At 38.9% G+C, this 71,234-nt stretch overlaps 1 protein-coding gene across 1 annotated transcript; it reads right to left on the reverse strand.

Moving 5' to 3' along the window:
* Positions 1 to 15,387: 15,387 nt before the first annotated feature.
* Positions 15,388 to 36,452, reverse strand: ZBBX (zinc finger B-box domain containing; the record flags this gene model as incomplete). Its single annotated transcript, XM_080350088.1, has 18 exons — positions 15,388 to 15,463; positions 16,388 to 16,520; positions 18,082 to 18,315; positions 19,253 to 19,408; positions 19,938 to 20,097; positions 21,592 to 21,839; positions 23,135 to 23,166; positions 24,044 to 24,150; positions 24,457 to 24,560; positions 24,706 to 24,830; positions 25,361 to 25,481; positions 26,147 to 26,321; positions 26,488 to 26,655; positions 31,020 to 31,129; positions 31,273 to 31,321; positions 33,468 to 33,561; positions 35,683 to 35,796; positions 36,385 to 36,452. 18 exons carry the CDS (start codon positions 36,450 to 36,452, stop codon positions 15,388 to 15,390), a joined length of 2,274 nt encoding a protein of 757 aa, XP_080206214.1.
* Positions 36,453 to 71,234: the final 34,782 nt, after the last annotated feature.

The following is a 71,234-nucleotide window of genomic DNA, read 5'->3' on the forward strand; positions in this document are numbered from 1 at the left end:
AAATCTTGAATCAATTAAAAAAAAAGCCTTCATAACATTTCCCAATATAAAATTACAATTAGCATATTTTAAGAAATAGTATCATTTTCATGGAGAGGAAATTCAGTACTGCAGGTAGTACCAAGCTTTCAGCAATAAAAATGTAACATCCAGAATAATCTTGCTTTTTAAGAACTGAAACACACAGTTCCCTAAGTGGGTGAGATTATAGAAAGAGATGCAATGTGTTAAACAATACCATTTCGGCATATCCATCAGACAAACTGATTCTACTACACAGAAACAGAAGCGATAGTAGTGATATCCAGCTTCAGCATGACAGAAATCCTGCATGGGCTCAGAGATTACCATGACAAGGGATCAAATTGAATTACCATGGTCTGGAGCTATGGGACAGGGCAAGAAATCTACTGGTCCATTGATTTTTCCAGCATCCCTAGTTAACAGAGGCATCCTGGATATAAGGAGGACATTAATACTTTGGTTTTTAGTCTTCAAGGAAAGACTGACTAAGGTTTCTTCTCCCTCATGTTCAACATCTGGATGTATTCATGTCTTTGCTTCAGATTATAACACAGTTGCCTTTATTCACTCCTATTCATTTAACCTATTCCTTAAGGAAAAAATGGGGGTATTTTGAGTTTTATCCATTAACTTGACATCCAGTTGTGCCTGTCCTAGACATATGTATTTGCTAAATTGTACAGATGACATTTGTTTGCCCAGAGCAGCCACCCTCATTAATCTGAGCAGACCAGAAGGACGCTAAGCAGTGCTTGATACTGGTCTTAGGACTGCGATCGTTCCAGGCTGGCAGCAGCAGGTCTCTGTAGAGTTCCATGTGAGTCTCTGAATAAATATAAACAGTTTGAATAAATATAAACAGTCACAAAAGAGTTACCATCCATAAAACATTGTTTTATTACTTCCTGCACTTAAATGTTTGTATAAACTCACAGATGGTTCTTTCTAAAGCAAATGATAAATGGAAAGAAACAATAAGGAAGAAATTATGTGGCTACTCCTCACTCCTTACCCAAACTGAAATGGAAAAGCTGGAATAAATCAGCAAGATGCACAGAGACTTTTTTGACAGGGACAGACACCACCTGGGAAGGACAGGCAAGAATTTTTTGCTGTGTACAGCAAGAACTAAAACCAACTCCGTTATCTCCTCCCTTAGAAGGCTCCTTACATTCCACCCACGTTAAACTGCTCCCTGACTTAAGTAATCATCTCTTTTCAACCCTTAAGCAATAACAACTGACTGGAGCGAGGGTGAGGGAAAACCAAAGAACATCAGTATCAGTGGAGGTAGCACGGCAGAAGCAGAGGTATTCCTGATATCAGTTTAGAAACGGGAGTCCTTTTATGTATTACAGACACACTGCCACTAAAACATTAAAAACTTAAGCGTTGCCTTAGGCATCCCAAAGTTTGTTGTACAATATAATGTATTTTAAACATTCTCTCGACCACAGAAAGCAAAAATAAACCACCAGCCAAACTTGTGGTTTTTGGAATCCAAACTCTCAGTTCACCTGAAGTTCTCATCTAGACCCCTTGTTCCGATTATCTCTGCGGCTTTTGGAGTCAGTGATGTGACATGGCGAGTGCCTGTCCCAGCACAAGGAATGAAACGGCTCCTCCTTCTACAGCTCCCTTCCAGGGCTGCCTGGGATTTCTCCCACATTTGAAAGCCAAATGTCATCCATCTGGCCATACATCTCAGCGCAGTTGTATTACCTCACAGAATCCATGAAGAACCGCATCACTTTAGTTAAGTGTCTGAGTAGATGCTTGTATAAAGGCGTGGGTGTGGATGCATTCAAGATTTCAAATCACTGACGGCACTCTGTGTCCATCACACACTGAACAGTATTGTCTCTGCCAGTGGATTTTTTCATTTACTTCAGTATTTCAAGAGCTGCAACTGATTTGGGATCAAATAGCAGGGCTGCCTGGAGGCCCCTACTTTGTGGCTCAACTCTCAGAAGTGAAAAGTGCTTTAAGCTTCCATTATCTTTTCTGACTGCTTTAATTTTGTTCCACGTATCTCATGCTGGTGGAGACTGTGAAGTTATTAGGTTTCCTCCTCTCCTCATCCTTCTCCGCAGCCAGTAGAAAGAGGTCGTTTAGTATTTTAAAGCAGTATCCTGCAGCAATGATAAAAGGGGGAAAGTACGTTCTCCGATGTCTCGCTCAGCTTTTTTGTAGCACCTTTTGAACTGGTCACATCTGGGTCTGTTTATGGCAATTTAGCATGGTATGCAATGGGAAATGAGACCTTACACAGCATCATTCTCAGGACTCCATCTTCGCTGTAAAATGAGTTTTACACTTATTTTGACTGGCTTCATTTTCCTCTTCGTTTTGTAGGCTTTGGGCAGCAGATGGGCTGATCACACTTGTGGCAACCACAATATTAGCACCTCTGGACATCAGCATCCTTTCCTCTTCCCTCAAAGCAAACCATCTTGCTGGATTTGTTCGGTGACAGGGATTTCAGGTCACTTTCTGACTGCGGTGAGTTTTTGTGTCAGAGCAGCATTTCAAGACAGTTCCTGTTCTTTTTATCATTCAAGACAGGAATGGGCTTACCTAATTCAGCTCACGTTCCTTTATTTCATTTGCTTTTCACAAATTGGAGTCTCAAGTCCCATCTCAATATTCAAAGTACACTATAAAAAATACACCAGTGATCTAAACAACATGCACGTACAAATCTCTCCCTTCTATATTTAACTGAGCACTCCAAACCAGTTATTTCATTCCAAGAAAGTCCAAGTGGAGCTTTTAACTTCTGCTTTATATGTTACCTGTACATACACACACCAACCACATCACAGACTGGACAACAGTGCATGGGCTAAGAGCATAGAATTTAGATTTCTGCTATAATATTATCTTCAAAGTTTAATTTTATCAACAGTCTGTTTGCTTAAACATCCCCCTATCACTTCAGTTGTCATATCTGAATATGTGGATTGAGACACTCTCAAGAAGTCTTAGACCAAGCCAACTACCATCAGAGACATCTGTTCCAAACACCTCACTCAAAATGCCCTCTGAAATCCATAATTTACATTATACATGGAAGTGGATTCATACTCACACCACGAAAAGCGAATTTATGATGTGCGATCATGCTAGACACATGGAACATACTGCACAGAATTTAATATTATACACTGGACATTTGGTCCTTAAAGAAGTCCAAAAATTTACACACAAATGAGGAGTATTTTTGACCACAGGTAAGTTCAGAAGAGTTCTGAGTAGAATAAGGACCTGCTAAAGCAAGCTATTCAAATGAAAAATGAGTCATCCTACCAAGAGAAGAAGGAGAAATGTTTGTAGTACCTCAGGAAACCTCCCTCTATCCACTGCTCTTGTGAAGTTCAAGCCAACCTTAGCCAAATGTTGCTCAAGCAAAACCAGTTGAATAGTTTGATGAAAAAGCAAGACGGAGCAGTGCTTCGCAGGCATTCTGGTGGCACTCCAGGGACTAAAGGAAAAAAAGAAGGTAAATATTTGGGCTTAAGATCAGGGGACCTGTACCACATTACAGGAGAAAAAAGACGGAAAAAACCATGACCCTCCCACCCCTACCAAAACTAAACAGAAGCAATAAAAAGATTTTGTCTAAATTACTAAAGAGAAAACAATATTAGTGTCAGTATCAAAAGATAAGGATTGCTTCATTTTAGTGTCTAGAAGACTAGTCAGCCAGTCAGGTTTCTTTACCTTTCATTTTGCATGCAATGAGACGTAACTTCACAGGAGATGCTTCTAGCCAACACCACAGCAGGAAAGGCAATTTTCCTTCTAAAATGGAGTGCAGTGGTCATTCCACAAGCCTCCTGAAACTCTTACCAAAAAATCAAGATTCAGTAACCCCAAATGTCTGAATCAAGCGCCCAGCTGCTGTAGCAGGCCTGAGATCCTGCGCCAGTCCAAGGGAACCATCCTTCACAGACAAATGAGTGCTCTCAAGATTAAAAACCAAATTATTTGCAGGTGGCCAGCAGTAAACTAGATATAAATCAGACTAGAGAATTGTCAAATGCAAGATTAACTGTTCTCTGTTTAATGGGAGAAGGTTCTCTCCATTGTTATGTTTGCTTAGGAAATTACAGAAATCACAGCCCTGAAGAACACACAAATCCTGATTATTTATGAACAGCAACATAATACAGCCCTCAAAATGCAACATAAGCTAAACCACTCCTTTAGCTTGGACACTGAGTTTTTCCAGTTACTGAACTACTGGTAAAATAAATTATATATCCTTGCATAAAGCTGAGCACTGGAGAGTTAGAAAATTATTCAGCTGCTAATTAACAACTTCCAAACTTCGTCAAGTGACCATTGTCATAAGACCATTTTTCTGTAGCTGATTTTCTTAATTTTAGTTAAATTTGGACTATAGTATCTGCCTTAGAACACCATTATTTAAAGCACCTTATTTGAATGTTATATGGAAGCATCAAGCTTTAACCAAGGAAAAAGAAAGTATGCAGCAAATTTCCCTAAAAATTTACCAGCTTCTGTTGATGAAAGCTTCATTCTTTCTCAAACCCTGTCATTATATATTCTTATCACTTGATACTTTGCAGCATAATTTTCTGTGAGCACCTTTGATCAAAAGCATCCAAAAGTTTCTCTTCTAGCTCTGCCAAATACCAGATTTCGCACCCATGCATAAGGAATAATAAGGAATTTTATTAGATTGATACAGTCAGTCTTCATGGAATCTCAAAAGCCATTTGCTTCATCATGTAGATTGCTGCATTAAACCTCTGCTAAACCATCAAACTACATTGCTAAAGAAGGTAACTGGGATATCTTTTATACCAAACCTAGCTGCATTCCTAAAAAGGTGAATTTGTCAGATGTTACTATGAGAACCAAGGGGGATCTCCTGAAAGAAAGTGTTGTCTTCAATCGGTTTAGCAAAGTACTGACTTTGGGGTTTAATTGCTGCCTCTCATTAGATATAATGAATTGCAAGAAAAGCACTGGCGGAGAGAGAAGATCCATTTAAACTAAAAATGCTACTTAAAAATAAATATATTTCTGAAGGTCAAAAATAAATTAATTAATAAAATCCAAGTTAATCTGGAAGTTAGATAAAGGTTCCAACTTGACTCTTAAAGCAGTGAGGTTCTGGAAGCACCTCGCAAACATGGTATCAACAGCAAAAAACAACCAACAAAAATGTATTTACGTGCTGCTTGCAAAATGAGGATTAGACTTGCTGATATAGGGCCTCTAATAGAGAAATTTGTTCCTAGTATAGGCAGAGAATTTGAATCCTCCCTCTAACATTTCATCAACAGTGCCACTGTATAGCGAACAATGTAGCATAACTAGCATCTACATAAAGAATCACATACGTGGCAGCTTGATTGCCATTCAGCTACATTTTCAAGGAACTATAGACAATGATTATTTCCCAACCAGCAAATTTAAAACTCATCCCTGACTTTGACTAATGTTCCTTCCCACCCACAGACAGTAATTCATTTATCAATATTCAATTTCCTCTGTCATCCAATCATTTCTGCAAGCTTCCACAGTCAGTTTTAATTAGAATATTCCGAGTCATTTCATATCAGCAGCAAATTGTCACCTATTTACTTGCCTTTCCAGACCACACTTGTTACATAGTTCAGGCCTTGTTATTGTCCTCCACATGAAAACATACAATCCTGTCCTTCAGTTTCAAATGTTACAAATGCACAAAAGGCCTGATCTTTAATCCAACGTTTGTTCAATTTCCTAAAAGCTTTTTATAATTTTTAAGAGTTTTTTTGGAAAAATCTACACACAATATGTAAATTCTTTTACACTCATGAACATATTCATTAACTTCTCCACGGAACTACAATCTTCAAGGCCCTGTTTATCTTCATATAAGTTGCAGTGATAACTTTCCAATATAAGTTTATCCATTCCTCTGACTACCTTTCTTGTTCCTTATGCTGTATTAATAAGTCAGACTTGTCTTTGAATTCAGCTATACACTGAAACACTAAAAAGGCCGGTGGAATAGTTACTCCCTGCTATTCCTTTTGCACCGAGGCAGATTTAAGTGGTACACCACAGCAGCAGCCTGGTAATTTCACATTTTAATTCCCTTAGAAGTCCTGGGTGAAGACCATCTGCTCTTTGTGAAGTGTTACTGCTCAATTCATTGATTTGTTTCAAAACCTGCGGATTGCTAAAGAGAATAAAGCTGTGCTACAAAGGTCAGTTCAGTTCAACAAGCCCTCCAGAAAACTCACATTTAGCAGTATCATTTACCTACAATAACTCAACCACAGATGTGGCACCTGTCTTTCTGCAAGACATGGCTTGTTTGCCATCTTCCCAGCTGGGGTGAGTGAGGTAGGTTTCATAAGGGAATGTGGTCAAAGTCATAACATTAAAGCTGCTATATATTCCACAACATTGCTACAAATTATTCGCCTTTGTTAGGCCATTTATGATGGTTTTATACACACACACTCTGAAAATATTTGAACATAAGTTTAAGCATCTAGAAATACATTGCTGCTCTCACAATAAGTAATCTTTCCATTTCAAATCTAGTTCCCAAATGAAAAAATAGGAATCTGTTCATTAGTTTCACAGTCATCTACACACAGTGTATGCATCCATGCAAATACACCTAGTATTTTTCTCTCTACTGTTTCTTTTCCTACTCCTCTCATCTTCTAAAAAATAACCTGAAAGCCAAGCTGATTTTAATAGGGCTTTGTCTACTGGATGCTACATTTCCAATAACCCAAAATAAGCAAATCACTCTCATTTGATGGAAATGTATGGATCTTCCCAAGTGAGAACTGACAGGGAAGAATAGTGTGCATCTTGTGGGAGCTTTTAGCTCCTGACTGGCACACACACAAAAGAATAGCAATCGATTCCTTCTGTTTCCTGGCCTGAGATCTATACGAAGCGTTTAGAAGGTACCAGCAACGTCCCTGCTGAGGGCTGCCCACCAAAGAGAAACACTGATGAACAAAACAAAGGCTGGAGCCAGAGAGCCTGCAGAGAAACGGAGGTCAAGGCACTGCCTAACAATAGGGAATCAAGAAAATTTAATCAGGCAAACCTCCCCCTCAGTGCAGCAAAGGATGAGGTGGAGGGATTGGTCGGATGGGGGAAGAGACTTGGAAACATCAGTCCTGGAGACCAGAAATTTCTGTAGCAAGTGCCTGAAAAGGGAAACTTACCATTAAAGACCAACTCTGCTCTGCAACCAGCCACATCTTGTTTCTTCTCTCTCTTCTGTTTCTTTATTACCAGCTACAAAGGGAAGGAAAAGAAGAGATTAGTGACAAGAAGCAAAGTTTGAGGAACAAGGAGTAGATGTTTTCTATAACAGAAGATAAAAGAAAAAGAGTTTACTGTTTACACAATAACAGTTTCTTTGCTCTACCTCGCAGTGGATTGCATCTTGATTAGCAATACTAAAATGGAAAGGGTCAAAGGCAGTTGCAGAACGTGAAGGGAAAGCACAGAAGAATATGTGAGGAAACTGGGATAAATCTCTAACAGCGTTCAACACCCACAATACTTTGCACAGAAGATTTTGGAAACAGGCAGTTTATTCAGAAACATAGATAAAAGTTTGGCTGTTTACTGTAAAAGGAGATTACTGAAAAAGTCACTTCTAATAAAATATACTTTCACTAAACAAAACAAATAAAGAGCTACAACATTCCTCAGTTATCTTTTATATAACATGAAGCTAAGAATGGAAGAGCTGCCACATTCGGGTGACAACTTTCTTGACGTTTTGACACATCATTCAAATTCAGAGCATTTTTCTTCTCTCTGAACCAAAAGGTTTTGCTTTAAATAGCCCATTTCGTGCAGTGATACTTGCAGGCACAAACCCTTGGATGCCATTCATTAAAAAAATGTTTAACTGATTTGTAAATTACGAGTGACTTCTCAAAGTACAGAGAGATTTTCACATTATAAGACAACAAAATTTGAATCAAAATGAGGAGTCAAATATAGAACAGATACGACCAAAAGAAGGTGAGATTATGGCCCTTTTTTAAAGAAAGAAGAAATGGCAATAGGACATTTAGCAGTTCCCAGCACACTTGTCTTCAAGCACCTGTTGAACTCCTGGACACAGTCACCAACACGTAATGAAGTGGCACCAACCGCACAACTCCTGGTGCTCTGCAACACGAGCAACGATGCTGTGGTGAAATCCTGCAGAAAACCCAAAACCACAAAAGCTCTGTCAGTAAAGGATTCGCTCATGTCATCATGGCCCAGTCATACAGATGACAAATGCTGCCAGTAACGTGCACACTGCTTGTTTGCTATTTCTTTCAGAAGAATTTCTAGAAGTGTTTCGGTTTGTTCCATTGGATTTCCTAAGTTTGTGCCTATATCCATATTAACCTCTCATTTTGACTCAAATCCCATTCTCCAATAACATGAAAATCTTAGTCTGCTTTTGAAAGTCACTCCAAATTGACAAACATTTTCACATGAAACAAAGCTCATGCCCAGCCTCGCAAGGCTCAGCTCCTTTCCTTTTCTTATTTACATTCACACAGAGATATTTTAAGGGATTAGAAAACATTTTCAAAGGCATAGTTAACTTAAGGCCTGGTAACATTTGTGGAAACTGAGACTTTCAGGACAGTCACACACCAAACTAGGACGGGCAACGATGGTGGTAATAGAACTGGGAGATGCCAAGAGAAGAGCAACAAACCACTCATCATTCTGGCTTGTTGAAGATCACTAGGAATTATCTTTCAGAGGAAAGCAGAGGAGCATCATCAGGGCTTCAAAGATTTCCAGTCGAGCTCTTCCCTTCCCAATAGATTTCTCCTGGACAGGACATCTGTCATATTCCTTCCCTAGTCACCCTCCTTCACTAGATGTACTGCTATTAAATGTTATTGTGCTTATTTAGTTGTTCAATTGTTGTCCAAAATGCACAGCAGAAAGCAGTAAAAGAGCCTTAACATGGAGCCGGACAAACAGTGCTTTAGTCTGACAGTGATTTTCCTGCGCCTTGGCAAACTGCTTCACAGTTAATATCTTGGAGTAGCCCATAACTTTTGCTACATGTTTTAAATTGATGAGCTTGCTGGGCTACTCCAGCTTCTGAGACAAGTTTTAGCACAAGGCCCTAGTACTGCACCACAATTCTCATTTCTGCAGCTTGACATTGTCGGAACGATGTCAATACAAGAGACATTAATGTAGAAGTTGCACATCCCAACTTCTAACATTTCAGTATAAAACGCTGCAGGGAAGCGGAAAGAAAATGCTTTACTTTAAGATTATTGGTATTTCAAGTGTTATACACATAAGTTATATAAGCCAACTCATAAACTTTCCCGGAATTACATTGCCAAATATATTCAGGTAGAAAAATTAACATGCAAAATATTCTCTAGAAAGCTATTTTGACTTTCAGAACAGTCATCTCTACTCAGCACAAGAAATGGTACTTGGTGATGCTTATCTAAGACAGTTAAGAAAGTTTTAATTTGCGCTGCAGAATGGAATTACATATAACTATAAAACACTGTCTTTTGAATTGTTGTAAGTTATAAGTGTTTGTTAAATTAGGAAAAGATGCTTCACGCTCCCAGTGCAATATAGCAAAAAAAAATAAAGGGTAATATGAAATTTCTGTATTGGTTTTTGATGAAGTGAGCAGCATTTTAAACTGTAAATTCCTTGGAACGGTAATCTCCTTATTCTTTAAGCAGTTTGTAAAAGACCAGGATGATTTCCAGTGCCCTTTCAATACAAATTATATTGTTAAATATCAACATTTTCTGTGACAATAGGTTCTTGTCTACAAGGCTTAAAAAATTCTCAGTAAAATTAAAGCTGACTCAGCAAAAATCTTGACTTTGACCTGTCTAATAATGTAACAGTCAAACAAGTTCTTAAACCTTCAGTCCACTTAATTTCATGATCTAACCGGTTCTTAGCAGAAAACGCCTGTGGTTGTTTCGATACCTCTGTTAAAAATGGAAACCAGCAAAAATATTCCATACAAACAGAGCAAATTCAAGTCTATTTAATTTAGCAAGTCTTTCCATATTGGCTATGAAGCTTTCCAGCTTCAAAACTGAAAAATCTAATTAGCTTGTTTAATATCTACATTGAAATTGAAGTTTAATGTTGTACTCAACCAAAATGGTATATTTTTTTTTCACTGCCTGAGCAGTGAGTCTGTGACATCTCCAGGTCACAGTGACACAGACACCAGCTCAGGGACTATTTCCTTCCAGACCCTGTGCTCTTGGGCTTCTTCACAATGGAAGGAGCCGCTCATGTTCCTGAGACCCATCTGCTCAGATGAGCTCCCTTGTAACTTCACGTTGCTGGGGGAAGAGCGAGCGCAGAGCTACAGGGAGCACAGATATAAAGCAAAGGAAATAGATTTTCTGCAGACAAACCCATCAGGACACACAACTGAGGTTTGGACTCAAAAAACCCGCATTTAAAGACTACATATACTTCTCCCCCAACAGCTACTTGAACTGGTTTTGTTCAAAACCTCTAGCAAAGCTTGTCCTACACTTTCTCCACCTCCTATTTCTCATTCATATGGGTTTCCAAGCTAGACAGGCACCTTCCTTTAAAATATAGTCATGGTTGGTCTTCTAGTCAGATGAGAAACTGAACATGTCTATCTTGGTTTCAGCTGGGACACAGTTAATTCTCTTCCTGGTATCTGTTCTACTGTTGTGTTTTGGATTTAGAACGAGAATGAAGTCGATAATACGCTGACATGTTAGTTGTTGCTAAGTAGCAGCCAAGGACTTTCCAGCTTCTCACACAGTGCACAAGAAGCTAGGAGGGGACACGGCCAAGACAGCTGACCCCACCGGCCAAAGGGACATTCCATGCCATACGATGTCACGTTCTCTATAAGAATTGGGGGAAGAAGAAGCAAGGGGGGACATTCAGAGTTACAACATTTGTCTTCCCAAGTAACATAATGCATGACGAAGCGCAGCTTTCCTGGGGAGGGCTGAACACCTTGCCTGCCCATGGGAAGTAGGGAATGAACTCCTTAGTTTGCTCAATATATTGAAAATTAGTTTTGGTTTTTTTTGAGGCTTCCATTTCTTGTGCTTGTTAACTGACCTGTAATATTAATATTAAGTAGATTATCATGTTTCCCTCTCGTACAAAAAGCATAAGCATATTCAACAACCTAATTAATCCTAATTAAATAGAAAGTCATGGAACACTTCTCTCGACCACAATAATTTACAAATGCCCTTGTGTTGATGCCTTGCAATTTGCAGAATTCATTTTTCAAATGAAAAAGACAGATGCTTTTTTCCCTGATCTAAAGGGCCCAGAAAAATTAAAACTAATTGGTTTTATGCATTTCTGATAATTTAATGAGATGCATGTAAGTCATATTATGATGGAGGAAAGAACAACCCTTAATTTTTATAAATGAGATGCAGCAAATGACAGCATCTTAAAGTCCATTAAAGGTTAGAATCAAACCACAGAACAGAGCTCTGCTCTGTTAGAGGCAGAGTCCAAGAATACATACCAGAGACCTTCACAGTGCAGCACAAGTAGAGTCAAGAACAGTGTTGTCAAGGTAATTCATTCATTGCAATAACTGGCTGAAATGAAACACAAATAGGAAAAATCTCAATTCTCACTTTGCAATGTTAACACATTCTCGCGTGTACAGCCAACTACATGAGCAGAAGTAGATAGCACTTCACGTGGTTTCTGTAGCTTGACTATTTGGATGAGTGCCCCTTCTATAAAAACATATATATATATAACAACATTAGACATTATCAGGCAGCCAGCCAAACAGCAGCCAATTAAAATATCTCATGGACTCCCAGGTAAGTACTTTAGAAATGAGCATTCAGCTGAAGTTAACAGCTGTTAACTTTGTCTGTATTTTGAGAACACATTCATTTTACACTGTAGGTCTGTTCATTAATGGTCATGGAAACACGGCTGTTTCATATTAAGAATTACATATACGCCCATCAGAAACTGGCACAACAGCCCAGCACCCTGGCTGGATAGTGCCACCTTGACACTACTTAAGCAGCGAATCTGCGACCTTCCCTAAAATGCTCTAAGATACCTGGAGGAAGACAAGGGAAATAAAATCTTGGAATGATAGTGCTTGGGAATAAAACAAATTTCACATGATTTTTTTATGATTATGCTGGATATTTGTCTTCTGGCAAGCTGTAGGAAGAACTAGTATTTAAAACACCAAGGTACAGGAACTGACCTACGAATATTTGGCAATTTGCTACCTGCTAGATTTACCAGTAAGAGTCATCCACTGGTGCCAGGCAATCTGGTAAATCCACCGGAAGAGGTAATTTCAGAAGAACAGGATGACGAAGGAGTCTTGATGGGCTCTGATAGCAGCTCCACTTGACGTGCCATTACGCTGAGGTATAAGAAACAAAGAAATACTGGCTGTGAGGAAAGAATTCTGTCATGAACTGGAGCTAGCAGAGCTCAAAGTCTTAATACTTGGGTAGAGTTTCCCCATCAGAGATAGGGTTATTATCTCTCCTCCTTCACAAATTTTTCCATTATCTAGTACTAACTACATTTGCAAGTTTCTAAGTAAAAGAGTGGTGGAGTCAGATTTTTCCTGGGTCTCACACCAAGTTCTTAAGAAAAATAAACATAGGGGGAAAAAGCTGAGTGTTGGAATACTAATATTTAAACAGCGCAAACAAAAATCATGAATCGTGTATTTTCTTTAGTTGAAACGACAGAACGGAAACATTTGCTCCCAAGATAATACAAGAGTCCTCAAAATCCCTCCAATAATCCAATCTAATTCTTGCCAGGTTCACTCGTTCTTGTACTGTGTAAGCACCAAAACCAGTAAACCCACCTGCCCACCAAGGAGTCTTTTACATCAACGTCTGTTATACTGAGAGTCCCTGGAAAGCACATTTAAAAGGCAAAAAAGAGACAGAAATGTAGAGTCTGCAAGACTACTAAAAAATAGGTGTGTCTCTATTAATCTTTTAATATATAATGGATGTTATAACCACACACACACAACCATTTGCATATTGTATTCGTATTATAGAGAAGTAGAATAAACCACATCCATAACCATAAGCAGCAAGTTTTCAACACTACATTTATTCTATTTGCAACAGAAAAACGAGCAATAAATGTCACAGAACTGCAATGACTTGGATGCTCTTTTTGTTCTTCTAGTTAGGATATCAGTTCCACCACCATGTCTTGGAGAGGAAAAAAGAATCCTACAGAAGAAAGAGAACTTGAAGTGTGTCAAACCTAAACATTTAAAACTGCGTTTAAATCATCACCAAAGAGCTCACTAGTGCAATGAAGTAAGCTTGTTTCCCAAAGTTTCTTAGAGGTGTTATTGTAAGTATTTTGTTTTTCTTTCAAAAAAAAAAAAAAGGGCTGGAAAAGGAAAACTGTTCAAATCAGATGTTGAAAACGGTCAGTGATTTTCTAGCTCTTTCTGACAAGCACAAACACAAAGGATTAACCTGCCTGTTGAGGGCTCTGGGCACAGAGCACAGCAGCACCTGCTTCATCATTTCTTTAATTAAAAAGGGCTGGGAACAGTGTGGAAGCATCAGCCTGTCTGTGCGAGGGAAATGAGAGTAATAGGAAGATTTGGAAAAGTAACTCAAAAAGAAAGAAAATGCTACACTAATGAGAGAAAAGCACCGGCCTGAATTTACAAAGCAGAACACTCGCTTTGTGATTTCATTCTTAGACTTTCAGGCAAAGGACTGCTGTAATAAAACATCAATATCTAGTAAACTCCATAAAGAAAACTGAAGTGGAAAATATGCCCTCACCTTAAAGACCAGAAATGAGGCGGGAAATAAACTCAATGGTCTGTTCAGCCCGATGGCTCTAGATCTTATGAATTAGGATTTTCTTCCTGTAAAAGAAATTGTTGAAAAGATTACTGTCACTGTTGTCGAAAATTAGTGCATAATTGATGGGCGGACAGACAACAAGTGGACACTACATTAGAGTTCTGCAGCGTGGGGAAAATATAAGTGTTCAATAGTCAGAATCTAAAAAATACAGTGGAATGTTTCCACTACAACATTGATGAAGGTCACTTGCCACCTCTGAACATAGAATCACAAGTTTCTCAAGAAGAACACTCAAAGACATCTTTAAACATTGTAGTCTCTACAGAAAATTATTTCTTAAAGCTCTCTACATTTGCTAATTAACCATATTAGGGATGGAAACCATGACCTTTGTTAAAAGGTATCTGACATGAAGTTTCGTAACTCACTGATCACTGTTGCAGTGGTGAAAAATGACTGAAGTAGACACATAACCCTTTCATTAAATTTCAAATGGATAACATGGTTCAAAAGTACATACAGTGTTGCTCTCAGAATTTCATTGTCTATATAAACATTTAAAGCAATTATGAGAGGACTGTGGAACAGAGATGGAAGAGGTAAAGCAGGATATAAAGTTTCTACTTCACATTTTCTGTGAACAATTACAAGTCTCATTAGGTGATTAACTCTTAAATAGCTAACAATTGTCAGACCAAAGCTTTCAAACTTCCCAACACAATGAGACAGAAATCTTTGTGATTGCCATTTAATACTTGTACTTTTTTTAAATCAAAATTATGGGGAAAAAACTGGGAGGAAAAAAAAAAGCTCTTAAGATATCTTTATGGGGAAAGTGTCCACCATATTCAAACAGAATGGACAGAAAAATAAGTGACTTCCCATCGATGCTGAGCCGAGGGAGCCAAGTTTACTGCTGATATATGCTACCTGCTGAAATTAAGAAGAAAAGAGTGTAGCAGAAGTAAAACACACTGTGTAAAACAGTTCATTTCTATTCTGCAAGGTGAAAAGTCACTTAGTGGTAAAATACATGATAAGGAGTAAAGTATACTATACCTATTAGTCTTTCTACTACGCAGCTCACTATCTCAATTGGGCCATATTGAGACCCCCAATTTAAGAACACCCCTTTAATACCCTCTTGCACATCACCTCTCAGCTGGGCAACATAAAACTCCATTTGGAGACACAAAACTCAGTGTGAGGGGAAGGAACCTTATGTATATAGATATAGATATATGTACATAGAATAAAAATTAAGGAATAAAAAATCCTAAAAAAAAACAGCACGAGTTTTCTTTTATTCTATTACTTCTTCATGCTAATAAAAAAGCCAAAATCAAGGGACTTTTAAGAATTTTTATTGACAGTTTTACAAAATAATCCTTAATAAATAACATCTTGAGCAGCACTCAAGACACCTCTTCGACTGCTTCTTGGTTTTGTACGATACACAAAGATTAAAATTGTGTTCTTTGCGTGCTCATTGCAATGCAAGAACCTGTTGTTTATCTTCCAGAACTTCTTCCTCGTCCTCCATTTGGCTTTCATCCCAGCCCCTTAAAAGAAACACACCACAGTGATTTTCAGCAGCTCGAATTCCTCAAGCTACTCCACTTTAAGCCTTAGTGACATACGTTCACATATGCAAAGCTAGAAGGCATGAAAATAGCTTTTGCTGTATATTTCGCAAGTATATATACATTACAAGCTACTATATTTATTTTTTCCCCTCATTTTTTGTCAAATACATTTTCACCTCTTAAATGAGTAAGAAGTAAATCACGTTGTCACTATTGTGCCTTAATAGAGAAATCCCATATCCTAGAACAGATAAGGCAGGAAAGTGGGTTTCATTTCTACTATCTGCACTATTTGCAAATATTGTTTGCTTTTCTACTCACCTGAAATTTCAATATTAAATTCAAAATGAAAAATAACCAAGCACACATCTCTGAATCAGCTCTATTCACAGAGCATGTAATTAACCTCACAGTGCCTCGCTGACCCTAACTAGTTACAAGATGATAGTAAAAAACCAATGACACACAGAACTTTGGGGAATCTCCTTGTTTCCACGGCAATCTAACAGGTGTATCACAGACTATGGTGAGTTAAATATTATTGGCTCACCTGCTCACAAATCTCTTTTAAAATGTGCCAAACCCAAAGAACTTAGATAATGTCTACTAGACATACTTTCCTTCATAAATCTTGTTGCTGTATATTAACAAAAGCTAATGCATTAAAAAGCATAAGCGCAAAATTTATAGCTTGGAATCTCAGCAACAAAATATATCACTGCCCGAGGTCACTGGTTTAGAATGCCAAGATACAAAACAAGTCATTGTGCTGACATTTGTCATCAGCATGTTGAGTACAATTATAAAGTCAGGACTGGTTTTACCTCAGTTCTGGAAAGATGTTTGGCATATTGAGCACCTTACAATATCATAAAAAGATACTCAGCAAGTTCAGCTTACCCGAGAGCACCAAGTCTGCTGTGGTCTTTTTGTGGTTTTTTATGGAAATCTGTAGTATTTCTACCTATCTTCTCTGGGTGTCTGCTGGCAGAGGTCACATCTTCAGAAGTTAAGCTGTAATGCTTTTCATGAGCTGAAATATTTTAGGTCATTTCAGAAACAAATATAAACAAGGAAACACTTTATCTACACTAAATCTTAAAGAATGTCACAGTATCAACAAAAATGTGCTATTAAAAGTCTCAGAACAACTCTAGCTGATGAAGGATGACACTAAAAGCCCTCAAATAAATTATGATTTTTTTATAATACGGTTCCTGTATCATTAGAAACAAACTCTCTCAATTACTTCTCAGATGTTCATGCCTGTACAGTATGAAACCTTATATATAGGGCCCACTAATACCTATGCAACCTCAAAACACAGTAGCAAATGTAGACCTCGAGTAGCTGAGTACTGGTAGTATGTATTTAAAGTGGAGTAATAGGATATATCCCACATCCACCAATACAAAAAGATGATCAAATGGGCTCACAGTCTTTGCTTCTTACACAATACATGTAAAAGTACATCACTAGTTTCCCAGCTAGCCGTAAGTCTCTGCTATGAACTTATTTATAAGTGAAAAGCATTCCAAGAAAGCTGAAAGAAAGGGAGAGAAAAATGGGACGGTTAGACAGTAATTGCCCTCCCTATTCTCCTCTGGTCACATTCAGCATGGATGTTCATTCTTCAAGCAGTAACAAGAGGAAACTCTTCCAAAAACCACGTGTTCTGATGAGTACATATCAAAAAAGGAAAGACAGTTGTCCTGAAATATGGTATTTGGAAGCCTCAGAAGAGCTATGTGAAAAAGCACAGCAAAACCTAAGGTAAAACGTCTTAAAAGACAGAATACTCTCAAATCCAGACTACTTTTATTTACTAACGATGCATCATAGCCAGGACCTGCCAATATTAAAGCACCACAGCAACTCAGAATGGAGGCACCATGTTACAGCCTAAGAGATGCAGCTCGCCAGGGCTGATCGTGCACAGTGTGTCTTATGCACCTGACCTGTCTTCTCACTAAGATGGAACCGAAGCATCTCAATATCTTTTTCTTCTTGAATTCAAAGAATGAAACTAGAACTCACTCATTCTGTTCAACCATAAACAATTGACCTTGCCCACCTGCCCCCTCTCTAACCTTTGAAAAACAAGGAGGGGGTTAAAAGAAAAATAAAGAGGAAGAGGCATTGAGTCAAACCCAAAATGAGGGGTAATATCAAGTCCTAATAGTGACAGTTCTTGTCAGGATAGATTTATAGAATTTCTTGTCCATCTCTTCCCCTTCTTGCTACTCTTGCGTCAAATCAAGTCTAACTTCTAACACCACCTGGTGTGTTCGTTATTGAATAACCAAGGAAAGGATACCTATTTAAAAGACAGTTATAATAATACCTAATACCTAACACATCTTGAAGATTTTTGCAAAAAATGCAGGGAATAAACAACTTTAAAAAGTTGCATGGAACTGTTTGCTTCTACTAAAATAAATCACTGTTCAACCACAATACACATCATCAAATGGTTTAGTACATTTTTGCATCAAAATCAGATCTGAGAAGGTGAATGAAATAGGTACTTGCTTTGTTGTGTTAGTTGTAAGCATGAGGAAAACTTTAAAAACCACACCAATATTGCCACTTGCCTGTATAAGTTTGTAATTCTTTTTCCAGAGCAAGTAGGGCTTCTTGTTCAGCAGCACATTCCCAAAGATACTCAACGTGTTTGGTTACATCAAGGCACTTGTGTTTTGGTATCTCCGTATCAGCTCTGAATGCATGCAGAGGTGAACTCTTGGGTCTTGGCTGTGTGTCTGTTGGGCAATTTGCAGTCAGTTTACGGTGTAGCGTATTTGTTGACCACGGTCTAGAATAATTCCCTGAAATAACAGAAAAGGTCACAACTGCTAATAATTCAAAATTTCACAAATAAAGAGAATTTTATCTCAGCTCGTTAATTATATTAATTGTAGTTAAAATTATTAATTGGTCTTAATAGATTATTAATTTTGCTTAAGACTGTGAATTAATAAATGTTAAAGAGTTCACAGTTATATTGGGAAGTAGCACCTCACATTCCAGAAGTATCTCTCAGAAAAAATAAATATTTGATTTAAATATTATGTACAACGGCACATATTTTGCGAGAGAGAAGCAACTGAGAACGCTTATAGAAAGCTCAAAACTTTGGTTCTATCTTTTTTTAATTTAAGGCAACACGAATAAAATATAGAGACTTTCAAATATTTTTATGGGATTCAAAACTGACAGTTTCAATTTCCACCCATAGTGGTTTTAAAATTAAAATGCCAAGCTGGTTGCTTAAGATGAGAGAAATCATGTAAGCCACGTTCCCTGAGATGGAGACAGCTGAAATTGAGAAAAGTAACGAAGAAGTGCAGATGCAGGTAAACATTACTTGTTTCTTAGAGTTCATGTGATAAGACAGTAGCATGGAGAAGTGTTTTATTACATCAAACCCATATTGTACTAGATGCTGCAAAACACACAGTAATACATAACCTTGTTCGCCAAAGTTCATTATCTAAATATTCAAGCTAAAGGGGAGTAATGGGGTAGGAGGCAGGGGTAGAAACTAAGAACAATTAAAAGAATTATTAGTGAGCGCTGGAAAGAGAACATTTTTAACTCAAAAACACATACTTATGAAAACAATGCTATGTATATAAGCCATTATTCCCAAAATACAAGTAAATAGATGCAGATACAAAAATGACTTAAATTCAGGGCAATCATCACAAACAGAGCTTCTACTTTTTACAGTTTCTCAAAACTCAAAGCTGTTTGTGTCTTTACCTGGGTATGAGCTCCACGCTTCCATCAGGGGAGAAATGCTATTTTGAGTCTCCAAACCACATGAAGGTTGGTTCAATTGACTTTCTAAGACATCTTGAACTACAGAGCCATCAGCATATTCACTTAAGCTCCTTTCAGGGACCCACTTTCTATCTCCTGAAACTAAAAAGTATTAGAGAAAATTACTTGCAGGTTTTGTGTTAACATGCATTTACTGTTACTATATTTGCTGTGTGTGATTTAAAGAAGTCATGCAACAAATTTTCTACAGACAATGTAGGGAAAACATCATATAATACACTAACAAGCTTGAATTCAAGTGGTACATTCAAATTAGTATTCACATTCCCCAATCATTTCATGTGTTGTTTCATATACACCATTAAAAGCATTTTTTCATGATGTATATTATGCACAAAGAAAAGCAGAAATTCCTGCTGGAACCAAATTCTCAGGGGATATAAAGCAGCATGTAAATCTATAGCATTATACCTACTACTACCTCAAAGTAGTAAGCTTATTTTTTTTATCCTTCCACAGCACCAGTTGTGTGTGTTGGCATGATTGTTAACCCAAAGTGACTTCTAAAAGTAAACTAGATCCAATTTACAGGAAGAGAAGGATGTCTTACAGCAACAGTGATAAATATGTATATTGTTTGAGGATTCTATTCACACACCATTACCTGAAAATGGGATAGTCCTGTCCACAGGGCCAGAGTCAGCAGAGCGTGAAGAACGCGCTTCAGGTATTACTTGTTTAGGATTTGCACCTACAATAAAGAAACCTTCAAGTCCCAAATACTGTGTAGAAACAGATTTCTGTCTTTTGGCTACATCCTGTAACTTGAATAAGACAAAGGTATTAGAAACAGGAAACTTCATAAGTTGCCCTTGCAAGTTTATATTGATCAAATGCTTATTTCATCAACTTGGAATGACTCTGAGAGCCTGCTGTAGTAGCTATTCATAAGGATGATCATTTTGCACCATATATGCTTTGAAATCCTACAAATTTCCATTGCTAACATTGTGAGAGTCTGAGTTTATTCTTACACTGATTGCATGTGGACATGAAAGGAAGTTTTCCTTTGTTCTCACTTATCTTTGTGCACATAAACTAAAGTAATACTGTTTAACAATAACTGCAAATCTAATGTTACAACCTCCCCCATGATTTTTTTCTTTCAACTTTATATTCAACGAAAGAACATTTGAATAATTGAGGTTAGAGAAGAGTATCTGTAGTTTTTGGCTTTCAACTGAGAGGTGAAGTGACCTTGATACTAACATGGGAAAAGCTGCCTTCTCCCCCAGCACATTTTTTTTTTTTGTCTGAGACTAGTCTGCTCTTTCTTTTGCTTTTTTGAAACATTAAGAGAAAACTGACAATACAAATTGGAAAATACAGAGGCCTTCATCCACTACAGATGAAATATGGTAGGCGGTGACAATGCTCTGATTAAAACTATACTCTTGATCGCTTTGGGTGGCATGGAGAGGGCCTGGAGAATCACAGAATGTCAAGGATTGGAAGGGACCTCTAAAGCCCATCCAAGTCCAATCCCCCCGCTGGAGCAGGAACACCCAGATGAGGTTACACAGGAAGGTGCCCAGGCAAGTTTTGAAAGTCTGCAGAGCAGGAGACTCCACAATCCCCCTGGGCTACCTGGTCCAGTGTTCTGTTACCCTAACTGAGAAGAAGTTTCTTCTCAAATTTAAGTGGAACCTCTTGTGTTCCAGTTTGAACCCATTACCCCTTGTCCTATCATTGGTTATCACCGAGAAGAGCCTGGCTCCATCCTCCTGACACTCACCCTTTACATATCTGTAAACATTAATGAGGTCACCCCTCAGTCTCCTCCAAGCTCCAGAGCCCCAGCTCCCTCAGCCTTTCCTCACACAGGAGATGCTCCACTCCCTTCAGCATCTTGGTGGCTGCACTGGACCCTCTCCAGCAGTTCCCTGTCCTGCTGGAACTGAGGGGCCGCAACTGGACACAATATTCCAGGTGTGGTCTCACCAGGGCAGAGTAGAGGGGAAGAAGAACCTCTCTGACCTACTGACCACCCCCTTCTAATCCACCCCAGGATGCCATTGGCCTTCCTGGCCACAAGGGCCCAGTGCTGGCTCATGGTCATCCTGCTGTCCACCAGGACCCCCAGGTCCCTTTCCTCTACAGAAGAATGGGGAAAAGTGGTAGAATATTTCATAGTAACCATACAACCATCACGATCTCTCAGCTGATTCAGGAACAAAGCAGGTTGCCTCATGCTAAACTGGGAAAGCAGATTAAGCAACACAGTTTATCTGTTTCACAATCAAAGATATAATATTTACCACTGAAGACTTTGTAATTCCAGGCAAAACCAAACTCTGGCTGTTGGAGACGCTGTCCAGTTTTTGTGAGTCTTTATGGTTTTTCTGCAGTTTTGTCTCAATAAGAGATTTATTGGTCATTAGTTCAGAAGGGTTAGAGATCTTCTCAGGGAGTTTGCAGGAGCTAAGCGATCTTCTCTCAGTCTTTATTTGAATACCTTCCTTTTGCACTGTATTTCTTTCAAGATGACTGCAGACAACCATTTTTTCTACAATAGTACAAAAAAAACCATGAAAATACTTTTTTTTTTTAATGGAAATCAATACCAATTATAAGCTGCAAGTCTACCACGTTTTCTTCACAAACTTAAAATACAAAATCTCCACTGAAGTTACCCATAAGCCATACAATTACACATAAGCAATTAGCTTTCATCAGCTTCCTGCCCAATATCCAGAGAGTTGGACTAGACTTACCAGGTAGTAGTGCCAATTCCATACCTCATGTATATGTTTCTGTACTTTATTGTCTATGAAAATGTTCAGATTTTGATAATAATCTTAACATGCTTCCAACTACTCCTTCATGATAATGCCATTTTTTACACGTAGAATGCTATAATCTAACCAGAGTCAGCATAAGAACTGCAATAGTAGCAATTTCATAGAATTTCTTTAAAAGCAGCACAATGGTTTGAAATACATACTACCGTGCTGTGAATGATTCTGCGAGCTGTTTTTCTTTGCTTATACAAGACACAGCCATTTTATTTTTCCTCCTGCGCCCAAAGCAGCACATAAATCACACCTCATTAGTCAGGCCTTGTTTGCTTTTTCACATTTCATGACTTGAATAAGCAGCTTCTTGAACTAAACACAAAAAGAACAAGTGCCAGGCCCTGAAGTGTTGCAGCAATTTTTTGGTACTTGCAAGAATAAGAAATGAAGTACCCTTCCATTCTAACTTATTTCTTAATATTTAAAAGTGAGAATATATTTTACATAGTTTTAGGGGACAGAGCACGATCTTTGAGACCGCTTAAGAGGGCCACAAAATAAAGCTGATGAACTTTCACAGTGATTTCACTGCCATGCAACAGGTACTGCAATACTTAAATGATGATTTTTCACGCAGAAAGGGTAATCATTTATTCAGTTTTTCAACCTATTTACATAAAAGCATTTTTATACAAAAAAAAAGGACATGGGCTGTACATTAGATCTACTACAGTAAAGACAAATTAAGAGATTTGTAAGACCACCTCATCTGCTTTGTAATGGGTTTGTTTTCAGTATACAACTCATATTGGGGTAGACACTCCCTCAAATATGAGCTCACATCTGTGAGATTGCTGTCACAGCGGATGCCTATCATTTCAAAATAGCTTGTGCAGACCATTAAATTGTGATCAAGGGACCTGCATAGCTCAAGGAATGGTACATAATTCAACAATATTTAATTATATTTTTCGGATAATCACTGAAGTTGACTACGACATCCTATATGAGAATGACAAAACTGTACATACTTACATATACTGTAGAAATAACTTTCAAAATTTACCTTGAGAAACTTCTTTAGAAGAAACAGGATTTCTGCCAAGAGGAAGAGATAAATATTGAGTGTCAGTTGTGGACAGTAAATGACAAGATGACTCTCATTATGCCTACAGTTTCTTTTTGCAAACAGCCTTGCAGTGTGTCATTCTGATCTGCAACTGCTGATCCACTTTGAAACAGAGGGAGCAAAGAGCAGAAGAACAAAATATAACAAAAAAGATCACATATAATCGATTAAATTTTAGGAGATCACAAGTATTGCAACTGTATCATTAATTATTAGGACTCTTAGTTTTGCCTGGAATTACAAGATAGAGTATCTGAAAAGAACAAAACACTGACCAACTACAGAATTCCCTGCATGTTAGTCCCTGCTCCTACTGAGATGAGAAAATACAAAAGAAAAATTCTACCATGAATTCAGGACAGAAACACCTAAATAAATGGTTTAACATTGGAGTGATCAAGTAAACAAAATAAAGAAATCTCAATGTGATGTCTCTCTAGTTACAGGCAATTAATACACTTTGGTGGCTCACTGACAGTCAAAGACACAAACTTACTATTCACTAACTTTAATGGCAAACGTGTCATATACCCATTAACTGCTGACCTGTTCTTCGAATGATCTGCAAAAGTTTCAAGCACAAAACCAGCAATCTCAGACAAATGCAAAGGAAGTGAAAGCAGTAACTGTGATGACACTGACATAGTCTATATCTTGCACCAAGGATGCGAAGATATATATCTTAACCATGTCGTAAAGCAATTTGCAATTTACAATCAAGGTTTCTCCCCAGTCATGAAGTACAACTATCTGCAAGTAAAACCACCTGTTATTTAGGAATGTAACTAAGTCAGAAGATAAGATTATTCTCTTTTCTCTTCCAAATAACCTCTGCATTTCTGATACCTTTCACACTGCTTCGGTGCTTCAGCTTTTCCTTGCTTATTCATTCCCACACCCCAGCCTTCCATCACCAACAAGTCAGATGATTCTTCCAAGTGCTTCTCATAGGACTAAGTAAAGAACAAAATAAAGAAAAACCAGATTCAGCAACAGATTAAAATTCCAAAGAACATCAACTTGAGTAACTAAAAGTGTATAATTTCTGTATAGTAAGGGTTCCTGGTCACAACAGGAAAAAAATTACAGGAAAATTTTGGGAAGCTAAATGGAAAGAAAATGGAAGAGAAAAGAATCCACCATTTTTAAAATTAGAAATTACATAGTTGTTGCTACTTTAAATATTTAATGGATTAACTTTTAAACAAATAACTTAGGATCCCTGTGAAGATCCATGAAGTCCTTTATTGCATACTTACATCATGAAGGAATTCAATTTTCAAAGAGGACTCTGCATTTTCAGAAATAGTGTCAGCTACTTCCTCTCTAAAAACAGATGTCCAGTACCTCTTCACCTCTTCAACTACAAAACAGAGTTAATTTGATGCATTTCATTTTTTCCTGTTCAAGACTCACTTATACAAACACAAAATTTGTATTTATTGTGAAGTAACAACAATCCCAAGCAAAAGTATTTAATAGATTCAATAAACAGAAATCTATTATACCTGTTAAGTCATCGACATCATCATCATCTTCTGCCCCTTCTCCAGTCACAGCCTCAAGTACACTCAGTGTTTGCAGAGGCCTTGAATTTTTAACACAACTACCAGAAATTTGATCAACAGGTGTTCTAAAAAAGGAAGAGAAACCGATCTTAGAAATAGAATCTTTTATATATATATATTTGTTACAGTCATTAAAAAAACAAACAAAACCAAACAACAACAAAAAACCACCACGCAGTATTAACTGCTCTGAAAAGCAGCAATTCTTAATTTCATTGACAGGACTGTGCACCTCAGCAACTAAAAATCCAACTCTAATGTTTATAACAGTATCCTGAAGGTTGTACTTCCTTTTCTCTATAAAACTTCTGCAGCAAACATCCCAAAATCAAGCAGCCAAGTATCATTACCAGTCTTCAAATACTCCAACAGTGAGAGCAAAGAGAATCCCTCCAAATACACCCTCTGCAGTGATTATTAAATATTAAGTCATCAAGTCTGGTTATAATGGTTATTGTATTAAAATAAAGCACTCTATACAGCCACCTTAACTCTTGATAATACATCTAATATTTTTAAATTTTTGATGGAATTTTTGTTAATGCTATCAAGTAGTTCTGATTTTTTTCATTACTACCAGCAACTTCAACAATACCTTCTGTATTTCTTTAGTAAGAGTTTCTCCATGTAGCTCAGGCCGCCTTTCTTGAATTCAATTTGGAATGGTTCCTTCTTAACAGGAAGATTGGTCTGTACCTCACAAACTCCCACAGATTCTACTAGAATTATTTAAAATAAATTTATACAGCTATTCAGATTTATAAACTAGCTATTTAACTACATTAAACTACATATTAACTACATTTAACTACATTCATTATTTTAATGAATGTCACATTAGTCGTCTATGGCTAGATAAGTCTTTGCATAATTCCTAAATCTAAATGGCCAGCAGCATCATATTTACACGACAGAGTCAACAGTGGGGTTAAGCAGTAAAACCTCATTTATTACAGCTTCTCATATCAAGGGACATTACCACAGTGACAGGAGTGGAGATGAGGGGTAAAGAGCCTATGGAAAGCAAGCAGAAAATGTACTTTGCTAGAACATATGAAATCCTAAGCCATGCACACTCCTCACTGTGACTTCATGCTTTGGCATTACGATTCATAGGCAAGTCTGATGTGAGAAACAATGCCACAGAAAAGTACAGGGACATAAGCTAAACCATCTGTCCAAGCTCAAGGATTGGGATAAAACAATAATCTGTAGGTTATTAAAACAAATTTCAGAGGTTGTTGTTTGTTTATAAAGAAAGAGAAAAATTGCATTTACTATTCTAATAAAACACCTACTTTCACTCATCAAAATTCTGCTAACTCAATAAAATGACTCCCAATGTTTTTAAAATGCAATTAAGATAGAAAAAAAATCATACCTGATAGGACCTGATTGGTACACAGTTCTTCTCTGTGATCGCAATTACCTTTTCTCCATTGAATCAAAGCTTCCTGAAAAGACTTTGCAGATTCCTCCTCATTGAATGTACCTCTTAATAATAGTCCTTTGTCCTCATTTTCAAGGCCTGCACAGGTTGTTTCTGAGGGCTGTTCCTAAATCGGTTCCACAACATAATTAATACGGCACTTCTGATAACGATCCTCACCCCAGTTACAGGCAATAGGAACAACATTTTTTGTGTCAGCTAAACACAAGATCCTGTTTTCTGGGCTTAGTTTAGTTACCCCAGTAACTAGCTGCCCCCAAACTGTAAATTACCTCAGCACCACCTACTGACATTGGCAGAGATGAAAACTTGTCTGATGTGACCTGATGCTTGCTATTTACTTTCTTCTGCTCATGATTAACTTTCGGTTCATTCGGATTTACTTCCTTGATGAAGTCATCAGCGGCTTCCAATTTTCCAACACATGTATCAGCTTCTGCCTGCTAATGAAACATTGTGAAACCATTCATTTGTTATAAATATACTCAAACATTCCACCAAACAGCATATTAAAAGCAGGAAGGTAACCACATATCCGAGAGTGATGGTGACATAAGCATCTAATAATTTCAATAATCAACAGTGCAAATGTGCGAGCAAAAAATCAATAACCTGAATATTCCATTAGGTACTACACAGGACAGATTAAATGAGGTGTTTTACTCAGCACATCTCATTCAGACAAATTTATGAGCTATGTACATTATTAATGACGTTCTGCTTACTGAAGCTGTTCAGTACCAGAAGCACAACTGTAGAGGTCAACAAGAGGAAAAGGTTTGTTTGAGGAACTAACTGGAATACCCATTCGCACACAAAAAATAGTCCGGGACAGTCCATACTGTAAAGAACTAGATGAGTTTGGCTGAAAACAGCTACAGAAGGAGAATAACAGCTTTACTCACACTGGGACTGATTTGCAACCTTCATTAAAACAAAGACAATTACTGTGAAAATGCAATATGAAGGTTTTGATTGTCAACTCTTGAATGATTATTAAGAAAAACAAAACATATTTTATGTTCACTCTTTCCCTTTATTCCCTCCCGACCCACAGAGAAAGACCAGAATTCAAGATACTTTGTCTGCAGTCTGCGATTCTTTTCCCCAACATATTATTAACACACATGGACACCACAGAAGCACATATAATACTTAAAGAGGGGAATTTCCCTCTGCGATTTCTTGGGGTGGATCAAGACAGCTTAACGTGGAATTCTCCTGATGCAGACGGAGTGATGATAGACCTCTGTGATTCACAGTTTGAATCTTCATACTGTTCCAGTGAACTGCTGTCTGGCCTCTAGTCCATACAATAAACTTTCAACATCTCAATCCAGTTTTCAGTTCCAGGTTTAAAAGGTCTGTTACAGTACATTAAAAAAGAAAAAAATCCTACAGCCCGCATTTAGATGGGTTTGGTGAAATATTTTTCTATCCACACAAAACAGCTCATGGAAAATAACGTTTACATCCACTGAATAACTCAGGATAGCACATGATCCCCAAAAGACAATTTATTGCTACTTTTCATTACTCACAGGATGGTGCATCCTTCTGTAAATACCTTAAACTCTCACCTGAAGTTTTTCCATCAAATGATGTAATCTTTCTACTAACATACTATAAGCAAGGATCATTTTGGCAAGGATGTATTTATCAGGGCAATAGCTTTGACAATTTACTGCAGTTCTAAAAGGATTATACTTCTGGGGAGAAAGAATGAGGCAGTCAAACAAATTTTAGCAGGATAACAGAATGACATATCCAGTGATATTCATGCATGAGAAGCTTAAGTTTGTTCCAATTAAGCACTACACAATAATTCTAGGAGGAATCTTTACTACCCTAATTATAAAATTATAAAATTTTTATTGTTTCATAACAGATACGCAACATCAAGTCATATGTTAGAAATTGGATATTACTGTGCTGATTAATAAAACTACACACAACTTAAGTCTCCACTGTGCAGTATAATATTTTACTTTCATCACAGCTTATTCCTTTGTGAGTAGAATCCAAGTATGAAAGAATCAGGAACGCCCAAGTGGCACCTGACAGAACGGACGTAATTACAAGTAGGAATTCAGAGTTCCAAGATTCCATATATTATAATTACAATTAACATGGACTGTTAAATTTACTCACAAAGGTATATAATTGTGCTTCATGAATGAACAAACACCTCTGGCCATTCTTAGTATTTACAATTTTCTTTTTTAAAATGCTCAACATTTAAAGATTTGGAAAAGTCTCAAACAAAATACCAATTAACAATATTTCAAAGAACCTGTGTAAACATCTCCTGACCCACCAATTTGTTACATATTTCCAACCAAATAACACTACAATTGTTTCAATTCAATCCAATTTTCCATGAGGAGTGCATAACTATAAAATCCACCAAGGCACAAGGCAGCATGATTATTTTTTCCAATAAGTATTGCAGTAAAACAGCTACGCTATTTGCTTCTATGAGAACTCCTTTTTTAGCTGAAAAACTTTCTACTGAATAAGAAAGTCACATATGCAGTGTGAAAGTAATCCCTTTGTAATGAAAGCAGTGTTAAAATGATGCTTCGCCATCCACCAGTGTTATCCTGATCTTACAAGTGCTGTTCATGACCTGGGAGGACCACGTGAGTAACAGCTGAGAGAACTGGGCTGGTTCAGCATTGAGAAAAAAGGCTTATGGGAGATCTCAGCACCATGTTCCAGTATTTAAAGGGTGGCCACAAAGCAGATGGTGACTCCCTTTATACAAGGGGTCCTATGGAAAAGATGAGGGGTAATGGGTACAAGTTGCTCCTGGGGAGATTCTAATTGGACAAAAGAGGGAAATTTTTCACTACAAGAACAATCAGCCATTGGAATAATCCCCCAGGGAAATGTTGGATTTCCCAACATTGGACACTTCAGATTCAGCAGAACAAGGTGCCGGGCCAGCTTGTCTAGACTGGGCTTTTGCCAAGAAACATTGGACCAAATGATCCTTGTTGTCCTGTCCCACCTGGTATTCTATGATTCTATTGAAAAAAAAAAATTAACTACTCCCTTTATACAAGGGGTCCTATGGAAAAGATATGGGGTAATGGGTACAAGTTGCTCCTGGGGAGATTCTGATTGGACACAAGAAGGAAATTTATCACGACGAGAACAATCAGCCACTGCAATAAACTCCCCAGGAACTGGCGGATTCCGCAACATCAGACACTTTTAAGATTTAACAGGACAGGGTGCTGGGCCAGCTTGGCTAGACTGGGCTTTTGCCAAGAAACGTCGGAGCAGCTGATCCTTGTGGTCCCTTCCACGCTGGGATGCTGCGAGTCCATCCCGCGGGCTCACAGCGCCTCCTGGCGGCGCGCCCCGCCCCGCAGCCCCCGCCAGATCCCGTCGGTCACCTTCCGCACACACACCCCCCAAACCCCGAGGGGGGACCCCGAACGCTGCCGGGGGTGCCCTGTGGCTGCTGCTCGGCCGCTTACACCGAGTTCTTAACGTTTTCGCCACGGCAGCTGCGGCAAAACTCGGTACCGGCTCATACACAGAGATTTGCAGCGGACAGCACAAAAACAGCCTGCGGGAAGGAAAAACCCCTGTGTGCTGCTGGGGATGTTCAGCTGGACGGCGCTGACAAGACATCAACGCTCAGGTGAGCACTAATGGAGCACTAGTTATACCTGCTAAAAGGCAAAATCTCTTTATTAAATGCAAATCGCCTCATAGTTGATAATACTAATTCCCACCCTACCCCAGGCAGCCAGCATCAGCTCAGAAAGCAGCCAGAATTCAGAATGTGCCCTGATGCTAATCAGAGTATTTAAAATTACCAGATGTTCACACACCACTCAATTTTGTCCTATTTGCCTGCAACCATACTTTTTATTTTAATCATACGGTAGTGTTCTTAAGGAAAAGATCAGTCTTCTTCAGTCACATGCTGGGCAAATTAATAATAATACAGCTTAACAAAACTCCCTGTTAAAGAGCTGATAAAAGTTCTGATAACACAACAATTGAATCTGTTTCCTTGCAATTCAGCACATAAAATCTCCCTTTACCTTATGTGCATTAAGTAGTTATCACAGAGAGAAAGCTTAGAATTAAAGTGGCTATCACTAATATATTTTAGGAAACAGACAAGAAAAACTATTATCATTTTGATTCTACAAAGATAAGTTACTTAAGTAAAGAGGATAAAATTAGTATCAAATATATAAGTATTTTTCCTCCTTTTAAGTTGTTGCACATATAATAATTGATATGGCACCTTAAGCTGACCATCTTAGAGAAGTCTTATTTTTCCCAGTAGAAAAACTGCAAAAATAAAGTACTAAAAAACTTCAATTCACTAGAAAACTAAAGCTGGAAGTTCAAAGGAGCTCCTTGACTTTATTATCTCAAAGTAGCAATATCACCATCAGAATTATTCCTTTTTACGGAAGGAGCAGAGACAGCTTATACAACAATGTCCATATGCTACCACATACATCTCCATCATACAGAAAAGCTAATGTACAGAAAGCTAACGTTACATTTAGACCTGCACCTGTGTTTTAGGCACGCACATAGGTATTTAGATGTATAGGTCTCTTCATGAAGGCACATGGAGGTGAATTCTGGGTCAGAGGGTTTGTCTGTGCAGAGCACACATCACTTACAGCCTGAATAAACCCAAGGTAATTCATTTTACAATGTATTATACTATATAATACATGTACATCTCGATACTGCTACGAAGTTACTTTATACACACATTATAGTATGTTGCTACAGAGTAATTTTCAAACTATTTACTTACCAGCAATGTACTCTTAATTCCAATGAGTCCACATGCTGTCTCTTCCACTTTGGGTTTTCCATGAGCTCCAGCATTTGCCATTTCACGCCTAAACAATTCTTTCATTGGCTCTGGAAAAGAAGAAAAAAAAGAAGACACCCACCCAGTACTCTGGTCTCCGATTTCATTAATGCTTAACTGCAGCAGTCGCCAAGAACCAGATACTCTGCCAGAAATTCACGAGTTTTTATTTAGTTAACAAATATGTATTTACCTTGAAGCTGTTCTTTGAGTATCTGCAACTTCACTTTTCCTGAAGAAATCTATATGGAAGAATATTTACATATGCATATATAAACACTATGGTACTGGAGTATGAATATTAAAAAAAAGCAAACCACTAAGGTGCTATCATGAATAAAAGCTTAACTTTTATAGAACTAAAACGTTACCATTACTAGGAAAATAGCTAAGCATGTATTTAAAGAGAAAACTCCACATATGGCTCAGGACAACAGTTATGTCTGTGACCAGTTTCCGTTCCCATTCATGAAACGACATTGTCCCTGTTTGCCCAGCCAGGTATTATTGCTACGTAGCGAGTGTTTCCCACAACCACAGACCTGCAGAACTTACTACAGCAACTTCAGTTCAGCTTCAGACCTGTGGAGTCTCCTGCACATACAAGCTGGCATTTCGATTTTGCCTTTTCAAAGATTCTGCCCCATGCATCTTCTGCTTCGCCATCACAGCTGAAATCTGAAGTCTTTGAAGTAGTAACATCTCTGAGTTACTTGTCTCAGAGAAGGGGAAAGAGAAAGAGCTGGGTTAAAAAACCCTTTTCATTCTGATCCTCTCTTCTACTTACAGGCAAATAGGCAATTTTATTGAAATTGGGTGTGTTGGCTAAGACCTTCACACCAAAATGCTGCTGCTGCTGCTTCAAAAGACTTTAAATAGCAACTGTGACAGCTTAGTCTGAAGTTGGCATTGTCTGTTTTTCCCTTCAGACTTCTATAAGATTTATTTCAGCCCGTTTCAAGCGGTCTCTCTTAACTAACAGCTCTCATTTCAATATAGTATACGTGGCATGGCTTCCAGAAAAAGAACACATAAAGCTCTCTTTTTATGTCCTACTCAGTCTAATTTACATGCTTCTACAGACATATCAGTGTCTATCAAAGGAAAGAACAAGTATCTCTAAGTTGAATTAGTTCGGATTTGGGATCCCCTACAGATTTTTCACACTAATTCAAGGAAGAAGACCACAAGCTCCGTTATCACCCTTGGTATTTTAACAGCACTTGTGAACCTTATTTGATGACGAATACATCTAATGTGTGCTTCCCTGATGTATAAAGCCTCAAGGACAAGAGCCTAAGCTAGTAAAAAGATGAATTTATTTCACCAGCGAATGAAATATTAAGACCAGTTATTACAGTTGTAAGTGATAACGCTTCCTACAAGGTCCAGTCTTCACCTACTTAAAAATTTGACCAATTTTTAGCATTCCCATACATCTGCCTTATCCTTAATACTTTTTGAGGTTGAGAACAATCACCCTAGTCATTCCCAAAAAGGAAATTAGGAGAAAATACCCCATTGTACACATACCAAAAGGAAGACAAATTTTTCAGCGATCCATCAGGAAAGTTCTACACTCCTCCTTTTAGGTCTGAGCAAAGACGTCATAGAACAAAAGTCAACTGATAAACCTAATCCACATTTTAAAACTCAGAAACATTTGGTCTCAGTCCAAGCGAATGGGCTGAGCCCCATCCTTGTCCAAGAGGATGCTTCAAAAATGTGTTTAACCCACACCTGACCAACTAGCATCAGTCCTTAGGGGACAAATGTAGGACTTTTCCAGCTACTGTGGGCCCAGTAGAAAGCTGGGATTTCAATCCTAAAACATCATAAGGCAGATTATAGGACATCCAGAAGTGGAGGACAGAAAAAAAAGAGAGTTCTACTGTGAATGCAGATGCCATTATGCAGTGACTGAGCTAAAAGAAAGAAACTCCACAACATTAACTGTAGTATTTTTAAAGTAGCATGCCTTTCTCATAACTGTTATCTATGAAGATAAAGAACTTTATTCAAAACCTCATGTGAAGCCTTGTATTTCAGTTTCATGATGGACATTAGACAAGGCCTAATTAATTCTAAAGACAGGCTCCCAATGACTTCCAGCACTATTGAATTAGACTCTTACAATATTAAATAAATAGTAATTTGCTATCTATGGCAATTAAAAAACAAGCAAACAAAAACAGATCACCACAGAGAACTTGATGTTCCTCCAGCTCAAAGTGAAGCTTAACTTTAGCATGGGAAAATAAATCAGAAATTTTACTCAGAAGGTGCTTAACGTTTTTAGGGTATATAAAATTCCCATGTTCTGTAGCATAAATGTTCTAAATCTTGTTTTAAATAGATTTGTCTACAAATATACTGATAGATTACTACCTTATTATGGTTTTCTTTGCTTTGTGAAAAAACCCGGGCTTGGATGGTCATCGGTCCTGCCTGTCCCGATTTCCAACGATAAGCACTTGATTTCCTACAAACCGAGAGCAAGAAAGAACATACAAATTATGTATTCTGTAAGCAAGAGCAACATAAAGGTTTTCCTTCAGGTTTTCAAATAAGAACAGAGCATCAAAAATAAAGTATTTGTCTATAGGATCATTGATTCCACAAAACACAAACAACTCCCTTTCATTGAAACCTGCTTCACATCTACTTTACTAGTAGGAAAACATCAAATGTATAATAAAGTACTTGTGTTTAGATGGTCAAATTGGTCTAAGTTTTTAACCATAAGAAAACCCCATCAATTCTTTAAGGTTGGTTTTGGAAGAATAAAAATGTAAGAGAAGTACACTTTAGATAAATCTTTATTGTCCTGATTTACTCTAGTTTATTGTAACTACTCCTACATTTATACAGTCCTGAAATTACATTGAGGCCTTTGAAGGCAACTGTGAGATGGATGTGGCTCCGGTGAAAATGAGTTTGACACCCCTGCTCGAGGCCATTCATTTAGCACAGCTAGAATGGGGCATATTTTCATAAGCCAGGAACACATACCTACAATTAATGTTTCATTGAATATCAATGTAACATATTTTAATAAGCTAGGAAGACATACCTACAATTAATATTTCAGTGAATATCAGTTTAGATATTGACTACTATGACAAACACAGTAGGTAGTGGGAAAGAATTGAAGACTAAGGGAGATTAAACAGTGATTTTCAGCTTTAGCACAGTGCATAATACACTATTACATAATATTTATCAAGTATTCAAATGACTGGTCTACAGAAAACCAAACATAGAGCAAAACAAACTAAAGCAAACAAAACAAGGGGTGAGGAAAACATGCAGTGGGGGGAAAAGGATGATCTTCCCACCAGTGGTGCAAATGCCAGTGATTACTGTTATTTGAACTTAGTTTAACAACACTATCAGGGTTTGCAGGTACAAGGCCATGACAACAATACAAAAACGCCTCCATGAGAACAATATGGGGAAAAAAGTGCTGGAAAATGCTCCCTTCAACAGCTCAAGCAAAAGTTCACAGAATCACAGAATGTCAGGGATTAGAAGGGACCTCAAAAGCTCATCCAGTGCAATCCCCCCACTGGAGCAGGAACATCCAGATGAGGTTACACAGGAAGGCGTCCAGGCGGGTTTGAATGTTTCCAGAGCAGGAGACTCCACAACCTCCCTGGGCAGCCCATTCCAGTGTTCTGTCACCCTTACTGAGAAGTTTCTTCTCAAATTTAAGTGGAACCTCTTGTGTTCCAGTATGAACCCATTACCCCTTGTCCTATCATTGGTTGTCACCAAGAAGAGCCTGGCTCCATCCTCCTGACACTCACCCTTTATATATTTGTAAACATCAATGAGGTCACCCCTCAGTCTCCTCTTCTCCAAGCTCCAGAGCTCCAGCTCCCTCCGCCTTTCCTCAAAAGGGAGATGCTCCACTCTTAATCATCTTTGTTGCCCTTTGTTGATGGAGCTGCAAGCAGCAGGCCCTCAGCATCACCAGGACTAAGGCACCAAGGTATCCAAGGCACTTGTATCTCCAGTGACAAAATGAATCAGGCAGAAGTACAAAGAAATGGCAGCAGATGTCGCAGAGATTTGCTAACATCCAGAGTGAGCCGAGATTGACATGACCACCCTAGCACTTGGTTCATTACAATATGCTTTCTTTCTAAGCCATCATACAGAAAAAGCTCGAGAAGCTACATGGATGCATGCAAAACAGGATCAAAGCAATATTAGGAATAACATCCTTTTAGAAATGTCAGAAATCAGACTGAAATAGTGCAAGAGAAACTACTTTCTGTCTCCTGCTTTAAAACTAAGGTGACAAATCCAATCAGACAGGAGGAAAAGAAGGAATAAATAAGGAAAAGGGATCTCTGCTGCTGAAGGATTTATTGGGTTACTTTTTAAAAAAGAGAGAAAAAAATCAAAATTCCACACAAGAGTTTAAAACTAAGAAAGTCATAGGGTAGCAAGTTTATTATTGGGAAGAAATATCAGAGAGAGGAGACTCAACACTATTGTGAATTCCAAACTTAGCATGAGATCCCATCTGTGGCACAGGGAGGTGAGAAGGGAGCCTCTCATTGCATTCCTTTTTTGAAATAGAAATATAACCTACTTTCTCTCTTCTTTTTCTCTGCTCATATTTGACTGTAGTTGCCGCAACTTCTTCTCCATCTCTTTGTTCTCTGTTTCTAACTGCTCTTTCTCCAACTGCAATTCTCTGACAGTTCTGGCAAAGTTAAAGTAGTCAAACATTCATTAGAATTATATGAAAGAGTGAGGCACCTGAAGAAGTTTAAAGCAGCAGGAAAAAAAGTTGAAAGATTTGTCATTAAAGGCACATCACTCTTCTGTCTCCCAGCAAGACTGAAAACAGTTCTGGAAAATTGAGAGCAGGTCAGAGCAAAGCCCTTGGACCCAAGAATATCTCATTACAGGGGGATATGGTGACAGTGCTGTGGCTACTCCAATATAAGTTTCAGAGTGCCCAACATAAAACATACGGTTATGCCTGTTTTCAGAAAGGTTTGTTGCTTAATTATATTAAACTATCCCAGTGAATCCTTTAGTATCATTTGTTTACAAAACATATATGCTAGATATACAGCATTAAGAACCTATAACTTGCTCAGAAAATAGATTAAAGCCTAAGAAAAGAAAGGCTTAAGGATAAAAGTATAGGGAAAATACAAGAAAAGAAACTCATCGTGATTCCTCTTGCTCTTACGCAAATAAGTTCTTCTACTTAATGTTGCATTAAAGCTTAATAAAAATGAAGAAAATGCATCTCTATCACAATCAGGTTAAATGCACTTACTTTGCTTTTAATCTCACTGAGGTTCCAGTTTTTGAGCCCGGGAGTATTACAAAATCGTTGATGTTCATGATTCCAAGTATAATCTCTTCTAAAAAAAAAAACAGAATTTCAATGATCTACAGTTAGAAACCTGTTGAAATGAGAATTTGATTGAAATTACAACAGTAAAAGCTTGTTACAAATCAAAAATATTATCATATAGAAGGAAAGAAATGGAGTGCAGAACTTGTTTATATGAAGTCTCAATCAAATCCTAGGGCAACTCTAAATTACATTTAACTGAAATAAAAACTTTTCATTAAATTTATGATACCAGGGAAAAGATTTGTCTGTTTCATTTGTGCAATTCCCTAAATTTCAATGAAAGCAGTCCAATATTAAATAAAACACAGCTTTCTTGAACCAGACCTATAGAAAGCACAGAGGAGGAGAAAATGTTATCAATGGCTATAAAGTCAAACCATCTCGATGCAAAGAGGTAAATGTCTTCTGTCACACACAAATTGATAAAAAAAGGATACAATAATTTGCAGTCATTCTCTACTCTCAAAACTTGAAGAGAGTGGTATTTTAAAGGCCTTCCCCCTTCCCGCCTCCCAGGTTGTAAAATACTCTTCCAACAAGCAAGTTCATACAGCACAGAGTCCAAACTGAAGTTTAACATCCACAGTCTCCCTGTGCTACAATGTTTGCAGCGTAACTAGTCCAGCCTAAGCAGGCTGCTGGAAAAAACGTGCCGACACCAGAATTCAAGCACAGTGCCAAAGCTGCACATTTACTTGTGCTGCTGGGATGCATATGGAAAAGGGAAAAATAAAACAACTTTATAGTCCAGAGACTTACAGCTGACAGGACATTTGGAAACTGTTCTTCAACAGTTGGCTGTTAGATCCCAGCTGAAAGAATGACCTGATTGAAATTACGCAGAGAGGCTTAGGGTTATATTTGAAATACGTCAAATGTGTAGCAGCTTAAGAGCAAAAGCTCAGCTGCCTGTTCACACATAAACCTGAAAATGACCATTAATACAGTTAAAATGCTTCCAAATAACACTACCCATGAGGCAAAACACATCATAGCACGTTACAAACAGTTAAAACATCTGGTGCCACAGAGCCTGAACACAATGACATTTCGGTGCTGACAGAAACATCAGATGTGCACACAAAAAGTGCTTCTTACTGTGCTGGAAAAAACAAGCACTCCATTCTTTCCTATAATTTCAAAACAATTCTTCTTTTATCACATCCTAAGATAAAAGAATATTCTATAATAATAACTTAGACTAGAAGAAGGTTGTATTGGCAAATGTGTGTCATTGGCAGGACTAGCGCATCTAGACAGGCAGGGATAACACGCAGGTTTTGATACAGCCAAGAGACCACCTAATAGTAAAAATAGAGATAAATTACTGAAACCAGCTCGGGAAGCTCAAGGAGGGAAAGTAGTTAACTCATGTAAATGATACTTTGTTATAAACTTGAACATATTCCACTGGAATCAAATATTTCAAGAGCTAACTTAGAAGTTGTGATAGAATCAGAGATAAAGTCATCTACAGATTTTTGGGAACACAGTAATACTGGGTGGGAAAAAAAGCATCAAGTTATAGAGAACAGGGGAGACAGATAGAAGGTGATCAAAAAGCTGAATTGTTCTCCGAAAATAGCTGTTAGAACATAATCTTATTTTTATAAGAACAGCTGTTAGTGTAAACACTGAGACTGTAACATTTAAAATTAAACATTTGGGGAAATATGCAGCCTTTGCTTGCAGGACACCCCGCAGTACCCCAGAGACTGGCTGACAGGGAAGGACTAATACAACAAATTGAAACTCCGCAGAAACAAACTCCATACTTAGAAACAGACTTCTAATTTAAATATAGACCACAGTTCCCATTTTCTGTGTGCTTTTGGTTTATCTGTGAATCCTTTTCTCTTTGTAAGACAATTTTCCAGTGAGGCAAACAGCAGAGCAATGCATCAACATAAATAAATCAAAGATTAATTATCCCCATTCTTTCTGCCTGCTCATCTGCACATGCTAATACTCAAATTTCAGCATTCTAGAGGATTCCTCTCTGCTGCTAATGGACATACAGTGCAAATGAACAAAAAAAAATGGTGTTTCAGCTAAAAGAAATTTAAGTTGATTTAATTTTAAAGTCTGCATAGCTAAATGAACAGAAATCCCATATACATATATCTTAGCTTAGTTCAGATTTCTCCCTAATCAATTTAAAGACAGTTTTATAACTTAAACTGATGTCATCTTCAGCTGTCTTTATTTCAAACTACAGCAGTTTAACTAGAGCAGCCTAAATTCCAACAGCTTTCTTACATCAATAAACCCATAAAATCCAAAGGGATACTACCGTACGTCTAATAGCTCATATCCAATTATCATAACCATGAACACGGATTTCATGCTAGACTGAGTCCTACCCACTTACCAATAATTCAAACCAAACTATTTCCTTTGAGGAATCCTTAGTGTAACAAAGAATTTGCCTAGTATTGCTCTCCACCCATTTGCAGTTAATTATATCAACCGAAACTTCTGGTCCTTACAAACAAGGCCCTTCAACATTTCACTAATTAGTTAAAATAACAAACAAACAAAGCACCACCACAAATGTAAGCTGATGTAATCTCCGTCCCTCTGGAGAAGCTCATGTTGTCCACACCCCAATATCTGTGTCTCAACCATTTCAAACTTCACTTTCTATTTTAAAATAAATTACGCATTTCTGTTTAACGTCGCACAACATGCACAAAGTAATATAATGAAAACCAGATTAAAACAGTTAAAAGATACTTAACTATTTTCCCATACTTTGCTATTTTGTCACACATTGCAAATGTGTTGTTTCATTAACTCTGACGAGTCAACACCTATTTCCACCTGTCCCACATCTGCATTGTTTAACGAATAACTATATTTTAAACTGTATTTTGAGTAACTTCAAACACAAAAGACACTAGCAGAGCAGTCTCTGTCTCCCCATGAAGTCTATTAAAAATAAAAAACCATAAAAATAAAAAAGGAAACAACCAACCGCGTTACCAAGTATGTTTCATGAGATTGATGCCTTACCACCCACATTATCCAGGGACAATAATTGCCCTGTGACCTGCAGAAGCGCTGCCTAGAACTCAGCAAACGAAGCAGCAGGTGGGGACACAAACAGGTGAATTAACAGGGCCAAGTCTGTATTTGCCTTTAATGCCTCTATCAAAGCCCAGTCTGTGCTTTCAGAGAGATTTCAGCCAGTCCGGACGGCAGCTCTAGGAAAACACACAACAATATACAAATGCAGAGGAAAAAAAACGCATTAAACCCCCCTGCTATCGAAGCAGTGGCGTTTTGTGTTTGTTTGTTACCGATAGCTCTGTTTACCAGTGAAACTGACAAAGGAAGGACGGGGAAGAAGGAAACTGCTTAGAAGTGTAGCCTAGAACCAAAAAGCCATAAAAGTAGAGGGGGAATAAAGAGAAAAGAGTAGAGGCCGAATTCAAACTGCAAGGGCACGTGGCGAGGGGATTCCCAGGGAGAATTTGGGGGCACTGCCACCTGTCCCCAAATGTTCTCTCGGCCCGGCCTGGGGACGGGCGGCAGCGCCGGGCGGGACGCGCTGGTTCGGGCCGGAGCATTCGCCCCTGAGCGAACACCCCACGGCCGAGGCCGCCCTCTGGGCACCGGCGGGGCTCGCCGGGCCGCGGCCGCGCCACCTCCGCCCAGACACAGGTTCGGGTTCCCTCCCCCGGCCGACCGCAGTGTCCCCTCCGCGCGCCGCTCACCCCGCCGGGATCGGGCCCGTCCCGCTTCTCAGCGCCGCCGCGCGCCGTTCCCATGGCAGCCGGGCTGGGCGCGTGCGGACGGGGAGAGTCCATTTGGCGCCGCGGGGGTGGGACGTGTCGGGAGAGACCACCCCGTGCGGCGGGGGGGTGAGCTGCGGGGAGAGCTCACCGCCCTGACGGGGTGCTCATAGAATCCTTTCAGTTGGAACAGACTCTCAGGATCATCGAGTCCAACCATAACCTAACCTAACCTAATCTAACCCTAGCACTAAACCATGTCCATAAGAACCTCGTCTAAATGCCTTTTAAACCCCTCCAGGGATGGTGACTTCACCACTGCCCTGGGCAGCCTGTTCCAATGCCTCACAACCCTTTCAGTGAAGAATTTTTTCCTGATATCCAATCTGAACCTCCCCTGGTGCAACCTGACCCCATTTCCTTTTGTCATATCACTTGCTACTGAGAAGAGACCAACCCTCTCCATTCTCCAACCTCCTTTCAGGCAGCTGTAGACAAGTCTGTGGAATCACGGATCCTCTGCTAGTGCCCCAAGGCTGTGTTTGTGTTTGGCTAAAATCAGACTCCAGACCAGCACAGCTCCCGTGAGCTACATCTCTCAGTTGCCCCAGAGCTGCCCTGGAGGCTCCAGCCCCGCAGACGTTTCCATGGGTGGCCCAAGAGCTCCAGGCTCCGGCTGTTGCTGAGAGGGAGCAAAGCCAGATCCGTCACCCTCTGGCTTTAAACCCAAGCCTAAAAGTCCCTTTGCATCACAGAACCATTGAATCACTCAGATTGGAAGAGATCGAGTCCAGCCATAACCTAACTCTGACACTAACCCATGTCCCTAAGAGCCTCATCTTCATGTCTTTTAAATCCCTCAGGGATGGCGACTCCACCACTGCCCTGGGCAGCCTGTTCCGATGCTTCACAACCATTTGTTAAGAATTTTTTCCTAATATCCAACCTGAACCTTCCCTGGTTGGGAAGGACATTTCCTTTTGTCTTATTTCTTGTTACTCAGGAGAAGAGACCAACCCTCTACATGCTCCAAGCTCCTTTCAGGCATTGCAGACAGCGATAGACACGGCGCTGCTGCCGCCACACACCCCATCGGCCACTCCGCAAGGCAAAATCCTGAGGTAAAATAACACATTTACAGCACTTACATCCTCCAACTTTCAAGTTTTTGGTATGTACTTTCTTCACCTTTTTTCCCCCCAGAATTGGGCAAAGGCTTTTCTACAGCTAAAACAAAAATACGTGGTAGTGTTTGTGAACTGCGCTCCTCCCGGCAGAAGAGGCGGGAAGTGCCCTGAAAAGCACAGCAATGGGGGAATTGCCTCAAATTGTAGTTGACAGAGCTTTTCCCTTGGCCAAGGACAGGTGAGATAGAGCTGGTGTGGATCCACCTTTCAGCAGATAAACACAACAGGTCTGTGGCTATGCTGCCAAAAGAAGCCATGTCCTCCGCCAGCACCCACACTCCTGCTGCTTCAAGTCTTCTTATCTCGTGTCAACCTTTGTTCCCAAAGCCACTGCAAAACATGCCTCTGTTTATCTTTGTATCTGAGCTCTTCTATGTTTTCATCGTAATTTATTTAGAACTTAATCTCTGGAACAACCAATCTATTCTTCTTGCTGATTTAGTGCCTGGCTTTAAGCAGCTAAATCTAAATCAACATAGCTGAGTGCAAGGAGGCTTCAAGTAGCTTTTCATACAAGTTACCCCATTATCCGCTGCTAACACTAACCTTCAGTTAGTGCTCGGGACCCAGAGGGCTGTAGCACTTCCATGTTACATTTAATTTTTCAGAAAAGCTCTGTCTATACTCACCCTATAGACATGTGCAGTTGTAGATCTGTGCATCACTTCTTGGCTATTCCAGACCAGGTATTTATGTATCTGCCAATAAGCTCCCATGCCATTCCCTGAAAGGATACCTAGAGCGCATAGCAAGATAACAATTTTTTAATCAATCACATTTTTTCAATTGATTTGCTTTGACTCTAGCAATTTTGGTGGTTAGACCATTATTTATAATTGATGCCCCTTTAGGGGGAAAAAAACCAGTCTTTACAGAAAAGCTGGCATTTCAGGAAAAAAAACACTCTGTTTATGATCTAAACCAAGCTTTAATAAGTGCAAACTATTATCTGTTTGAAGTGTATGCACTCTGAGCTGTATTTCATTTGGAAAATTTGCATTTGTCCCATATGTATTCAAGCTAGGAGGCACAAAATAACTTGCAGAGTTTTTCTTGACTTTATAATCTGTCTGGCAGTAATTTTCCTTCATCATGACAGTTACAGGACAGTTTTCAAGATTTTACCCCGACAGGCAATTTGTGTTGAGAGCCTGTGGAAACACATGTGGATTATTTGATCTTGAGAAGGAACCATAGTTTGCATAATATGTATTAATCTAAAAATACGTCGTAACACTCTCTTCTTTGAAACAAATTTGAAGGGTTTTTTTCTGTTTGACCAAAAATGTTTGGATGAAAAAGTAGACATAAATTATTATGTGTTTTAATACAATAATTCCAAAGACCATGCAAACTGGTGCCAGCCGAGCTTCTCTGACCTGGCAGTAAACAAGCACGTCAGGAGAACAAGTGACATCAGCTTCAGGAAAAAATATTGGGTTTAGAAGACATTTACCCAAACCCCACCTTATCTGGTGCATCATTTTGTAGCATTTAAACATGTTCTTTCCTGTAGGAAACCCATGTTGTTAGTAGCCATGTAAATACAGTTTTTCATGTCATATATTCTATAATGCCTTACTGAAAGGCATTGTGCATGGGATACCTATAAGCTGTCTTTAAAGAATGTAAAAGTAATATATTATTCTAGATAAATTATGTCTCAATCATCATTACGATACCCAAGACTACTTTTAATTATGAAGTTTCCACTAAGAACAATGAAAGACTTTCCTTTTAGTTTATATGTAAGGTAATTTTCTGCAGAATAATTGGCGTTCAACTTCCAAATTTAAATGATTCATACTGACTTTGTGAGCTCTGGATTAAGTACTTTAGCTGGAGTAGTATCAAGAGCCTGTCATGTATGAGGTTTGGACTATTAGGTTTACATCCATGCAAGATGAAGTAATGCAGAATTTGATACTGGAATTCTATAGTTCACCATATTTATAATTAGATTATTTAAGTTTCAGCCTTTTTATGTGTCTTCTGTGGTGTGCAGTTCTGTTTTTTGTGTACTTAAATCTGATTTTCACAATCAAATGTCATTTTGTATTTTTGCAATCAACTTTCACAAATGTAGATGCCACAAAATAAAGGAGTACATGCCTAATTGCTCCCAGAGCCACTTTTCTTGAAAGTAAATGTAACGTTTACAAGGACAAAAAAAACCCAACTGAAATTCAACTAAAATCCATCTGGTGGAGTTGTGCTATAAGTTATAAACCTTCTGTGTTTCTTAAGGCTATTTCTGTTGCCATTATCTACCTTTGTTCTCATACTGCTCTTGACAACAAGGGAAAATAGATTGGTTAACATTGTGGGCTTTGTCTATTCAGTTCGTATTAAAATATCTTTAAACTGTTTTTGAATCCTTGTATTTAAAGCTACAGTTAGAAACAACACCTGAGCACAGAGGTAAGAACCTTAACAAGACTGACTTTTAGGGTTTTCTACCAACCCACATTCCCACTTTGATTTGCGATCCCTTAAATTTCTTTCAAGCTTCATTTTGACACGAAATAAAAGGGTGTTTATTCCTGTTGTGGAATAACTGGAAGGAGCCTTTACTGCATCAGGACTGAGGAACTCTGAGACATTTTTAATTGGATTTCCTCTGTAACTTTAGATAAGGTACATAGGATTTAGCCCTGTCATTGCAGGGAGGAAAGATGCACAGAGAAACAAGGGAATTTGTTCACTACTGGGCAGTTTACACATTGATGAACATCAGTCATTTGTCCCTTCCTACTCCATAAACCCCATATCATAAGGCTCAGCCCTTGAGACAGATGAATGTTAGAGGGTTTGTTAGAATGCTTGTCCAAGAGGAAACCAGGTTAGTTAATAGTTGTTAATTATTTGCTCCATTTTGTCATACAGCAAGAACCTTGTTTTCCCTCTTCCTCCACCATTTTTTGGCTGCAGATATATATATGGAACGAAAGCTACCAATCGATCAGCTGTGAAGCATATTATACTTTTAGTCCCACCAGATCTCCTTTAAGATGGTCTGGAGCATTAAAGCTATTTAAATGAACAGCATAATCCCCTTTGCTTGATAGGAGAGGGTTGGTTACGTCTGCTGGGAAGACAAACACAAGCAGGGTGCACGTTGAAGGAAGAGAGTGGTGGAAAGCGGCCAGTTATCCAAGGAGCTTACATGACCCTTGTAGTCAGTGAGCTCAAGCTCATGCTCTGTGTCATAAAATACTCCAGATTCTCAGCCTGGCATTCAGTGAAAACTCTGAGATCAATGTCTCTATTTACATTTGGTTTACTGGCAAAACTGTGTTTCACACTTCCCAGAACTCCAGGGCTACATTGTCATGTTCAATAATTTTTTAGCATTCTATATAATGCTGGAGCTCCATGTTTGATTAAAAACCTTGGGCTCAACCTTGGGCTCAACTAAGCACAAGCAGAAATGATCTCAAAACTGCACAGGGGAATGCACATGAAAGCATCGGAGTTTACCTGCCAAAAAGAGATATTGTTCACCTTGAGGAGTGGTGTGAAAACTAAGTAATTAATTTGTGCTTACAAATGCCTCAAAGAAAAAGCACTAGTGCCTATATTGGCCCTACTTCACCCAAAATTCCATCAAAAGTAATAAGTAGTGAAGCCAAGTTTCACGTTTGTTTTGAGACCAGGTGAGGTTCAGGTTTCAATACCAAGTTTTGGGCAGCTCCATAATCTGCAGCCCGCACTTCTGAAGGTAAAGCAGGCTGAGACCTACAAAGAAAAGCACTTTGCAGTAATAAATGGAAGGGATTATCTTCAGTATTTCCAGTGAATACGGCTGCTGGATAGTGTTTTATTTGTTCACTTTGTAAGGATCAAAAAAATGAGCTTGTCTTAAGCCATCCAGGTTAAAGACAGGCTTTATCTCCCTGGTTGGAGGAAAAGATTAGCACTTATTAGAGCCTAATCTTAATCATATAAATATCCATTTATAAATAGGGCTTCAAATTGTCTGAAATATTTAAACATGATGAAATGGAAAGACTTAAGATAGCTGAAGTCTTAAGAAAATGGAAAAAAACCCCAACAAAACAGCAACAGACCTGAAGATTTATCTATAAAGATTAAAGTAGCTTTCATGGCAAAGCCCCAAGAAAATAAAAGAAAAAAAAAAGATCAGAAGATGAAAAACAGCAGCCTTTGCTAGTGGCTGTACAAGGCAAATTAAGTTATAGATGTACTAAAATGGCTTATGAAATTATAAAGAATTAACCATTTAGTTGCTGTTTCATAGCCAAAGTCAACACAACTGTTTTCCTTTGTCTGGTGATCTGTTCTTCTGAGTGTTTAGACAGTTTTCACCTTTTATATAAAGGAGTGTTAAAGCATTCAGGCATATTCAAGCATCAAAAATAGAAGTGGCACTTTTCCCCCAAGCTGTAGGAAAAAGAAAATGTAATTTCTTGTTCATGTGCAAATATTATAGTGGAAGAAGCAAGAGAGCTTCTTGCTGGTCACAGGGTGAGGCCAGGTGGCAAGCGTTGCCTTGACAATATTCCACATTTTATCCCCCTGAAATTTCCACCTCTGTCCAGGATCATCCTTCCCTTTTGCTCAAATCTTCACCATCGTAAGTGAAAACGGTCTCTTGTGCCCAAATCCCTGAGGAGCTTGGATATGAAAGGCCTTTTCTTGAAGGCTTTTCAGTAGAGAATCGGTGCAAAGAGCAGGATGGCAAGATAAACGCAGCAATACCCATTGTTGAGAGGGGTTTGCTGTTATGTTTGGTACCAACAGCGGCTTTTCCCAGGTGTGTGCAGCATGAGATGTATCCATCGAGCGTGAAGATCACCATGTCAGTGCCGTATCCAAACAGATGGACTACAATTTTTTATATCTTTTTTTTTCCGAGGAGACAAGGAATTGGCAGTTGGGTTTTTTACGGAAAGACAGGCTGAATTTGGTTTGCTCCTTCTCCCCGCTTACTGATCTATGATAACACATTTTTAAACACCCAAGGTTATACAGATGTGATCCTAAACCCACCTTACATCCATTCCTCTCTTCCTCAGACTCCCAGCACTACTTTTCTGACCTGATTTCCCTGGTATCTCGATGCTGCTTTTCACACAGCCATTTATAAGACTTGCTGCCTTTCCATGACACGTCATTATTATGGGTCACATACAAGTCATAGCTGGTTTAGGGCAGGATTTACCTAAACTGAACTGAGGAATTCTGATGTTTGAAGTGGTTAATAACATTTGCCTTCAAATTTCACAACTGCAGCATCTCGGTTTTTCTCCATTCTGGAATGAGAAAAACCAGGAATCAGGAGGCACAATGTCTAAGGTTATTTTTGTTTAGAATAACAGCCTAGAAAGACTGAAACTAAGAAGTCCTCAACTTTATACATTGACATTCACTTGCCATGGTTGGAAAGTGCACCTCGATTTTGCAATTTATTTCTGTAATAGCTTTGTAGAGCTTCTTCAAAGCCTCACCAAGGTATTTCTATGTCATCATCAATATTTTCTTCAAAAATTGGATATGAGAACTGGTAAACGGGCAGTTTATATGTGAATAATGATTAGCTTTAAGAGCAATACCAAATTGTTTTCCACAGCCTTAGTAGAAATAGTTGAACTATTTCATATCTATAACAAAGTGAAAGAATAAGACACAAAAAGGAATGCAGATCACAGCCAAGAGTTACAGCCAGAACACAGACATACCATCTTTTAAAGAACTTTCACCGGAATTGCTTACAAATAAGAGGAAATATTGCTTATTTAGCAGGTCTGTAGGGGAAAGTGAGCGATGCTTCTCTAGAGAAGAAGATTTTTGATATAACCATTAAAATAACTCTGTCTAGCAAAAGTTTGCAGTTTTGCTTTTGCTGGGCTTTGCAAGACTGCAGTCTTGCCAGCTTTTGCCAGACTTTAACTGTTCATCTGTTCTAGCTCCTATATATTTAAATAGACTATGTGCAAAATGTGATAAGGATGGTTTGGTCTGCTTGTATTTAAAATCCTTGCACTACAAAACCACTGCAATGACATACTGAAATAAGAAAATCAGAAGCTCAGATCCTGCTTTTCTGGACTTGTAGGGATATCAGCACGTGGCGTCGCTGTCATTTCTAACTTGCTGAATAGCTTTTAACAAGCTGTACGGAAAGCACTGTGATCAACAGGCAGATGGTACTGGAGCCTTTGACATTGAAATTGGTGATAGGTGGGTCAGAAAAGGTGATGGAGCAGAACTGATTTGTGCACATCCAAGCCTTTGTTATGCTAAAACTCACCTGATTCCTGTGTTTAAGTTGCTGGGAAATTTACCATTATAAAAGATCTTCACGATGTTTTCTGTTTTGCAATTAATTCCTGAATTGTTCCGCAGCAGGCCTTCAAAATTCAGAAAGCCTGGAGAAATGGCTTTTATTAGTTCTGTACGAGTTTGCGAGATGTAAACCTTGAGAAGATTTCTCCCCTCCAACAATTTAATAAGAGATATGCTGATTTCCCTTGTGGCACAGAGCTTCCTGAGTGGTGTCTGCACCTCTGGATACACCATAGAAACTCAATGTAGAATGGCTGGGAGAGGAAAGCATCATCTCAAGAAGCTGATCTGAAGAAAGGGTTGTCCAGATTCTTTCATTCTATGCAAGAATTTCTTTCCTGATCTCATATTTAGAGCTACAAGTGTAAATACATCCACCTCCATCTCCTTCCAAAAATAGGGAAGACTTCGCCCCTTGATCATCTCAATCAAAGAGGCCTCCAATGAACATTTTGACGTCCCAGCAGACCCTTCTTTCCATAATTAGTAATTTAGACAGACACGTCCCGTTAGCCAGTGGGTTTTCCCCAGTTTCCTTCAGGGTCCATTTTGGTGCTTTATTTCTGAACTGTCATTGTTGGCCTCTTTATAAGTGGCCACCTTTATATATTTTTTTTCTAACTGTGCCTGCCTTGATCATGATTAATCCTATGAACTTCAAAAAGTGTTAGTTTTAGGATCCCAGTTATTTCGGCCCAATCGTGAAAAGCAAAATGGGACAGCTCTGAGCAGAAATCGAACTGTGATGCTCAGGGAACTTCAGTATCAATAAAAACAATCTATTTGCTGTGGTTTTACATTATTTTTTTGGACGTGGGTATCGTTCTGTCTTTTTACTGAAAACTATTTACAAAATGCCATCGTTGAATGTAATCATTACAAATACTAGTACCCTACAAATGAGCCTTCTCCACAAGTACAATCACAGAATCACACAGAATCACAGAATGTTAGGGACTGGAAGGGACCTCGAAAGATCATCTAGTCCAACCCCCCTGAAATTATTAATTCATAACTACTTAAGGGGGTCGCTGCTAAATACATCTGTGTTAAAATGACAACCTTGATCATGGCTCCTCCAGAATTTTAGATGAAGAAATCAGCATATGTTAGATATTTGACTATAAACAAAGATGTCATTCTAGTGTAAATTTAGTAGTGCAGTCATTGGATCATTACCGACAAGGGACAAGACAGAATATCTATCAGGAAATTGCTGTCAATTACTACAAATAAAGAAGAAAAAGATTCAAGTTGCGTCTAAAAAGATTCAACAAATAAACAAGTAAGCACAAAACAGCTGCTCTATTAAGAACAAAAGAAGAAAAAAGAGGGGAGTTGGAAAGCTTCACTATAGAAGAGCTTCACTGAAGTGCTTTTTTATCCCCAAAAGCAGTAGATATTTATCATCTCTGCTGGCATGCCGGAGATACAAACTAAAACATAAGTCCTGCAAGTAAATACAAGTCAAGATCTCACTGTTAGAAAATTCATGTAAAAGTCATTCCAGCAGACGAATAAGATCAGACATTTTCTTCCAATTCCAGCAAGCTGACAAAAGAAAGAATTAGATATCAAGTCACAGTGTGCATGAATTAATCGATATGGATTTCAAACACATCTTCGTGATAGTTGTATTAAGATGAACAGGCAGACAATTATTGTATGGGCAAAGAATAAGCTGCTAGAGAAACAGAAGTTTTATTCTGAAATACAAGTTCTCGTCTTTTTAACAGTTAATGAATAAAAACACTACTTAACTCTTAATAATTACTTTGTAATTTCAGAAAATTACTTCTGTCTTAATGTGATTTTTCCATATCTCTTCCACTCTGTGATATTCTTCAGCATTCAGCATGAAGCCTTTATATGCAAAGGAAAGGAAAATTTACTTAATGCTAATCATTACTGTGAACTTTGGTTTTTCATCAGTTACTAAATGTCCTTGGCATTAGAAAATACCACAGTGCAATGTAATGCCACGGAACATTAACAATTCCATTTTCCTTACCAATTAAGCTGACCTTACCTGCCTTTATTATTTACTTGGACAAGAAAAATACTACACATATAATGTGTATTATAGTCAAAGTACTATTGCACATCTCCCAAGCTGATGTAAATTTGCTTTTGTGCTGCGCATTGGGGCTTATTCAGCTTTTGTTCAGTAGAGAACCACTAAAGGTACAATTACTGATATTACATTTTTCATGTAGTTCCTTGCTTTCGGAGAGACCTACATCGTTTTCTAAGTGCTTATGATTCTGAGAGACTCCCCATAATCCATTTCTGAAGACAGTCTGATAAAAATACCCATTGTGTAAAAATCAGGAATTTCTTCTCTTTTTGTGGCAGCCATCTGCATCTCCTACAAATGATCCATTACGGATTCAAACTCATAACTTAAGAAGTATCTTAGTTTTCACATTTCAAATCCAACAAAGATCATAAAACAGTATGTATATATGCATATTTATTAAAGGCATATTACTAAAAAATGTAGGATGGGGAATTTCCTGCCTCCCCCTCAGCACCCATTTGCTAATTGCCATCATATGGTGCTGTAATAAAGTCCCTAAAATGCTGCCCTATAGTAGAGAAATGAAGAAATAAAATGTGATTGCTATTCCCTAGGTCAGCAGAGCTGAACAGAACTGTAGTAGGACTAAGGGACTTGAATTGTGTGTGGATAATGAACAAGGAAAGCTCAGATGAGGAATTAAAGATTCTTTCTGAAATATATTCCGATATACATACTTGTTTGTTTTAATGCTTAATTTTGTTCAGAGATAGCGAAATGTCTTAGCAGGACTGCTGTGAGAAGGGTAGCTGAAGATCAGTTAAATCTGTTATAATAATGAAAATAACCTCATAGACTTCTACTATATTCTAATAACTACATGAGTCTATGATTTGTTCTTTGATAATAGGTCAGTTCTCCACTGAATGAAGAAATCACTTTTATTTTTCCCCTTTTAAAATCAGCTACCCAAGATTCATTTTTGGGTCATGAAGACCAGGCTGCATTTGTCCCTCCTTGGTTGGAAATGTGGTCAGGATCTGCCACCACAGGCCACTGTCTCGTCGCTGTCGGGGAGTAGTTCATTGTGCAGGGAACTGACACACCTTAGGAAAATACTTTGTTAAATCACGAGTTAAAGACAACTGAACAATTACAAGGAAGAAAATCTGCCGCAGTCTTTATAGGGATGCTGAGTAAGATGCATTTTCTGTAAGGACCCAACACAAAGAATCATTGATAGTAACTGGCGTGAAACAGTAGGTGGTTTTAACTTCTTCCATTCAAGACATGGCATTTCATCTTAAAACTTATGCACAGGGCATATTGTAAGTCTATGCTGTTTTAAGTGTGGCTCTTACCTTCCCTGCAGGCATTTGGCAAATGAAAGACTTAAAATGGCCCACTTAAGTGACAATGGATACACTCAAGAACGGTGGTTTACAACTGAAAATGTGCTGGTTAAGAGTTAAAATTTTATACTGGCAAGACAAGTTATCTCCAGTTCCCTATAGCATCCTTTCTATATGTAGTAAATCACTTTTTCTCTATTAAAACAAGTTCACAAGCAGCTGAAGGGCCAGAAAACTAGAGCAGAAATTAATTTAAAGGCCAAATGAACATTCCCAAGGTGTAATACAAAAGCAATGCCAACTGCCAGGGCCCAGCCGTCCAGGGTTTACTGGTGCTTTGCACTGAAGAACTATTCACATTCTTTGCTCCCAGACCATAATACTCAGAAGGTGCACAAGCAGGTTTCTTGGTGTGCACAGAGCAGGGGGTCTTGTCTTCACTGGCATGGGTGGCAATGAATCCAGGAGGAACTGGATTGTCTGTGTATCGAAAACAACGGAAAATCTCCCATTAAATGATGAGAAGCAAGATGAGAGCTTGATACCATGAACATCCTTGTAATTTCTCCATATTGAGCCTTCAATTTTTACATAGTGAAAGCCAACAAAACACAATACAATATCAAAAATATATTACTTAACTAAAGGCTCATTTCTACTTCTTACTCCTGTATTTCAGTAAAAAAAAAAACAACAAAAGATAATAGAAAGAAGTACAATACCAAAAATGTTATTGAAATGAAGCTTATTCCTGCCTCTTCCTCCCGTGTTTCAGCAAGTCAGTCTCACATCAGCTGAACTGTAACACCTTTCTTCTACCACTTCTATAGCTATACATTATGCAGAAGTGCTAACGTTAAGCCGAACTCCTCCTCTTTTGTGGCTGTTGCAAAATCCAATCATTCCATGATTGTCAGAAAAATGGCTAGAATAAAGGTAACAAAGTTATGTCTAGTAGCTGATGATTCATGCAATAGCTATTACTTGATATATGTGGAGAACTCCATTTATATTGAAGTACCAGTTCTCATTCTCTGGGAAAAACACCACATTGATACCTAAGCCATAGAGAACATCTTACTAAAGGTGTTTATGAGCAGCCTCAGTGCTGATGTTGTTTTACTCTGCTGGGGAGTGGAACTCGCCAGACCAAATTCTGCACTCAGAATCATTTTTGTGTTATTAAATTGCCCAGAGAAAGAGTTGTAACCCTATGAAAAAAAAACCCACAAAGGTATCAGCCACTATGTTTTAAATAAACTTAAAATCTAAAAGCAGGTACCACCTGGAGTCTGTCACTCCCATCAGAAGAAACAAATTCTTTGCTTGTGTGAACAGAAGCGCTGATACATGTGAAAATAACTTGTGTTCATGGCAAGACTTTGTGATACATTGCAGTATCCTTTTAGAGAAGCAGATTATTGTTTTTACATTAGTAGCACACCACACTTCAGAGCTTAAAACCCTTTATAGTCAAGATTTCCCTGCTAAGAGTGGAATTTCAGGTTGCATTAATGGCCACGTGCATTGTTAGAAGCCATTTAAAAGACAGGGACTTTTTGCTCGGTGAGTTCCCAATGTTGCAATTCCTTAAGCTTTAGAAAATATTCCATATAAAACTATCAAGAAATGATGGCTGAGAATCTAAAGCAGATCACTGATGTTTTCAGAGCAGCTTTCCTGGCCTGTACAGATTAGCCCTTCATGTGAACAGGCTACAGTGGCGCCGACTTCCAATTCCACTGAGCAAAGTCTTGAATGTGTCACGGATCACAAATTCATTGTAAAACAAACATTGAGGACATAGGGAAAAGTGGAGAATAACTGGCATAAATGATTCTGCAAAAGCTGCAGAGAATTTACCATCTGTTTTGTTTTCTATCCAGGTACTTCTGGGCTCTGAACAAGCTTTTGTGTCTTGGAAATTCACCAGTTTTATAGCCGTCTGAAAAAATTCCTCGTTGCTATGGCAATACCATTCTTTCACAATGAATCCTTCTTGAAGGTAGAGGACATTGGCAAGATTAAATGCAAATCTTTTTTTTTCCTGTGTCTCTGTGACAGACAAAAGTGGCTGGAGGGGGGCGAATTCCTCACCCCCAAAACAAACATTACTAGTATCGTCTTCATTTGAACAACATAAAGCAGCTGTGTAATAGCGTTGTTTGCCGTCCACAAAACACATCTATAAGCCCCAAGAACTCATGGTATGGGGCCGCCGATGCTGCTTTGTGAATGAGTTCCAACGTTCTCAATGTTGCCTCTACGCCTTGAGGTCTGTTTGAATGAAGCAGAAAGTTGAGAGAGATCAATAATGATCTCCCCTTCCAAAGAGCCCGTTAATGCAATCTTTGTAAAGGTGATAGGTAAGGAAATTAGATGTCTGTGAAAACCAGAAACATCCTTGTCAGGTTCACACAAAAGAGGATACCTTGTCATTTTATGGCAAACCACAGCAGGTGGAAGCCACCTACGGATACAGACAGAGTAAGGAAGGCTGAAGAGTGAATGAAAAGAATGTGATAGCAAAGCTCCCTCTTCTTTTTTTTTTTCTCCTTCTTTCCCTCTTTATTTTTCTCTTTTATGGCCTCTCTGCCTGCATACCAGCACATCTCCAGCTAAAAGTACCCCAGATCTGAGCCTCAAGATGAGCAGCACAACCAAAAGGAAGATGTGGCAACACTTCATCTCCTGCCCCCACTCCGAGCCCTCCCATGCGCACAATGTGATGGCTACTGAAGCCGCTATCGACCCTGCCCGTGTAGAGTGGAAAATCAAATGAAGCCACGCCTTCACCATTAAGGCTTAATCTATCCTTCTGCAACTCAGACATGTGCAGTGATTTACGACCGAATCCATTCCACCCCTAAAATGCACTTAACATCGCAAACAGGCTCAGGGACTACTTAAAAAAATTGGAACACAGCTCAGCATAAGCACGGAAAATCTGTTAACCTTATGAGTTTCTTCAAAGGGTGATATCGAGTAGAATTAAATTCCAAACCAAAACATAAAAAAAAGTGATTTACAGATAGCATACCAAGGAGATCTTTTGATCCTCTAATAAATTGATGCCAGTTTGATGACTGATTGCTTTTCAATGTGGGTAGCATGCTAGAGATACAGGTGATTTTTTAAGTCTCTTCTGTGCTTTGGCTGTTGTCCTTGAGATTACTCATATTTTGACATCTTCAACTTATTGATTACATATTTGATTCTAATGTTTATTTTTGAAGCCTGAATCAAGTGCAGTTCCAAAGCATCTCTACCGATGTCACTAGCATTACAGCTAAACTGCTTTATGCCAATCAGTTTATTACAGCCTGGTTTTTCCTCTCTTATATTCCACATTCATTCTGTTCTTCTGGTATTGTCATTTTTACAGCCTTTCAGGATGTGAAATTTGTTGGGTATTGCGGCCGCCCACTGTCAGTGCTCTGCTCGTACCATGGTGTATCCTGAAAAGACACCTTTCCGCAGGTATCCAACTGCAGGACACTTGGCAGCACCCAGAGATGGTATTTAATGCAACTTTCCTGGTTAACTATTTCTAATAGTGGTGAAAATCAATTGTAATAGGTAGTAATCACCTGCCCGAATGGATAGACTTGCATCATAGAGCTTTGGTCTACGAATACACGATAAAACCCAGGTTATCCCTTAGTTAGTATTTTTGTGAGTCTAGAAAGGGCTCTGGTAGCAAACAGTGGTTCAAAGCAGCATTAAATATGCTGTAGACTTTTTATTCTAAGTGCATATCAGTGACTGTACTTGTTAAGATTGTATTAGAATGATAAAAAAAATAATGAAAATAGACTTGTTGCCTTCCTGAGTTTTGAGATGCACTTACTCCTGCTTTTAAATACATGAATTCATCATTTCCATACAGGTTGCACACGTTTAAAAGGTATTATAAAAAACTGTAGAATTGCCTTTTGAAGTATTTTTTTTTTAATTTTTCACTATCTGTCTTACTTTTCTGAAAGACAACAGTTGAAAATACTCATTAGGGAAGGTTGAGAAGAGGATGGAGCTACAGCCTGTTTCTGAGAAAGGAGCAGAACAGGACTTTGAGTATATCAGCCCCCTAAAGTAAACTTCTGCATCTGAATTCATGTCAGATCTAATCACACAAAAAAACATGTAAGTGAAAGTTAAAATTCATATTCCTGGCTTTCTTACAACTATCATTTGGTGTAATGTGATATATTTCTTTAAATGCCCCGCTCATGGACACAAAATTGTTTCACAACTTGGCAGAAAGGGTTTCTTCCCTCCTGAAAATCAGGTTAGATGATTGAATTAATTCCCTGATTTGAGCAGTGAATGCTCTAAGCACAAATGTTGTATCGCTCTTATATGTATATCAAGCCTGTACGTTATTTTAATTACTGTGAAGTATTCTGTTTCAAGCAAAGAGTTGCTCTCATGGCCAACATGAACCTGGATTTTCAATTGCTTAGTGCCTTCCATCCAGAATGAAGTCAAGATGACTAAAGGTACTGGTATAAACCTGATCTTAAGTAACGTTTAAAGAATACAAATATTTTCACTGAAGCTTGGAAGCCCAAGTCAAACTTTCCTTTAGAAATGCTAGTTTCAGATATTGCCTTAGAAGTGCACTTTAAAAGGATCACTAAAGCCTCCACACCCTTCTCCCCCATTCAAAGAACTGCCACAGCATATTGAATTTCTTTTATGGGAATCTTATTTATCACTGGACAAGCACTATACAAAGAAACAGGATATCTCTAATGCGTTAACCTAGAGTATAAACTTCAATCACATCAGGGAGCTGAAGGCAAGGATTGTAAAAGCATCTCACTTCAGCTATTTTGTGAATCCTGTACCAAACCCATAACTCTGTTTATCACCCGCGCTGTCCTAAAGGCATCATCTAAAAAGGAATAAAACCAATGGGACTCTTCCCATTTACTTTAACAGGCGCTGGATCAGTGCGCAAACATGTTACGTTTCAGAGATAAATACATATTTCATCCAGTAAAGTTTCCCGAAACAGCTTCTGTTAAGATCAATAGCAAATTTACTGGTCTCCTGGGGAAAGAGATGATGCCCACACGTACCGCTCTGCTCTACCCCTGAAAGCTTAAACACAAGTAACCTGCATTTCGGCAGTGGTAACACCAAGCACAAAGCCAAATATTTAGCCTTCTTGTATTAAAAGCTGTCACTAACTCCTGTTGCAACACTGTCTCATGTGAATAACCATCACTAATACATTAATTCTTCCCAAAAGCTGTTTAAAGGATTGACATGTGCGACTGCCTGGAAGACAATATCACACCTCTCCACCCTTGGGCTTTAAAGTAGATTTGCCTTGAAACATGAAGACTAAAACAAGGCCAAAGCTAAGCTTAACATGAAAAAGTCTTTGATTAGCAAACCAAGGCCCACAACAGGTGCACACCAGCCTTTGTGCCGAGAAGCTGCTGTCCCGAACCCAGCAGGGTTACCTGGACTGCTGGTAAGAAATTAATAGAGGGAACGGCGTTTTGGTTCACTGGGCTGAAAGGACCTTAAGAAATATTCACTTCTATCCCAAATTACCTGATGTTTTTCTGAAATGGAGTTCAGAGCTTTGTATTTGAAACCAATATATTATTACACAGGGTTCATTATGATCTTGTCCTGTGTGAAGCCATCAGGAATTGCTCTGTCCCGTGTCCCTTCCCTTTCTTCTCACAGGAAAGGAGATTGGGAGCAACTTCTGTGATCCTCCTTGGACAGCACAGGGGCTGCAGTTCAGCCTTTCCCCAGGGCACACTCTGCAAATGCAAACAAAATTCCTCAATCACTGGCAGAACAGGCGTATTGGAACAAAACAGCTTTAGCCTAAAAGCAATCCAGTCTAAACCAGAGAAATATTGTGACATTAAAAGCACTGGAAATATATGATACAACATCTAGAAAGCATTTAATCTGGATGAGTCTGAGATAAGGCTATTGTCACTTATGGAAGTTGTCACAAGCGCATTTCAACTGAGTTATGTGTTATCTGGTCGGTGCATGCGGTATCTGTACCAATAACATTATTTGTGGCTGTTTTACAAACATTCATTGTCACTCCGCATTTTTTTAAATTCAAGCTTGCTCAGGCTTTAAAGGAAGAAAATGCCATAAATAATGTTTTAGAAACTTCTGAGATTGACCAAAAAGGCTTTTCTGTAGATAAAGGTGACACTAGTTTAAAGTCCAATCTATTGCCATCTCCCAGGACTGGAAGCAGGTGTTGTGGGAGGGCAGGAATCTTCTTTGTTCGAGAGTATAAAGATCTAATTTCAAGCCCCGAGGACAGAAATAATCAAGTCTAAGTCACTGCTACAGCAAAGCTGTTGCTCATTTGCACCTCAGCCCCGCACAGCTCTGAGCTGGGGCAGATGTGCAACAATCGCTCCCCATTTCTGGGAGGCAAGAAAGGGCATTGCTGCAGCAGATCAATTTTTAAAAATTGGCCTCTGCTGGAAACTCCTCAGGTTTGAAATTAAATTTAACTGATATGAAGAAGAAAGTGTTTTGCGCGAGCATCAGGCAGTCAAAAGGGAAAGGACCCTCTGCTCCCGCTGTGCTGGCAGATCCATCTTTCCAACACCCTTCGTAATAATCATCTCTCTGCCTTTTCACACCCCGGAACTGCACAGAGCTCAGCCCAAGCCAGTCTGCTCCTGCCCCACCATTGAGACCCTCTTGATCTCTGCCAGACCATTTACAAACCTACCTACATGCTGCTTGTTTCATTTCACTCTGCCATTTGAATGTTTTAATTATCTAGCTTGGAGTTTCTCAGAGCAAGGATAATTTTTGACTGCTTAGAAAGCATCAAGAATCCCATATGCATGTAATTGAGGTCCTAAAGTCATTAAGACAATAATACAGGAGAGCTGTAAAAAATTATAAGGTAAACAGACATAAGAAATGAGAGAGAATTCTTGGGAAAAGAAATACAACAAAGATTTAAAGTTCTATTCATCAAGTCTTTGTCCTAGTTGCTTTACTTCATTAATTTGTCCACTGATTCTTTTATCCATGCCACTAGGTGCTAAAATGGCTCTGAATTAATGAACACATATTTGATATTACCCATTATCGTGTCACTATGCAAGTATATTCTTATAGGAGAAGATTTTATTAACTTTGATATTTACATGATACTGTAAAAAACAAGTTTTGACCTTGCAAACAACTATGCCGTTGATTTTTATATACATATATATATACATATATATTTACAAGAATTTGTAAACCTGAATAGTCCTACTGGATTCAGTGTGACTGACGTCTTGTTGCAGGATTTGGTCGGGATTATTATTCTACAACAGAATATTTTGCAGATTAACTTAAACTTGAGGATGAGCCTAAATGCTAACAATATTCCAGTAAGATATGTAAATGGGTTTGAATAATGTCCATTTAATAGTGAGAAAATATTTTCAAGTAGAACTGATGAAGACAAACACTCTGCAGAGAGCGGTATTTCCTGAGCAGAAGCTGCATCTGAGGCTGGAAATCAGCTTGTTATTTTCCTCCTATAATCTGACCTTGCTCTTTAATGAATAGCAAAGCTCCTGGTGGAGAAAGAATTAAAGCTAGAGTTTTTAGAAATAGTACCTCTTAAAACGTTTGCATCAGTTCAGGCAAGCACTCCAATAGTCAATTACTTTACCCAAATTCATCCAGAACAGGTATTAAGCGAGAAAAATATAGGAAATTAGGTTGTCTACAGAGATTTCTTGTCCTTCACATTGAGAAAGGAGATTAGAGTAAAACAGCGTCAAAATATTGTTGTCTTTTTAATATCCAAAGAAACACAAAATGTTTATTTTCCATTTTTCAGTCCAAGGGGAAAAGCCGTGATTGCCATGACTAATGCTTTGGCACTACCTACTCCCATCAAACATCCAGCTCAGCTGCCAATTGCCATTTGCATGTGGCTTCACAGATACAAAGGGATGTCTGGTAGAGGTGTGAGAGCAAGTTCAGGGCCAAGATTTATTTAATCTGTATTAATAAATATCAAACCTTGGGGACAGCACATGCATAGTAAGAAAATCCGTGCAAACATCAGATTCTTCTCTGGCCTCGCATTTGAATTTCTCTTCTTAGAACAGGAAACTCTTACAGAAAACCTGGAATTTGGAAGAGCGTTAATGACTGATGAATAACTTCACTGGACCCAAACTGCTTGGTCTAAATCAGATATGGATTTGTTTGATTTGATTTTAAAACACTCCGAAAGAACATCTGAACACCTAGAAACTTCAGCTGGGCTTGAGAAACTATTTAGAGCAAACAAAAAAAGCGCATAAAAATAACCTCAGTTATTGTACTTGATGAAAAGCAACAGGAAAAGCAAGAAGAGACGAGGTCCTGGTTCAGCCTTAAGAGCTGGAGAAGGACAAGAGCTCAAGTAATGGCTGAAAATGTTGCCCTTAAGAAAAAAGCGAGTGCATTGTAACAACTAATAACGTGTAGCAAAGGCACTTTCCCTCTGTATATGGTGTTCTTTATACACACCTGCCTTTGTAAGTGGAGGTGTATTTTTCTTCCACCTTTGCTTGCTAGTTATTTCTTTTTATCTTGCCTTCGCTGTACAATAGCTCACAGAGTTGCCTTGCTTTTTGTTCATGCATTTCTTTGGGGAACAGGCTCTTCTCATCAAATACAGCTTTCAAGGCTATGAAACAGGAGTGAATCCCACATCAAAATCAGTTATCCATTTGGTGAGGTACATAGCGACAATCAGGACGCTGGAAGAGGCAAAAAATAAAGGCGGCAGACCTCAAGAACTGTACTTCACAGAGAACAGCGCTGAATTTTCTGCTTCCAGTTCTGCTGACGAGTTCCGCTGTATGGTAATTTTTCTTCCAGGTGGTGAACCAAGGCTTGTTCAGTGCTGAGGACCATGCTGTGTTCACATCTCCCTTACAACCTTTGAGTTCATTGGTCAGGTCTGACAAATCTGATACAGGAGTGAAGATCTTGGAGAACTTAATTCCTACAAGACAGGAAAATAGATGGATGGAGGGGGAGAAGCCTTTTCCTTAGAGAAGAACAACATGGTTAATTTGGTGCCTTAGAAGACTAACGGGAGGACAGACCTTCGGAGATGTCCCCGTTCCTGGGAAATCCTCAGCCAGAGTCTGCACCGTGTTGGGCACTGAAGTCAAACCACATCAGTCTCAAGGGAGAAATCCCTGGGAATGCCCCTTCACTCATCCTTTTGTAACTGCTTATTATATTTTATTTCTTTCCCATTTAAATCTCTGTATTAAAAATTAGCCGTGGATCCTGAACCAACTGAAGGCAGAGGTTTCCCTCCCTGGATGTGCTGCCTGTACCAAAACCCTTGCAGCATCAAGCAGAACTTTGCTTTTGACTTTTTCAGAAGTAGTTAATCCCCTGGTTGACTCAGAGAGACTAGACTGACTTTATTGTTTTTTCCTTCTCCAAACCTCCTTTCTTTTAATGTATTATAACTTCTATCCTGCCATTAAGGACTCAAAAAGAGAAACAAAATCAACTTATTCTCCATTGAAATGAGAGCATTAAAACTGTTCTCTGAACACCTGCATGACTGAGCAGGTTTATCCTGCAACCACTTTTTACATATTTACAGCAGCTTGATCTTCAGGGATTCCTCCAGTCCCAGATTAAGGACAAGATCCTTTCTTCCCATGCGCATATATCCCTCTCGCTAACGGCAGATGAGTTCATGAATAAGAATTAAATGATATTCACTGAGCTGTTACTATGACATCTGATAGTATCTCGTTTGAGCAGCGTAGGCTGGAAGTCCGTACTACTTTCTTTGGGAAAGAAGCCTGAAGAATTAACTTGTTATGAATTTCATACACTCATATATTGTTAATAAGATGATGAGCGTTAGCTCATCAGAACACGGATGAGCTGCAGAGATTGAAATTGCTGAAACCATTTAGGCTGAAAATTCACTTGCATTTAACAAGCTATGAAGCCAGTACGCAAAGACTGAATTTTATTCCCAAGTTATTGTTAACAGGGTAGAGACCATTAAAAAAATAAAATCAAAGGTATCCGATACTCCCTGAGCCCTGCTCATTACTGCTTAGCCAGGCAACAATTCCCTTTGTGCAGAGGAGGAAACCAAGAAGCAAAACATTCAAGACAAGTTTTTGTCCAAACTGTGGAATCTCACCTTACAGCTCTAATTACAGGTATTTAGCTCTTGGGAAAGCTACAGGAGTTTATCTATTGATTTCAGTAAGCTTAGGATGAAACTTGCAGCGATTCGACGGATTGGCATTTTAAAGATGTACGTTGTGTTTCTGGCTTCAGTTAATTAAAAGGTAGATTAAACTAAAAAAAAAAAAGGCAGCTAATTAATACATTTCCAGAGCTTAATACTTAATTTCAGATACAAGAAAGCAATTTCAGCATGCACTTAAACATGAACAGTTTTGACTAGGAATTGTTGTTAAACTTAGCTGCAAAAAGAATCTGATACCAATTTACTGATCCCCTGATCCAGAAGGCAGCAGAGTGCTGCTCCCGGCTCTAATGAGATGCTTCAAAGCCTCAAACAAGCCAGTTCACGGTGCCGATGCCCACAGCACAGCCATTGCAGGAAAAACCCTGAATAATCAGTGTGCTTGAGGTATAACTGTGTCCACAGAACATTAAAAATACTCAGTGGCACAAACTGAACTGACATGACAGAGATTTATATTCATATTAACGATCCAGCTGTATCCTCCAGATAGTAGTCAGGTTTACTAGTAGCTGTATTTAGTTTGATCAAGGTGATATTCACACATAGCAATTACACTTCATTCAAGCTTTGCTTTTAAAATTACATCGCCCACACTGTTCTTATGGCATTAACTCTCATTTATCTCTCATTTTGAGCATCTCACAGTGATGTGAGAAGTGCAAGACTTATTCTTCTTTTGCCTGATGAGGATGAGCTTTGTAGTTAAAGCTACAATAGTGGGAAAGTTCTGAAATGCTGGAATTGTGTATAATAAAAACGTGGTATTTTACACCTTGCCTTTCAGAGGAAAAGCAGAGAGAGACATGGCAAATTAAATCCTTAATGAGAAAGAGCATCCCTTGGTCAGATGAAAACAGGCACCTGATTCAAAAAATTAACGCTCATATAACAATTAGTTCAGTTGGCCTTGCTGAGTCAGCTGCAAAGTGTTTAAGTGTCTTTCAGCTCATTTCTTTCCATCAGCTTTGCTGCTGCCCTTTGCTGTCCATCTCACCGAAAGCCAATAGTGCCATCAAATTCTGACCTTCGAATAGCTGATTTTTGCGTCTACAAACCATGATCAGTTGAATCTTGTGACGTGCATGGTTGTAAGTGTCCTATGTCCTTCATAGCACAGGCAGGTTGGTAGCTGTCATGTTTTGAGCGGAGATTTTCTAAATAAAAGGGAGAAGCTGCAAAGCAAATTGCAAAGCCATCAGAAAGCCTCATCGCGGATGCAAAGACACTAATGAATGCACAAGTCAACTTCTTTAATACATCAAATTCAGCAGTTATAAACACCTTGCCAAGAGCCAGATTGACTTGAACAGCGGAAAGGTGTCTCTGAAGCGAGATGACACCGAGATAGCAAAAGCTGGTTTTAAGGAGGCTGATGCATTGATATTTTAGTGGGACTTTGATTAGTGTTTAGTAGGGAGGTGTAAAGCAGAACGTTGTGTCTGAAGGTGCTTGGTAAGGAGAATACAGAAGTAATTGAGTTTTCCCAGCCTCCTTTTTAATGCTGTATTTCCTTTCAAAACATTTCGGACTTTGTTCCGTTTCATCAAAAATGTCTTTTTAATGACTAATTAAGCCATCGCCAGGCACTTACACATTCCGTGTTGGTCAGGGAAATGAGGAGTTGCCTGATGCTGCTGGGTTTTGACTGCAACTAATCCAAGGAGAAAATTAGTTCTCAAGTTGAGTGGAGCAGCGGCTTGCCCAGCTTTCATTCTCCCACCTTCAGTTGTCACTTACGTGTTCCAAATGGATGGAGGGAAGCCTTTCGTCTTATTAAACATCATACCCGGGCAGAAATCATCTGGTAGAATATCCAAATATCATTTCCCTCTCATATTCTTGGACATATGTTTTAAAAATCTGTTCACAAATTAAAACCCTTTTTTCCTTCAGCCAGATAAATTCAGAAGTCAGTATTTCAGACTCAGTTTTTTTCAATTAACCTGTAGAGCCCAATCCAGTGCCTAATGAAACAAGTTCTGATTTTTCCAATCAAATTCAGTGGGTTATGGAACAAGCCCTTACAAAGTAAGGATTATATGTCTTACTACTTACTTGAAGCCTCAAATCAACTGCTAAGCCATAAATCTTGGAGTTCTCTATTACCTTCATCTCATTTTAGCACAGATGGTAAAAGCGAGTGACCTTTATTTTTTGCCTTTCTGCACTGAGAGCTGGAGTAATGAGAATGTAATGAAGGTCTCCTTATTTTCCAACAGCCTAGGAAGACTCAGATTTTCAGAGCACCACTCCTCTGTCTTTTCCCTGAACTATTTCTCAGGGAGAAGAACAAAGTCAGACCCATTCGTGCCATCAATCTCCTTAAGGGCTCCGATATTCAATGGCTTAAATGCACCTTAAAAATCCAGGTTTACCAAAAACCCAAAGGTAGTTGTGCTTCTGTGAGAAGTTAACTTTTCTCATCTAATCTTCATAATATTACTCTACCAGGCAATCTAGTTACACGCAAAAAAATGTTCAGGACCTCTAAACAGGTGTGTAGGATAAAAACATGATTATTCTTTTCTGTAAGACACAGTCAATACTTTACTACCTTTCAGGGGAAAATAAAAACGTTACCTTTCTTTCCTAAAACCAGCTTCCACTTGGGTTAAAAAGCCAAAGCTCTGCCTGCTCCAGACAGCATCCTTCCTAAATAAGATGAACACAGCAAGTACAGTAAGCGCTGGGAAATTGGGCCAGCCTCTTGAAGATAACTAATAGCATTAATTACAACTTCATTTGGTGAAAACAGGCCTGTACCGAGAAAAATTCAGGTGCTGCGTTTCATTTGTTGCGGGAATATTTAGATGTCATTTGCAACAATGATACTAAGAGAGACGGGCTCATATCAAAAGCAAAGATGTCCATGGTGACGCTGAAATAAATCTGTACTTGGCTGCAAGTCGTGTCTCTCACGGACTCCCTGAGCACAGCGAAGGGGGTGGAAGGATCTGTCTCAAGGTCGGGCTTACCGGAGGGATCCATCCGTATTGATCCGGCGAGCAAGTTCTTCGCTGTTTGCGTGTCAATGCCCGCATTGCCATGTCGCACACGCTGTCACCTTCAGTCTTTTTCTTGCATATAGAACCATGAGATTCATCGGCATTTGAGCACAAGCCCTATGGGGAGAGGCTGAGGGAGCTGGGCTTGTTTAGTCTGGAGAAGAGGAGGCTTAGAGGTGAGCTCAGCACTCTCTAGAACTACCTAAAGGGCAGTTCTAGCCAGGTGGCATCAGCCACCCAGCTCCCAGGCATCAGCAATAGGACAAGGGGCCATGGGCTTCAACTCTGCCAGGGGACATTTAGGCTGGAGATTAGAAAGCAATTCTGTGCAGAGAGAGTGGTCAGGCATTGGAATGGCTGCCCAGGGAGGTGCTGGACTCACCGGCCCTGGAGGTTTTTAAACTGAGGTTGGACATGGCACTTAGTGCCATGATCTAGTCAATGGGCTGGAGCTGGACCAAGGGTTGAACTTGATGATCTCTGAGGTCTTTTCCAACCAAGTTGATTCCGTGATTCTGTAAAAAGCATTTGGGGAGATATTGTCTTTATATATACATTTTATATATATATTTTTTAATATTTATATAGATACATATTTCTATATGTATGTAAATACGGAACAGACCTTTAGGGAGGAATGCAGAATAAAAATTGTATTGCCTGTCAGCTAAATAGGAAGGTTTAGGCAGCCACAAGTGCTCTGCTTTTAGATAGATCCCTTTTATAACGTGTCTACAGAAAGACGTTTGAAACTATAACTGTTCTTCTGTAGGAAGGCTCTTTTGTGTTATCCATTCTGAAAAGAAAAACTAAACAACCCCAGAATATCCTGTGCTACATGTAACTAGGGAAATTACATCAAAGAGCTGTGTACCACTTCACTGCTTCATGTTGCTTTGGCATTTAAATGTTTCTTTCCTCTGTGATTTTTTCCCAGACAAATGAAACACTTTTTGGCTACGGTATAAACAGAAAATCCAAAGGATGAGACCCCTTTTAGAAATAGCCACAATTTCCACAATAGGGTGAAGGGATGGGACAGATGAATGCGTTTGCAAGTCTGTGCAAGCTTCTGTTTCAGCAAGCGTAAGCAACACAACTAGTCGTAGCAATTTATGGTCAAATCGAAAGCCCTTTAAATCCAAAAGAAAGATTCTTCATGGTTTTGGAGGCCTTCAGCTATTTGCAAATTGTATGTGAAATGACCCACTGGCTGTGCAAACACAAGCTAGAAGTTTAGCGAGCGAGCCAGTAATGCAACTTACATAATAAGGCTCCTGATCATCACTTTTTAATGAAGTTTTAATTATGTAAAAATTAGTAACTGGTCTAGAGGTTTATACATTACCATCAAAAAGAACACACTCTCGGAAATGCGTCGCGTCACTGCAGAATTGGAAACTAGGCCATGTTGACGTGATCCCAAAGCAATTTTTACTAAAAGCACTATTTCTGAGTAGTCTGGCTCTAACAAAAGAGAAAAATCCCTCGCGAGGCCAGTTTCTAGTAAAATATTTAGAAGAACACCCAACAGCCAGTTTCTTTTTCATGCACTTGTAAAGATGTACCCAAAGTGGTACAACTTGATCTATTTCTCTTTTGACACTTTTGGAACTTGGAGACAAAATCTCTGCCATCCTGTCCCTAAAGCCACTTCCCGAGGCTGGGAGGTGGCAGAAGGGGCTGGGAAAAGGCAAAAACCAGCAATGCTTCAGAAAAACGCACACAAAATGACACTTACTTAGCAATAAGCAATTTTCCTATCAGAATAGTATAAACTACGATGCCGGGCCCAATTCGCATCTGATTTCTAACTGCTTTACAGAGCGAAATCTAAAGGGAATGCTCTGAAATTCGATTCTAAAGCATATTAAAAATATTTTTCACTCTCATCTTTTTATCTGCCTCTCAGTCTTTCCCAAATACTTTATCCCGTGTAGAAATGACTCCACACGGAACCAAATTACCTTCAATTTTAATTCATTTTGATGACTCAGATGGTATTTTTAAGATTAAATTTGTGAATGTTGTCTAAAAAGTATTTTCATACTGTAAGCATTTTGAGATTTTATGTTCAGAAAACTTAATGCAAGGACATATTTTAGTACAACTGCCTTTTATTCTGCTTGTATTTTTTATAGTCCATGCTGCAGAAGGCAGTTGAAGAATGAAATGCTTTAAAGAGTATCAAAGCAATAAAGATTAATACATCATATTGTCAGCAGGATTAAATATTATCTTTCATAATAGCATCTAACAAAGCATACATCATTTTTGTGAAAATAGAGTCCATAAATGTAATAATAAAGCCATATACGCTATATTAGCAAACAGGCATCACTCTATACCGTCCCACTTCCATTTGAAGGGGACATTTGGGGGCACATAAGATGCGCTCAGCACTTGCCATCCAGGCCATGCTGGAAAATTCCATTTGCTCTTTGCACGTTGTATGAATCCATGTTCCTAACTGGGTGGTGGGGAAAGCAAAGCATGACAAACTTGAGAAAGCACCTGAATTTATTTAAAACATAATTTCTGTTACGTTAACAAGCAAACGGTTCAAATTGGAGACAATTCCAATCTTTTATTTTAACATAAAATCTTGAGGTCTTCCAACTTTGTCAAAAAAATTGGGGCTGAAGTGCTCTATATTTTTTGGCTTTATATCCAGTTTTGATATAATAGGTCAAAACATAGCACTGCATAAACCCACCTTTTAGAAGTTAAATTACTGTTGATCCTCCATGCCAAAATTAGGAGATTGCTCTTCAAGACAAGGGTGTTGTTTCTTTTTGCGCCTTCGTCCTCATCAGCCTTTTTTCTTGTACTTGTTTTTGGCAACATCCTTCCTGCGAAAGGCAAGAAGATTTTCAATGTGCTGATTTTCTTCCTGAAAGTATAGAGCAAAGAGTCGCTCGACGCTTGAATAATTTCTTGTAGTCTTCAAATAAAATAGGCAGACTCTCCTACATATAAATAGATCAATTGTCATCCTTTTCCCAAAAGAAAAAAAAGAGACAAAGCAAGCAAGAACAAATCTCCCCTGAGACATCCGTAGAGCTGGAGTATTTATTTCAACCGTGGCAGTTCTAAAGAGTGTTGTTTTTAAAAGTCAGAATAACTACCGTACCACAGCTATGTTTTGTGGTTCATATTTCTACCCAAGCACTGTCTGAAGAGGGAAAAGTCGCTCCTAAGATATTCCAGCCTTGCAGAAGGAGCGGGCTGGGGCTCCCCAGGCAGAAACAAATATACCCAGAACATGGGCAGGAGGTGCCCAGGGCAGTGGTGGAGTCACCTTCCTGGCGGGGTTTAAAAGGCGTTTAGATGAGGTTCTTAGGGACATGGTTTAGTGCTAGAGTGAGGTTATGGTAGGACCCAATGATCCTGAGGGTCTCTTCCAACTGAAATGATTGTGTGATTCTATGAAAGCTTCCCCAGGACCATTGGTGATTGCTGGTGGTCCTGGCCATGCAGGGTTGATATGGAAAAGTCTCCTTCTGCTGATCCCTGTTTGTGGTGGGTGAGAGGGGAAAGAGTTTTTCTTTAGGTGTTTGGCTGAATGCTCCTTAGGGGCAGATAAAGGTCTCCCAGGGACTTTGCTCAGTAACTTAGACCTGACGTTTGAAGCTTTGGCCCATTTTTCCCTTTGATAAATAAAACAAAGCCACAAGTGAAAACCAATTCTTTTGCACGTGTCCTACAAAATTAGAGAACAAAAAACCAAAAATAATGTGGACTGATTTCTTTGTATTCTACCTCTATATTCCATATTTTCACTTACCTGACCTATTAGGAGACACGGACTCACTTCACCAGCAGCTGTGATGGATCCAACTCCAGTGTGAGCATCTCACCCACCATTGGCTTCCAGGGATAACAAAGTTGGCTCCACAATCCTCCTAAAACACAAGTGTGGCCAAATGGGCAGGCTGAGCAATTCTACCTAAAGCAACCTCTGTTGTGCACGAACTCTTCGTTCCACCCACTTTTAAAACATCTAATGGGACAAATCCGCTAATAAATTCCATCCGCGTGAAATACATATTCCAAGTGGGTTGCTAGAAGCATCCATTTCCCAAAGGAATGCGAAATGCAGAAGAATTATAGCACAAAAAAGATATTCTTTCAGAAATGTAACCTTTATTTCCTATTCATGAATACTGCGATCCATATCTCTGTATAAACAGTTTTCTTTATAGGAGCGAAAGTAACTGGTGAAACTGCATATGGATGCAGAAAAAAATTTAAACAAAAAAAAAATCAATAGCCCTATGAACAGATTTCTTCAAATAGTAAATAAATCTGCAGCTTTTCAAATCATTTTGTAGACATATGATCCAGATTTGAAAGTGCCCAGTAAAACAGAGTATACTTTACATTCTCAAGACAGAAAGCAGCTGAAGATACCGGTACAAAACCAAAATCTGCCATGACATATACATGCAACCTCACTGACTTTGGAGCGATTTCATAGGCTATACGTCTGCACATACCATGCTACATTTGTTGCCAGACTGGGTTTACACTATTTAAATTCCCTGCCAGTATCAGTTACGGTCAAATCATTTCACATAAAAAGTGAAATGGATCCATAACGAGACTTAATGCTTTGTTGTTTGAAAAATTACTCCATCATGCAATTAAAACCTCCAAGGTCTCTAATTGAACTGTTGGGTTTTTGTTTTTACAAAGAGAAAATTCAAGATTGTTACACAATAAATCAGGGTCATTAATAACCCCTCTTCTCACTAAATCTCATTTTACTCATTATAGACAAATTGAGCCAAAGCAGTGTATGGAAAATACTTTAAAACACCTGTCAATGCAATATTTCTTCTACCGTCTAAAAAGAAAAGCCTCCAAGTAGATTGCAGAAATCGGTGTCAGTCATTAAAATCACCTGCAGACACCGTGTGCCTTCTAGAAGCCCTTTAAGCACAAGCACGTTGCTGTTTTAGTCACTGCTTATCTACAAGAGATATTCCCGGCTTTTATCGAGGAGCTGGTGTTTGTAAATAGGCATTACAAAAACTCACAGCCAATTTTCCCGGTTTTGTACTTCGCCGCTTTCTGAATCGCGATCTCTTTTGAAGAGAACTTGCACATTCGTGCAGTTTTATTATAACGAGCTAAATTCTGCCATCCTTCATCACGATAAAGAGAATCATATCCCAGGGATTAATCACTGAATTTCAGTAGAACCATTCATTGACTAATGATCAAACTCAACAAACAAGGCGGCAGATGGCGGCCATATGAGATTTCTCGTGCCTTCTCTAATGAGCACAAAACAGCCTCCACCTCATTTGCACATCCCAGCCACTACATCAATGAGTTGTCTACACACAAGCAGCTGTTTGAACAGAAAAAGCGGTGCCTAATTACGGGGCCACATCCTCAGCTGACGGAAATCTGTCTTGTTCCTTTTAGATCGGCGGAGATGGAGAATTTATGTGACCTGAATGCTGGGTTGGTGACTTCTGGAGGGGTTTGTGTGACTTCAGGATCATCAGAGACACCTTTTCCATGGAGCTCCAGGGCTGCTTGCTCAGATTCCAGCAGCAGGGTGAAGAATAACGCCTAAAAGCTCAATAAGCTGATTGCTCCTCTGACATATCGCTGACATTCACAGGATTGTGAGCCTTCCTCTCCTAAAATATTTAGCTCCTTAGAAGCAGTCAAACAGATCTGCATCCTCACTGGCATACACACACGGGAGATCACTAATTTATTTCTTACAGCCCCCCTGGGTGCTGTATGTGCAGAGAAAACCGCGTTCCTAGAAACAGCCATAAATATCTGTGTTTATTTTCCCATCACACTGACTGGGGAGTTGGGGAGCAGGAGCCAGAATAAGAATCACAGAGAGAAAATGGCTTGACAAATACTCTCAATACTCTTCCTTCGGTGGAGTACTCAACATTATTTTCCATCTACTGTGCTGTAGTTTGGAGTGGGCCATGATTAGGGATTTCCAACCGGCATGATGATTATTATATATTAGATTTTAGTCTGTAAAGACTGTCAAACCAATGAAATGTTCAGGTTTTGAGTGGCCTCCAGGGTCGGGCTCTGTGAGACTCAGTTTCATGAGCAGTTATGTGTAGTCTAGAACTAAACAAGGCAAAAGTGAAGGGAATGCTGCTCGCTGAAGGTAATGATATGAAAATGTTGCTGCAGGTCTGTGACAGCAGACAGAGCAACAGCCTTGGGAATAGATTGAAGGTGTGGAGGTGAACAAGATGAGTGGCACCTCAGGGCTGCTTTTTGTCACTCTGACAGAACAGAGTCATAAATAATCCCCCCCCCCCACAATCTACACTCAATTATCAGTAATTTAGTAGAACCCAGGATATTGTATGCATGGGAAAATACAGCATGTCACCTGCAATTCTCAACAAAATCACCTGGATAAGTTATTTTTTCACCTGATTTGGATTGCAGAGGCTTTGGAGGATTGAAGCACAGTTTAAGGTAGATATTTTCCATGCCGTTGTTCCAAACAACTTTTCCACCATAGCTCCCTGCTCTAAACAACAGTAACTTTAAATGAATTGGCCAAAATTACAGAGAAAAAAATAATCTTACCAAACCAAACATATACATGCGCTATATGAAGGTTCACCTTAGAAAGGGTAACAGAACTTGCATTCCTATATGAGTATAATACTGGTCACTGGAGGAAAAATAAAATAAAATTACATTTTGAAGATCAGACTATTAAAATATTAGTAAATGTTTTCTAAGGAAGGGAGAAATGAGTCTTAAGGTCCGTGCTGGTCTGTATATCGCAACTCCCACCCCTGCCTGGATTGATTTCTTCAGCCTTTGAGATGGGGATGGGAGATGCAGGGAGAGTGAAGCTCTTCTCTCTGCCCATTTA

Source organism: Nesoenas mayeri (genome assembly GCF_963082525.1).
Source record: "Nesoenas mayeri genome assembly, chromosome: 9".
Classification (NCBI taxonomy): domain Eukaryota; kingdom Metazoa; phylum Chordata; class Aves; order Columbiformes; family Columbidae; genus Nesoenas; species Nesoenas mayeri.